This window comes from Dipodomys merriami, unplaced genomic scaffold (assembly GCF_024711535.1).
Source record: "Dipodomys merriami isolate MVZ:Mamm:240054 unplaced genomic scaffold, mDipMer1.0.p SCAF_16, whole genome shotgun sequence".
Taxonomy (NCBI): Eukaryota; Metazoa; Chordata; class Mammalia; order Rodentia; family Heteromyidae; genus Dipodomys; species Dipodomys merriami.
This window is the reverse complement of record NW_027202937.1, coordinates 382324-454412: the sequence shown is the minus strand read 5'-3', so window position 1 is coordinate 454412 and position 72089 is coordinate 382324. Positions and strand designations below refer to the sequence as shown.

At 41.4% G+C, this 72089-nt stretch overlaps 1 protein-coding gene, 1 long non-coding RNA gene and 1 other non-coding gene across 3 annotated transcripts; 1 reads left to right on the top strand and 2 right to left on the bottom strand.

The window, feature by feature from the left end:
• Positions 1-17391: 17391 nt before the first annotated feature.
• Positions 17392-32028, bottom strand: Crisp1 (cysteine rich secretory protein 1). The gene is made up of 8 exons (XM_070023561.1): positions 31922-32028; positions 26921-26988; positions 24999-25127; positions 22358-22448; positions 20503-20648; positions 19537-19634; positions 18394-18482; positions 17392-17691 (listed from the first exon to the last, which is right to left on the bottom strand). The coding sequence occupies exons 1-8, from the start codon at positions 31929-31931 to the stop codon at positions 17564-17566; spliced, it is 759 nt and encodes a 252-aa protein (XP_069879662.1). The 5' UTR covers positions 31932-32028; the 3' UTR covers positions 17392-17563.
• LOC138827990 (uncharacterized) lies at positions 31709-50608 on the top strand. The gene is made up of 3 exons (XR_011372202.1): positions 31709-33012; positions 34800-34912; positions 50539-50608. It is a non-coding gene; the product is annotated as an uncharacterized lncRNA (long non-coding RNA).
• LOC138828540 (small nucleolar RNA SNORA42/SNORA80 family) lies at positions 35636-35768 on the bottom strand. The gene has a single exon (XR_011372288.1). It is a non-coding gene; the product is annotated as a small nucleolar RNA SNORA42/SNORA80 family (small nucleolar RNA).
• Positions 50609-72089: the final 21481 nt, after the last annotated feature.

Here is a 72089-nt window from a genome sequence, read left to right as displayed (position 1 = left end):
ACAAGAGCCCCAGCCACTCAGCTACAGAACAGGATCTCCGCTTGACTACTGCTCAAGACAATATTGAACATACATTATATCAAAAGATTGATATCAGCAGCGCCCAAGCATAATATAACAGGGAACAAAAAGGACTTCATGATAGATCACATCATTTCACGTATTAACGTGAGACACTTTTAGAAGCTGTCAGAAGCTTCTAAACCCTTTTCATGAACCCCTGTATATTTAAGAGAACAAGAACGTCATGAGCCATTTGGTTCAAATGTAAAGGAAGGCAATACAGCTACCCCAGAACAAACAGGATTAGCAAAGTTACAAGGCAGAGAGGCTGGTACGTGATAACAGCAAGAGGGAAATGGCTCCTAATGAATTGGGAATTGTGGGACCGAGTGGATATAAACTTTGACTCAATGAAAAAATAAAGAACTGGGAAATGATTGCTCTTTGCAAATGTATTGGTAGACAGATTCTTTGTGCTAAGATCTGGGTGTCAGGAAACCATTTAGTTTCTGAGTGATTTCTCCCAAAACTCCTGAGGCCTGGACTTACTGGAGCATGCTGGTCTTCATGCTCATCCCTCCCTTTAGGTTTCTCCCTAACACCCCACAAATGGGGCAAAAGCCTCATTGTGGATGACCTCCAATGTCTGGCACGTACTGAGGAAACCTTTAGGCTTGACTATTTAAAATACCTTGGGAAACAATGTTCTACAAGATGCGATAAGAAACATAGAGTGTATTTAAAATAAACAGAGCAACTTGTTGGCTCTAGAATAATAGCATAATATCACTATTGAAAGCACTACACAAGTAAGATTGAAAAGATCCTTAATTCCAGAGCGTGTACCTGTGGTGTACGCTAAGGACATGGGAAGGTAGAAGACTCAAGAGTTGAGTTACTAAGTAGTGTGGAAAATTACAATTGCCTCCCCATTTTCGTAGTATGTCCTTCATGCATGGCAGAGTCAGAATTTCAGTATAAATACAACTGACTTGGTATTCTAACTGAACTTAACTGGAATTATTAACTCTAATAATTAGCTCTAATTATTAGCATGTTGTTAATACATAGTTTTCATTGCATGTTTGAAAAAGAAGGCACATTACTTTTATTATTAGTAAACAATGTTTATGTTTGTAAAGATTTTTTTTACCCAAAAGAAATGAGAACCATTGAGTAAGTGCAACATAGAAATCAGGATTTTTTTTATTGTAAGAGTAGGATTGTCTTCCTGACACAGATATCTGTGATTATTGAGTGATCATAGTTTCTTTGAACTCTAGTTATTGAAAAATCCATAGGAGGCTGGCGCCTTTACCCTTAGCTACGCAGAAGGCTGATATCCAAAGCCAGTTTGGTTTGAAGCCAGCCAGCCAGCCAAGGCAAAAAAGTCGGTGAGGTTCTAATCTCTGATTCTGCCATGCATGAAGGACAGACTAAAAAAATGGAGAAGCAATTGTAATTTTCCACACTACTAATTCTACTCTTGAGTCTTCTACCTTTCCAGGTCATTAGTGTATGCTGTAGGTACACTCTTTGCAATTAAGGATCCTTTTCAATCTTGTGTGGTACTTTCAATAGTGTATTACGCTATTATTCTACATATACTGAATAACACACACACATACACATACACTACCATTGCAATATAAGGGACCTGTCACCATATAAAAAATAATCACTAGACATCATTAGACAGGTGAGATTGCTCACACTTGTAATCCTAGCTACTGAGGACTGAAATATGAGGATTTTAGTTTGAAGTCAACCTGGGAAGGAAAGTCTATGAGAGTCTTATCTCCAATTAACTACCCAAAGATCTGGAAGTGGGGCTGCAGCTCAAATGCTCAGGTTCAGTGTCCAGGCCCTGAGTTCAAGCCCCAAGACTCACACACTCACACACAGACACAGACACACACACATGAAACAATTACTACAATGAGTCTTCATTACTGTAAGAACTGTCTCCAAAATATAACATTATGATACCTCCTAGTCATTCTTTACTCAAATATTAAGAAGTGGAAATTTATGTGCTGATTTTTATTAGTCATATCAAATATTATTCAAAAGTCTCAGATCTGTCATGGGCTACATTGCTGACACTTTTTCTACAGGATCTCAACATATCAATTGTTGTTTGAGTCACCTCTCCAACCTGTCCAGCTTCTCTATGTAAGGTGAGGAGTAAGCATGGATTTTTTGTTTGGAATATTAATTCAGAGAAATAATTCTTTACTGAATGCCTTTAAGGTATTTATTAAGCCATTTATTTCTTGCCACATAAATATATATATAAATATATATAATATATACATAAATATATGTCAGCCACATAAATGATAGAGAGATTGGACAGCAAAGAAACTGTCTAGCAGACAAGGAAGCTCCACTGCTAGCCTAAGGAGACTGAACAATCTCTGGAACATGTCAAGATAGAATTAACTAAAGAACACTACATTCTGTATGGTGTGTGTGAGTGTGTGTGTGTGGTGGGGGGGGAGAGAGAGAAAGAGAGAGAGAGAGATTTGAAAGCCTCATTTTCTTAGACACCCAGCTCTGAGTTAAGACTTAAGTTTCTTTTCTCCCCAAGAAATTTAAATGGTGCTAAGCTGGAATGCATTTTTAGGGTAAATACTGAGCCACCCCGTGCATAATTTTATTTACCTCACAGACCTAGCTTTAGGATTTACTGTATTACCTATTACTAAATAATACATGAATTAAAATAATTGCAACATAAGTTTGATTTGTATTATGTGTTCCAAGTAAGATGTATGTATTCATTCGTCCACTGGATTTTTAGTTTATAGTTATTTCATGTGCTTGGGTTTAATGCTTTGTGGATTTTTTTGTAAATAATTTACCCATAGTAGAACTCTCTGGAGACCCAGGATATATGACATACAATTATTTTAACCCTGTGTCAAACTGCCCAATCATTCCTCAGTTAATACACACAGAGGATGCTCTTATTTAACTGACTGCTGTAAGGGGCAAATGAAGAATGGTTCCACCCTACAAAGCACAGGATGGAGAGGTTCAAATGAGATCTCCAGGATTACTGTGCAAATGCCCAGGACAGGACTAATCCAACTTGAGTTTCTCTCTAGACTGCACGAGTTCCTCCACTGCTTGCTCATGATCTGAGGCTTGATGGTTAGTGAGTGTGAAGGTGGAATGGAGGCTTCCTGCATGCTGGGAATAGGAAGGGAAGGACACAGAACTAAGCATGGCTCAGAGCCTCCACCCCAGGAAGGGTTTTCCTTCCCAGAAGCTCTAGGCTGGCCTCTCCCAGGTGCTCACGTGGCTGACCTTGTCCTCCGTGTTCCACTTGGCACAGCAGGTGGCGGTGTCCCCGCCGCCTATAATGGTGACACAGCCCTTGGCCGTGGCTTTGACGATCTCATCCATGGGGGCCTTGGTGTCCACTCAATGCAGCGTAGCATACATGGGAGGTTTCCTTGTCTTGGTAGATATTTCTGCTTGGGATGGATGTGGGTGGCTTTCTGGCTTTCGTTGTATCCCAAGGAGGGGTGAGGAGGACGTCACATTTCACTACGACTTTGTTGCTGTGGTGGTGGTTGTTTTGTTTGTTGTTACAGTTTAGTCTCTCAAGGTTGGGCTCTTCAGAGGTAGTACCTTAGAAGAACATAGCAAAGAATCTCAGTGGGAAGGCTGGCCACGACTCCTCTTCCAGCTGAGCTGGGCACAGGCTTATTACCTTGTCTTTCCTCTGCCTCTCACCTCACTCTACCCGAGCCTTAGAAATCCACCTGAAAAAGACGCATAATTTTAGTGTGGTTCAGATTTATCAGAGATGAAAAATAAGTGAGATTTTTTTGAAGAGTCCAAAAAATGTATCTAGGTGACTGGATTAAAACTGACTTTAATTTTTTTAATTCAAAAACTTACAGATGTTGAATAAATTAAATCTATACAGTGATAGTTTTGATGGATGGAGCTTGATACAACTGAGTAAGTTAATAAAAGAAAGAAGACAATGTCAAAGGTCTTAGATGAATCTCATGCTAATATTTTAAAGCTATTGCTATACAGACTGTCTACCATACAAAACAACTGGTAGATCAGTGAAACAGAATAATCTAAAAACAGAAAACCAATTTTGTGGTCATCTCATTTCCCACATGGACACTAACTTACAAAAAGATAATTCTTTTCAAGAAAGTAATGTTGGGGTAGCTTGGAAGGGGAGGAATCTTCAAGCTAATATCATAGAAAAATCATTTATTTAAAATGGATCATAGGGAGGGGGGAACCAAGATGGCGACAGGGCAGTGGGAAAACGCCACAGCTCTCCCCAACCAAAAAGAGAGTTCGAGTTCCAATGCTTAATCTCCCCAAGAGACCTACAACAACAAAAAGACGAACACCCAGAGAAAAACAGGAGGCGGAAAAAACAAAAAAGAACGAGAGAAAAAGAAGAATTTCAGAACAGAGAAGTGCGAAGACCCTCCCCCCAACCTTTACTGGCCACATGGCAGCGCACCAAGCTGCGGCCAGCCGGCCGGGGGGGGGGGGGGGGGGCTGCCGGAGTCCCAGAGACACAGGGGGCTGCCTGCAGATCACCCGCGCAGAAGCGGCCTGAGAAACCAGTGTCAGACCCACTGATCAGGACCAACAGAGAAACCTCCAAGCCGGGAGCTTGCACAAAGATCCCACCCCCATCCCTCACCCTCCATCCAAGCAGAGAGGCTCCATCCCACCAAAGCCACTAGACCCCATGGCAGGAACCCCAGAGCTACGCGGGACACCCACAGAACACCAGAGCAGAAGACCTGCAAGGAACTGGTGCTGATCTGGACAGCGCAAACAGAGACAAACCTCAGCACTCAGATCCTGCACGGAGGCCCCTCCCCCACCCCTCTGGTGGAGGCCGGAGGCCAGATGCCCATCCCAGTGCAGACCTGAACAGCATCAACCGAGGCAGAGACAGAAGAGAAGCACACAGAGCCACCACCGCCCAGCCCAGCCCACATCTACCTGAACTGACCTCTGATTGCAATGGCAGCCAACGACCTACATCACACAGAAACAACTAGCTCCAGGGTGAGTACCCCACAGGGGACAGTGTATCCCTCAAGGGAGACCAGAGCTGGTGGGAATCCCCAAACCCTGACCCAGACCCCCTACCCCAACACCTGGACAACAGGACCCACTAAAACTGAGAACTGTTCAAGAGCTCCACCAGCCCGTGGAGCACACTCCGCTGGTCAGACTAAAGCAAGAGCGCCCCTGAAGGGAGCTTAAATGCCCAAGCCAGGAACAGTGCCCCTGAGTCAAGACACCAAATAGTGGAAGAAATTTGAACTGTGTACTCCAGGCTGTATAACCTAGGCGGGATACACAGCAGCACAGGCCCAACCGGCGTGCCCCAGGCGGGGGGCCAGAACTAGGCCTGGGGATCCGGTGCCTGAGCAACACAACCAACTCCTCCCAACTGAAGTCAGAAGCTGAGCATATGCCTCAGCAGAGGGGAGAAAAACAGGGAACTGCACCCCCTGGGAATCATGCCTGTGACAGCAAAAGACCTGGGGGTTCAGGACAAGAGAAGCTCAAACCCCACAAGAACCTGACCCATGTATCCTAGGCTGGGAATTGGACAACACAGGCCACCAGCACCTGATAATAGTCAGGAGCTCAGGTTGGTAAGGTGGCTCAACAGTAGAGTACTTGTCTTGGGTGCATGAGGCCCTGGATCTGATTCCTCAGCACACATAAGCAGAAAGGGCCTGAAGTGGTGTTGTGGCTGAAATGGTAGGGTGCCAGCCTTGAGCTGAAGAGCTGAGGGACAGCGCCCAAGCCCAGAGTTCAAGCCCACAACCACCCCCCCCCAAAAAAAAAACCATCAGGAGCCCATAGCTGACTCCAGCATCTGGGAGAGTGCATCCAACACATCAGATCTCACCAAGAGCACCTGTAGGAGTAAACAGGAGCAGTGTAGGCTGTTCAACCCTTTTAAAGGTGGAAACTGCCAGTGATCTACAGCAGAGAGCCGAGAACCCTATGTAGGTCAGACCAGCAGCTGGAGGTCAGCCCCCAACAGAACCGAGATCAGGCACAGACTCTCTCTACCAGCACAGAAATAGCAACCAAGCAAAGACAGACACCTATTGTCCAAAACAAAATTTCAGATTAGTCTCCAATAATCCCTGAATCCCCATGTGAAAAATCACAGAGAAAAATTACAAGGTTTATCAACACCCAGGATAGCAAGCTATCCCCAAAAGCCAGCAGCCACCCAGGGGAGAGCCTCAATAGGAGCAAAGCAGGAATTGGAGACAAAAGCTACATCCAAGAGATGCTGGAGGCAATGACTCAAGAAATAAAGTGAGAAATAGACCAGAACTTGAAAGAACAGAGGGTCAGAATATTGAAAGAGATGCAGGATATCAAACAGGAGATGCATGTAAAAACAGAGGCAGCACACACTTCTTCACTAAGAGGTGAGATTAGTGCCAAAATAGAGGCAGTACACACCTCATTAAGAGGTGAGATTAGTACTTTGAGAACCAACATCGAATCCATAAATGAGTCCATTTCCTCCATGCAAACCACAATGGAAACCACAGTTAACAGAGTGAATGAAATGGAATGTAGAGTGTCAGATACAGAAGACAGAATACACCAACTGGGCCAAAAAGTGACAGATATGGAAAAATCACTCAAATTAAGCCAAAGGGAAATTCAAGAGCAAGCAGATAATGCCAAGAAATGTAACCTTCATATAATTGGAGTGGAGAAAGGTGAGGAATATCAAAGCAAGGGAATGAAACACCTATTCAACAAGATAATCAGTGAAAATTTTCCCCATCTCATAAAAGAATATCTTACCTACATAACAGAAGCATATAGAACACCTAACAAACAAGATCCCAGGAGAAACACTTCTAGACACATTATAGTAAAAATGATAGATCTGAATAATAAGGAAACAATCTTGCATGCAGCAAAAATGAAGAAGGAGCTATACTACAACAGGAAAAAATTAGAATCATTGCAGATCTCTCCACACAAACACTGAATGCAAGAAAGGCCTGGGAAAGTACCATACGAGCCCTGAGAGCCAATAACTGCCAACCCAGACTGATATACCCGGCAAAGCTAGCATTCACATTCGATGGAGAACTGAAAATTTTTAAAAGCAAAGAAAAACTAAATGAATACATAAACATTAAGCCAGCATTACAAAGAATATTAAGAGGGGAAACACAACCTGAAGAAAGCAACCAGGAACAGGGACCTGCACCCAAACAGGCATTAATAGAAGTCTAACTGAGCAAGCACAGGAGGAAAGGAAAGAAGAAAAACTTAGGAAAACAGGGAATGACAGGGACCACAATGCATCTCACTATACTATCTCTTAGTATTAATGGGCTTAATTCACCAATCAAAGGCAAAAGAACTGCAGGTTGGATCAGAAAACATGACCCATCCATCTGTTGCCTTCAGGAGACCCACCTCTCAGGCAAACATACAAACAAACTCAGAGTGAAGGGTTGGAAAAGCATCTACCAATCAAATGCCCCCAAGTAAGAAAGCAGGTGTAGCAATCCTGATATCTGACAAAATAAACTTTTCATTAAAATCAATACAAAAAGACAAGGACAGACACTACATATTAATACAGGGAACAATCTAAGGGGAGGATATTACCCTCACCAACTTATATTCCCCAAATATTGGCGCATCCAGATATGTTAAGCAAATACTCTCAAACTTACAGAATAAAATAGATCCCAATACGATAATACTAGGAGACTTTAACACCCCACTCTCACCAAAAGACAGGTCTACCAACCAGAAGATTGGCATTAAGTGAGGCTATACTTCAAGTGGAACTAACTGACATCTACCAAGTATTTCACCCTAAAACAACACAGTACACATTTTTCTCAGCAGCTCATGGAACTTTCTCCAAAATAGACCATATCATAGTTCATGCAAGGAACTTAAGCAAATACAAGGAGAGCGACATAATCCCCTGTATCCTATCTGACCACAGTGGAATCAAGCTAGTTCTCAATAACAAAGCATACCGCAGAAATTACTCAAATACATGGAAATTGAACAGCACACTTCTAAGCAATTCCTGGGTAATGGAAGAGATCAAAGAAGAAATTTTAAAATTCCTACAACTCAATGATAATGAAAACACATCACAAAGAAACGTGGGACACAGCAAAAGCAGCCCTAAGGGGCAAATTTATTGCCCTCTGTGCCCACATCAAGAAAATAGAGACAGACCAAGTAAATAATCTCATGTTGCAATTAAAATAGCTAGAAAAGCATGAAAAAATGGAACCAAAAGTTACTAGATGGAGCCAGATAACCAAACTAAGAGCAGAGATTAATGAAATAGAGAATCAGAGAATTATAGCCAAAATTAACCAAACAAAAAGCTGGCTCTTTGAAAAAAATAAACAAAATTGATGGACCATTGGCAAGATTAATTTAAAAAAAGAAGAGAGGAAACCCATATTAACAGGATTAGGGATGCCACAGGAAAAAATCACAACATGTACTCAAGATATCCAAACTAATAGACTACTTTCAAAAGTTATACTCTCTAAAGAAAGAAAACCTGGCAGAAATGGATGCATTTTTAGAGAAATACAAGTTGCCCAAACTGAGCAAAGAAGTAAATCAATTAAATAAGCCAATATCCTACAACGAGATATAGGAAGCAATCAGAAGTCTTCCAACAAAGAAAAGCCCAGGACCAGATAGATTCACAACAGAATGCTATAAGACCTTTAAAGAAGAACTAATACCCATACTCCTCAAGCTCTTCAGAGAAACAGAGAAGGAGGGAGCTATCCCAAACTCATTCTACGATGCCAATATCACCCTCCTCCCCAAACCAGGCAAAGACCCAACCAAAAAAGAGAATTACAGGCCAATTTCCTTGATGAACACAGATGCAAAGATCCTTAACAAAATTCTAGCCAACAGAATCCAGAAACACATAAAAAAAAATCATACACTACGACCAGATAGGCTTCATCCCAGAGATGCAGGGGTGGTTTACAATATGTAAGTCAATAAATGTAATCCAACACATCAACAGAGCCAAGATCAAGAATCAGATTATTATCTCCACAGATGCAGAAAAGGCCTTTGATAAAATTCAACATTCATTCATGCTAAAAGCTCTGGAGAAAATAGGAATAGAAGGAACATTTCTTAAAACAATAAAAGCCATTTATGACAGACCAATAGCCAATATTATACTTAATGGGGAAAAGCTACAACCAATTCTCCTAAAATCAGGAACAAGGCAAGGATGCCCACTGTCTCCACTCTTCTTCAATATAGTCCTGGAACCCTTAGCCAGGGCAATAAGGCAAGAAAAAGACATTAAAGGGATCTGCATAGGGAAAGAAGAAGTTAAACTATCCCTTTTTGCAGATGGCATGATACTATATCTTCACGATGCCAAAAACTCCATCCCCAAACTCTTAGAAATCATAAATCACTTCGGCAAAGTAGCAGGATACAAAATAAACCCACAAAAATCAGTTGCCTTCCTATACACTGATAATGTACAAGAAGAGAGGGAAATAAAGGGAGCTACCCCATTCACAATAACCCCCCCCAAAAATAAAATATTTAGGAATTAACCTAACCAAAGATATAAAAGAACTATTTAATGAAAACTATAAAAAGTTAAAGAAAGAAATTACAGAAGACACTAGGAAATGGAAAGACCTCCCATGCTCTTGGATACGCAGACTTAATATAGTGAAAATGGCAATATTGCCAAAATTAATATACAAATTCAATGCAATTCCTATTAAAATCCCAATGATGTACATTTCTGAAATACAGAAAATAGTCCAAAAATTCATATGGAACAACAAAAGACCTAGAATAGCCAAAACAATTCTAGGGAATAAAGACAACATGGGAGGGCTATCCATGCTGAACTTCAAACTCTACTATAGAGCCATAATAACAAAGACAGCATGGTACTGGCACAAAAACAGACCCGAAGACCAATGGAATAGAATAGAAGATCCAGAAATAAACCCACATGCCTACAGTCAGCTGATATTTGACAAAGAAGTCAAAGACATACAGTGGAAGAAACACAGCCTCTTCAACCACTGGTGCTGGGAAAACTGGGCGGCCACATGCAGAAAACTAAAAGTGGACCCCAGCCTATCACCATGCGCCAACATCAACTCAAAATGGATTAAAGACCTTAACATTAAACCTGAATCTCTGAAACTACTGCAGGACAGGAGACACTTGAACTTATAGGCACAGGCAGGAACTTCCTGAATAGAGTCCCAGGGTCACAACAAATTGGAGAGAGACTCGACAAATAGGACTACCTTAAAACAAAAAGCTTCTGCAGAGCTAAAGCTATCGCAACCAAGCTAGAAAGACAACCAACTAATTGGGGGAAAATATTTACCAGCAATATATCAGACAAGGGGTTAATATCTAGTATATACAGGGAACTCAAGAAACTAATCCCTCCCAAACCTAACAAACCAATTACTAAATGGGCAGGGGAACTAAAGAGAGACTTCTCAGATGAAGAGATAAAAATGGCAAAGAATCACATGAGGAAATGTTCACCATCCCTGGTTCTGAAGGAAATGCAAATAAAGACAACCCTGAGATACCACCTTACCCCAGTCAGAATGGTCCACATCCTCAAGTCAGCCAACGACAAATGCTGGAGGGGATACGGAGAAAGAGGAACCCTATTACACTGCTGGTGGGAATGTACACTTATACAATCACTTTGGAAAGCAGTCTGGAGGATCCTCAGAAAGCTAAATATTAACCTCCCTTATGACCCAGTCATACCACTTCTAGATAGCTATCCTGAACAACAGGAACCAGTATACAAGGACACATGCACCTCATGTTTATTGCAGCACTGTTCACAATAGCCAGGATATGAAAACAACCCAGATGTCCTACCACAAATGAATGGATCTAAAAATTATGGTATCTATTCACAATGGAATATTATGCAGCCATTAGAAACGACAAAATAATGACATTTGCAGGGAAATGGATGGAGCTAGAAGAAATCATGTTGAGTGAGGTACGCCAAGAGCAAAGAGACAAATGGTACATGGTCTCCCTGATCAGTGGATGCTAAATCCAAAATGTTAGGTGATACGACAAAATTAACAGGACTTAAGAAACAAAGGGCTTCCACTCAGCTGGTCGAATCACTACTAAATAACCCCATGTTGCTAATCACATGTATGGTATATATATGTACACTGGAGGGAAACCAGGAAGATGACACAGAACTAGAGGGAATCGGGAAAAACATATAACAGCGGGACCCATCAGCTGCACTGGACATTGTTCAAAATGAGCTAAGCAACTCAATGGTAGCGATGGGAGGGAGGGAACAAGTGGGAAAGAGGGAACAGCTAATGCTATGCAAAACAAAAGAAATGTACATATCACCCAATGTGGAAGAAATAACTGTATCGCAAAGCTCAGAGAACTCATAAACGTTATAGACCGTGATAGACAATTTGCTCCAGGAAAGTTAGAATGTGTTTGTGACTTTAACTGAGCATCACTATCCCACAATACTGTGAAATTTGGGAAATTATGTAACCACTTAATCACAATAAAAAATTTAAAAAAATAAAATGGATCATAGATTTAATAGATCATAGATCTAAGTAAAACATTTGAAGGAAATGAAGATCTTTTGTTATCTGAAAGTGGCTACATTCTTTAAACGGGCCACATAAGGTGAAATTCATAAACTAAAACTGGAAAACACAACTTCACTACAAATAAAAATACCTTCATTCAAAAGATACCATAGGAAATAAATTGTCAAGTCATACACAGGGAGAAATTGCATAAAACATTATTATAATGACAAGGTGTTATCTGGGGTCTGTTATTTGTTATCTGTAAAAGACATTTACTACTAAAAAAGTTGAGCAATGAAGCTTCTTCAGGTTGGTTTTGGAGGAGCAGCAGGTGTTCTGGGGACCAGCAAGTCCAGTATAAAATAACAAAGGATTTCTTTCTTACAAGCAACACCAAGATTTATTTTCTGTAAATGAGGTTAAAAATGATCATGTTAGCTGGGTGCTGGTGGCTCACGCCTGTTATCCTAGCTACTCAGGAGGCTGAGATCTGAGGATCACAGTTCAAAGCCAGCCCAGGCAGGAAAGTCTGTAAGACTCTCCAATAAACCACTAGAAAATCAGAAGTAGCACTGTGGCTCAAGTGGTAGAACGCTCTCCTTGAGCTGAAGAGCTGAGGGACAGCGGCCAGGCCCAGAGTTCAAGATCCACAGCTGACAAAAAAAGATCATGTTTTATCATACTTTATTTGTAAAAGAAATAGAACTTTTTTCTTTTTTACAGCACAGGGAGATGGTTCTGCAGGCAGCGTGTGTTTTGAGTTGGCTGGCGTGTGAGTCGATGGACTCCCCGTGGAAGATGTGCTGTAATTGTGGGTACTGCCCGTCAGGGTCATTCTTTCTGGGACCCCGGGGGGTTGGGGGAACACAACAAAAACCTGAGAGTAGTTGAAAGTTCACCTGCAGGCAAAAGAATGAGTATTCAGGAGACTGAGATCTGAGGACCAGGGTTTGAAGCCAGCCCAGGCTAACAAATTTGAGACTTTATCTCTGATTAACCAGAAAAATGTTGAAGCGTGGTGAAGTACATAAAGAGCACCAGCTATGAGTGAAAACACCAAGAAGAGCTAGAGATGGTGAGCTTTTCCCCTAGTACCAACACACACACACACACACACACACACACACACACACACACACACACACACTTCAAATGGTGTTTTTCATTTCTTCCCTTGCCAGCCTGGACCCCATCTTCTTACATTTTCTTCCCAAATAGTTGGAATGCCAGGCATGTGACACCATGCCCGGCTATTGATTAAGAGGAAGGCCTCACTAATTTTTTTTCCCAGATTAGCCTTAAACCACAGACCTCCCAGTTCCTGCCTTCTGAGTAGATGTGATCATAGGCATGAGCCACCGTCCAGTGTTTTAAAGCAGAAAAAGTCAGATTGCTTTTACGAAGAAGATTCAATAGCACATGATAACTTTCAACCTCGGTATTCCTTACAGTAAAGAATCCTGGTTTGTTGGTGAGAAGGAAATCCTTTATTCTTTATACTATACCCTGATTGTCTGTGGACTACCTTCCTTCTTCCCGCACCCACCCCACTTTCTTGTTTATATTATTCCTACCCTCAGTAATGTTGTTATTTAGCTTTGAATTAAAAAAAAATACTGCTGAAAGTTTCTCAAAAGCAGGAAAGATCTTCCTTTTCAAACAAGTGCAAGCAGATAGGGGCTGACACTCAGCATATCTGCAAAGCTGATGCAGAATAGAAGCTGAGCTCCACAGGGGAGGGGGAGGGGGCAAAGTCGCATCCTCCACTGTCCCCGCTACACATAGGAAGTACAGGAAGTGGAGAACAGGAGGACTGAGGTTTGAGGCCAGCCAAGGCAAAATGTTAGCGAGACTCCATCTGACACCATCAGCCGGGCATGGGGGCAGAGCCTTGTTTGTCCAGTTATGAGGAAAGCTGTAGGTAGGAGGATTGCAGTGTTTGTGAGATGCCGTCTGAAAAATGAAAAGCAAAACGGTCAGAGGGAACGGCTGGGGTGTGCGAATTCCTGCGTGGAAAGAGGAAGCCGGAGTTCAACCCCAGCAGAACAAACAAAGAAGCAGAAAGCAAAGAACAATGAAAGGAAAGAAGGAAGGAAGGCAGGAAGAAAAAAATGACCGAAGAAATGATAAAAAGTGAAGCACAAAAGAGAACGGCAAAGTTTGGCAAGGGGGTAAAATGCGGCCTGTAATTCTCAGCCCAGGCTTCAAGGTCTCCGCACTAGGCAGGAAGGAATCCTTGTATGGGGATAAATCATTAGACCCCAGTGATTATCTTATGACTGCAGGCCAGAAGCTAGGTTGGTGTGCTGTTCAGTTTTGAATGCAGGTAACAGCCCTTTTTATAATGACTTAAGAAAAAAGTGGAAAGGTTCCAAAACCTCAGGAAAGTCTCAGATTTTGTCAGAATGGTTTGAACACAAGGTCTTCCTGCTCCCTCTGGTGGCACGGTGTGTCCGCGCCTCTGAGTTTCAGAAGATGCCCTGGGTTGAATGGGGTCAGCCCTAACTAAGCACTCTGGGGAAATGACTTCACCTTGTTGACTTTGGTGTTCTCATAGGACGTAGGGATGGTCGATCCCACCTCAAGCCCTATTTTTAGTTGAACAGATAGAATGTGATGTGCTGACTACTTGAAGAGGACAGATGCTCAGTTATCTCCACAATGGCAGTTCCAAGCCAGTGCCCTAAGGATCATGGAGATTTTTTTTTTTTTTTGCGGGGGTGGGGGTGGGGGGTGGGGGGAGGGATGGGGAATCAGTCGTGGGGTTTGAACTCTAAGCCTGGGCACTGTCCCTGAGCTTTTCAGTTCAAGGCTAGCACTTGATCACTTGATCCACAGTGCCACTTCTGGTTTTCTTTTTCTTTTTTAAATTTTTTTAAATAAGTTTTTTATTGTGAAAATACTATACAGAGGTGTTACAGTTACATGAGCAAGGTAATGAGTCCATTTCCTATCCAGCATTGTTGGCTCCTCCTTTGTTTTTCCCCAGCCATCCCTTCCTTCCCACCTCCGTACACTTCTGGTTTTCTGAGTGGTTTATTGGAGATAAGAGTCTCACAGACTTTCCTGCCTAGGCTGGCTATGAACCACCATCTTTAGATCTAAGCCTCCTGAGTAGCTAGGATGACAGGTGTGAGCCACCGGGTGCCCCGCTAGGATCATGGAGATTTAAAGCACAGTGATTTCCCTCCCCTCTCATGGGTTACTTTGCTGTATTTAGGGGATGCACATTGTTGGCCAATACCTACTGAACAAGCTCTTAAGAACCTGACGTTTGAGTTAACCTTTTTTAAGTTATTTGTAGTGGCGTTGCCCTTTAGGAAGGTAGTTGTGAATACAGTGCATCGTTACCCATGCCATCCATCAGGGTTCTCACCCATCCCCCTTCTACCACCCCTTCCCTCACTCATCTTAATTTTGCAGGCTATCCATTGGATTCTTGACTGCATTCCCCACCTTTTCCACCCCTCCTGAGTATCCACTTCCTGGTGTTTTGTTTAGTTGAACTTAGACTTTGCCTTTTAAGGAATTACACTATCTGAGTTCTCCCTTGAGCCTGCCCTGTTTCAGTTAATACACCTGTACACACTTGCCTTCCACCAGTGTATTTACTTACAAATGTATAATTTCAGTCTAGCTTCCGCATCTAAGGGGAAACGTGCGTTTGTTGTCTTGCTGGACCAGACTTACCTCACTTAACATCATTTTTTTCAGGTCTTCCCATTCATCCACAAATGATATACAGTATCATGCTCTCTGATGGATGCATAAAGTTTCATTGTGTATATGTTATATACATTGTGCTTGATCCATTCATCCATGGAGGGACATCTGGGCTGATTCCACATTGGGTTCATCTTACCTATTTACAAACTCCAATATTTGAAAATTTGTGCAGAAAAAATGGAGAGCTTCTCACATATCCCAGGGAGGTAAACAAATGGCTCATCAGAGATTTTATAGAGAAGACTATAGATTACACGAGAGACCACCAGCCCACTGAGCCCCGATGGTCTCTGCCAGCGCATTCTCCATCAGTGTACATCTCCTGCCATCTTGTGGTCTATAGTGGAGTTGACTTTTCTTGAACATTTCTATGTGTCAGTGAATGACTCCCACATCCAAGAAAAATGGCTTCCTGGAGGTATTATTTCTGCACTGCTTCATCCTGATCCTTTCCCACAAAAATATACAGCAGCAATGGACTGATTTAAATGGTGATCTGCTGTTTCATCCCAGAAGTGTATGTGACTTGATCTGTACCTGCTCCCTTCACAGGAAGGGAAGAGTAGTGTCACAGGAAGGAAACCCTACCGCAGGGGACAGTCTGGATATGCTGGATATCCCATCATTTCATCTGCATCTGCACAGAACACTGCTTCTGTCCTAGTGCTCTTTAATAGAAGACGGAGCATGTGTTGTCTTTGTCTCGTGTTGGCTCTCTCTCAGAGTCTCCTGGAGTCTAGCTACATTTTGTGCCTCTCTGCATCCCACCAGGACCCGGTAATTGAATTGTTTCTATCCTGCCCACTGCTCTTTTCTATCTTTGCTTCACAGATATTCTTGGCCTCCCTGAATACGTGTGTTTACACACACACACACACACACACACACACACACACACACACACACACACAGTGTGTCTGAGAGGCATGCTGATACCCCTTCCCTGAAGCCGCTGCAAAGCATACTACAGTGGAGTTTTCTGTCCTCTAAAGAAACGCTGCTGAGACCATCAACACCCTTGGCAGGCTGTGGTTGTGGCATTGGTAATGAGACCATGAACAAAAAATTCATAATTTTGTTTCATACTTTCTTGGAGATGCCCTATGATGTATTTTTGAAGGCACTCAAACTAATTTCAACTTTGAAACAAAATGTAATTTCTGTTCAACTCTAAGGGAGATATAGTAAGTGATTTTTAAAAAAACCTAAGGGTTTTATTGGGCATAAATTTTTAGAAGAGTGTATTTGTAGAAGCAAAAAATCCACGGAAACTAAATGCCAGAAACTGAATTTTTTTGTGTATCTATGCTATTTGCTTTTTTTTTTTAATGTCCAGATTCAAAAAGATTGTTGTCATTTAAAACAAGCGAGGGTTTGGCTTATGAGTAATTGGATATCATAAGAACATTTAAAAACAGAAAAAAGTATGAGTTCTTTCCCACTTTTTTCACTTCCTTAAAACTGTCTGTTTCTAGCAGGATCTATACTATATTAGTTATAATTAAGGAATTCAACTTTTCAAAAAATATCTAGCATATAATATTGGCATAGATGTCAGAAATGTAAAAAATCTAAGAATTCTCAGGTGGGAAGAGAAACAGGCGAGCAATCTCAGGTGAAGGAGAAAGAGAAATCAGAGCCCGACATAAGTGTATTTCTTGCTTTTCTTGTGTGTATAAAAATACCAATGAAACAGACACTTTGAACCACTTCCAGTTAAAGAATTGTAACCCTGCATGTTGAAGCTCATCTTTTGTTCATAGATTTGGTTTAATGCTCGATTTAAAATAGAAGTGACATGTAAAAGTAAAGAGCTGAGGACTAGCTTAACCGGAAGCAATGGAGAGGTCAAGGGGCAGAGGTCAACTGGACAGAGCCTACTTTTAATCAGGTTGATGAGCAGGGACTCCATTATACTGTTAGGCGATTTATGTCAGCCCAAGAATTGTCCACCATGTTGTATTTTTTTTTAATTTTGAAGCAAGTGTTGAAATTGATGAAACAAAATTGACATTTATTAAAATATACTGATACCCATGAATGATTTTTAAATTTAAGATCTTGAATGAATTGAAGTCAAAACAAACTCCTACAGGAAAGCACAGTGAAACGGACAATCTGGCAGCCTATGTTCACCTCACAGAAGAACCAAGAATAGCCAAGACTTATTTTATCTCAGTTGTACACATACAGGTAGCTGGACACAAGAGACTAATGGTTGGGTGTGTGCATCCAAGAATTCTGGCTTTTTTTTCACAGTCCTGGTATTCATCAAAGTAGAAGCAGGGGTTCACTGAAAAAAAAATTGGTAGTGTTATGTGATATCACAAGCACTAAGGAGAGATCTACTTATCAAGGATAGAAGAGCTCGTCTTAACTGCTCCTTATTTAGTTAACCTGAGCTGTTTCTCTTTGGATGTAAAATAGGTGATGTAAAATGCTTTCTGTGAAGGAAAACCTAAGATTTCTATCTGGGTACAGAGCAAGTTTCTTCCACAAGCATTTCTTTGCTGTAAAGACCACAACTAGCCAGATTAAAGGTGAATAGTTAGTCTGCAATGAAGGTGGGTAGTCTACAGTGGCCATTTTGAAAGTCAGTCTTCTGAGGTTACTGGAATACGGTAAGATGTACGATCGATGGAAGGCAGCAAGGACACCCAAGAACTTTCTAGATCACAGAGAAATCAAAATCTCCACTTCCACTAGTGTGTTGCTCAAGATTTCCATAATTAAAGAGTTTTAATCTTGTGGAGTAGAGATAGTATGAGATTGCATACACAGACACTCTAATTTTCACGACTACCAAACAGATCAGTGAGGGAAGGGTTAGCACAGAGGATGTGGTTATACTTTGAGAGGAAGGTTGCGAGGAAAGTCGTAGAGGAGTAGAAAGTTGCTTAAAGCCTAATTTAAAAGACTCCTGATTTCCCATTCCCCCATACAGGTCCCATGTCCCTGGGTCAGCTTTGCGCCATCAGAGATCTGTAGCACTTACTGCATAGCTTGTCTTCGCACTGATCTGGGCAATCTCCACACCAAGAGCCCATCTTGTAAGGCATGTTTATCATGTCAGGATCATTTCCCCTTAGAGAAGACACAAAGAAAATCATGTCTGGTTAAAACCCTGTCACTGGGAAGTGTAGACATGTATAAATGTTCTGTGTACAGTTAACTTTTAAAACAAATCTTAAAAACAGGCTTGAGGTATGATATATATTTTAAATGTGCAAATGTGATTAACAGGCATTACCAACAATTACTGTGTCATAAAACATTTCTGTCAAGAACTGGGACCTGGAAAGAGTACAAACTTACACGCAAGACAATAAAATACATGTCATTAGCACCCATGAGAACTTAGGCAAACTTATTTTAAAGGTATGGTTATTAACAGATAAATAAGGAAGTCTTGCTGGGTGCCAGCGGCTCATGCCTGTAATTCTAGAGACACAGGAGGCTGAGATCTGAGGATTGCAGTTTGAAGCCAGAGCAGGCAGGAAAATTCATGGGATTTACCTCCAACCACAAAAAAGAAAAGCCAGAAATGGAGCCTGGGGCTCAAGTGGAAGTGGTTAGAACTGTATCTTTGAGCAAGAAAGCTCAGGGACAATGTCCAGGCTCTGAGTTCAAGCTCCAGGATGTATACACACATTCACACTCACACACACATACTCTCTCTCTCTCTCTCTCTCTCTCTCTCTCTCTCTCTCTCTCTCTCTCTCTCTCTCTCACACACACACACACACACACACACACACGTCTTAAATTGTTGGATATTTAACTTCATTGAGTACCACGTCAGGAGAAGCTTGATATAAGTTGTCTTTTGTAGAAATGACTGGTGTGAATAAAATATTAGCACAGATAAAACCACATAAAGTGTTGGGGATAGAATGAACGCACGGATGCTGTGAGTCCTCACATCAGTGAGATAAAGATCTATTTAGTTAACAAATAACATAAAATATGAGGTTGTGTATTTATAATTTTTGAGATTTCACGTGTCTGCCATTTTATTCCTAGAGACGTGCTGACGTTGAAAATGTTGAAATATTCATTTCTGGGGCCTAATGCACGGCAGCCTAGTTCTTTTAGGAACCTATAGGCGGAAGACAGATGGAGACCGGCTCTCACATACTCATGGCAATAGTGGCAAATGTAGATGTACTGAGGCTCCCTGTTTTTGCGGCACGAGGCAACTCCACAGCCAATAAGATAAGAGGACGCCCAGACCAGCTGGAAAGAGAAGGGACAGGTCACTCATACACCGCAATGCCCATGTCATTCATCATCCACGGTGGAGAGGAGCCACGCTCTCTCTAAGACTTGCTTCCTGAATGACATCTCCAAAATGCACAGAAACAAGAGTCCACAAATACAGGTCTTTCCCCCGATAACTAGAAAGCCAAGTTGTGAATTCTCCTTAGGAAGGAAACACAAGGGCTTCTTGTGGACTCACCCCGTGGCTCAATCACTCTGCCCTGTCAACAACTCTGCCCTGTCAATCACTCTGTCCTGTCAAACCTGTACTGCAAATCCATCATGGGGGAAGGCTACTTGGTGCTTATAAGAAAGCCAAAGCAGAGCCCAGAACTTGCCCTTTGGTCTGGGAAGAGGAAAATGTAGGACAATTCTGATCATCTGGAGAACTTTTGATAGAGATCAAAAGCAGAATGGCATTTGTCAGAGGCTTAAGGAGGGGAGAAGCGAAGAAGTGTTTAATGAGAACAGAGCTTGTTGCCTGGGACGTGTTCTAGGAGAGTCGTGACATTGTAAGGTACTCGCATGGGGGGGTGTTTTGCTGCAGTTTGGAAATGTTTAGAATGTGCTATATATACTTTGCCACAGTAAAATAAATCTGGGGATGGACGCACCTGACTGACAAGATGCTATTATTTCCCCTCTTTGTAATTTTTTTCCAATTAATTTACAAACAAGACCAATCTTTGATTCCTCCCCGCCCCCCCCCACCCTTGGCTAAAGAAGAAAGCATCCTCTCTAAGCTGCCATTTTCCTTCCTTTCGGAGTCGAAGGAGCCACAGACGATGAGTTGCTTCTTTCTTACCTCCTGTGCATGTCCCCTGTTCTCTGCATTACCTGTTACCTGTGTGTAATGATTTGTTTTTATGTCCTCATCCATGGTCCACTCCCCGTATTTGAAATGTCTGGACTCGTTGTACCAGGTTTCAATGACCTCTGACCACGGGATAGGAAAAGGCTCCATGTGCACGTTTTCCCCGCAGAAGGTATCTGAAAGGATCAGAGGCCAGGCTCACCAGTGGGAAATGCCCTATGGAAAGAGGGCCCTTACTTGCACCACCTAGACAACATCTTGCAAGAGGAGGTGAGCTGAGTTGTGACCCTGCTGACCATGAGCCTTGTCCTTGATGACATGTTGTGGCCAGGTTCGGTGACAAGTGAACAGTAAGCAAGGGCATGTGAGCCTGGAACTGGTCTCCATCCACCGCGCGGCGAGTGTAACTGTCAGCGAGCAGTTAGCTTGAGCCATAGGGACCTCGGCTTGAATGCAGCCATGGGCTGGGTGGGAATCTGCAAGGACCTTGGGATCCATCCTTTCATGGCAACAAGGCCTGGCACTGCCCATCACCCAGGGTGGGGAAGGCCTGTGTTGCTCCTAGATCATTTATCAGCTATCTCCAGGTGGAGATTCATTAGGACTCTTTATACTACTTTAAGGTGTTCTCAAGATGTTATTGATGTCTCCCGGGCAGCAAGTATGATTATCGTACAGAAATCACCTGGTATGCACATGCAGAAAGATCGTCTGAGAGTGTTTTGGACAAACTCTCTGTCCTGCCAGGGTTCCAGAGCTCCTTTCCAAAGGGAATTCCCACAGGGACGCAGTGGGTGGGCGCCGCTGAGGTTGGAGATGCAGTGCGTTGGGGTGAAGAGGACGGATGTACCGCTGTCCTGCCTGTGTGTGAGTCAGGACCTGGGATCTGGGATCAGAGCACGGAGCTTCCTAACTGCAGCATGTGAGAACGGGCCAGGGACCTCACCTGCCCTTGCCAGGAGAATCATATCCAGTTTTCTTTTCCTTTATGAGATGTCACTGACTTATTTTTTTATTGTAACAAGCTGGTTTTAGTCGTGGTGGAAGGTCTGGTCCCGGGTTGGGGGGCTGTCTGGATGTGGTGGGGACCTGGGGGGGGTCTAGTGAAAGAGTTGGGTGACTGGGGAGTGTCCTGTCTTCTGGGACTCCCTGGGCCTTTGTGTCCCTCCCTCTGTCCCCTCCCCTCCCTTTCCCTCCTCCCTCCCCTTCTGCCTCCTCCTCCCTCTCCCCCTCTTCCTGTCCTCTCCTCCCCTTCTCCTTATCTTCCTCTCCTCCCTGCCTTCCCCCTCTCTCTCCTCCTTCTTCTCTTCCCTTCCCCTCCCATTCCTTCTTCCTTCCCCCCTCCCCTCTCCTCCTCCTCTCCCCTCCTCCCTCCTCTCCCTCGCTCTTCTTCCTTCCATCCTCCTTTCTCCCTCCCCTTCTCTCCCCCTCCCTCTCCCCCCTCTTTTCCTCCCCCTGCCTTTCTCTCACCCCCTCCACCCCAGGCCCAGCAAGTCGGGTTATTCTAGGTCACCTCGCTCCTAAAGCAATGGTGGCAGCCAACCATGGCCTTGTGAAATCATGAGCCAAAAGGAAGCTTTCCGCGTGTGAGTTGCTCCCTTCCAACATGTTGCCCCTGTGACCCCAGGCGAGCCCCGTGACCCCAGGCGAGCCCCCGTGACCCCGGGTGCGCCCCGTGACCCTGAGCGAGCCCCTGTGACTCCGGGCGCGCCCCCTAACCCCGGGCGCGCCCCGTGACCCCGGGCGTGCCCCGTGACCCCGGGCGCGCCCCGTGACCCCGGGCGTGCCCCGTGACCCCGGGCGCGCCCCGTGACCCCGGGCGTGCCCCTTGACCCCGGGCGCGCCCCCTGACCCCGGGCGCGCCCCGTGACCCCAGCCTGCTCACTGGACAGCCTTCTCTCCATCGGGTCGCTCTCAGCCAGGTCGCAGTACTGCGCCAGGATCCGCGCGTTGTAGGCGGCTTCGGGGCTCCACTCCTGGAGGAAGAGACGGCGCAGGTGCGGCACGGGAGGCGCCCCAGGACGGGTCTCCTGCGCTGGCCCAGCCCAAGGCTGGCAACACCCTGAGTCACAACGCGGTTCCGCCATGCTGGCAGGAGCAGGAGCTACGGGGGTCCGGCCTCGGATTGGCACAGGAATTCACAAAGGAAAAAGCAGCTGATTATCGGCCAGCGACCGCTTCCTTCTCAAATGCAGCGAGGAATTGAACCGAGACTTCCAGAAGACCGAGCAGAGAGAGGAAGGAAGCGAGTCATTCTGAGCTGTGAGTGTGTGCCTGTGGCCCAGCCCTCCTTCCCAGAGCCTTCGCTCTGAGGTCCCGTGCAAGCCAACGGTGACATATTCCATCCACAGACCCAGGGGAGCGCGAGGCAGCGATGAGCAGGAGCACCGAGAGTCCCACGTATCTGAGTACAGGGCAGTGAATATGGAATAGACACTATATATCGTATACAGTGCATATCGCATCTGTGTATAGCATCGTCCCATGTCTGCATTATTACACCACGGTGATGCGCCACAGGCCAGCGTCCGTCTCTACTCTCCTGTCTCGCCACCCATCCTCTCCTGCAATAGCTACACGAGGAGGGGTCTGCCCACTCCCCTGTCTAACATGAGGTAAGGGAAGGACAGAAGGAGGCTTTGAAGGGTCAGATGACCAGTGGGTGACAGGAAGAGGAGGCAGAGCACCTGACCAGGCTCCAACGTGGTCATGTGCACAGAGTGGAAGCCTTCGCAGGCCACAGCTCATCAGCAGCCGCTCCGCAAGTTGTCGGACTGACAACCGAGCTGGGCCTTGTCAGGCCTGGCTTCCCCGCACACCGCTGTCCCGACGGGGCGTAGAACACAGGACCCCTGAACGTGGTGCCACTCGCTTGCTTGTGTGTCTAAGTGATTCCCCCAGGAGGCGGGGAACACTGCATCTTGCACAGCATGGAAGGATGTGTAAATAGCACTTATGTGTCTATACCCCCATCTGGTGGAGGTTTTTGAGAACTGCTCTTCAGCTTGATGACTTTGCTGTCAAAAGACAACTTACTAGCTTGAGCAAAGGTTTTACTTGCTTCGTACAAGAGAAAGAGGTAATTTAGTTGTGTGTGTGTGTGTGTGTGAGTGTGTGTGTGTGTAACTGAACAAGCAGAGATAGATATGATCAGTGCATAAAATAAGAACACACTGAGAATTCTATTTTACTATTCTATTTTACTCACTAGAGAGGAAAACTTGACGTGCCTAGTGTGCTCATCGTAGCAAATACGTAGAAGTAGAACTTACCCGGCTGTCCTCTGCCGACGTTTGCAGTGGGTTCCGAGATGCCCTCGGGTTCGCTTGTGCAGGGAGGATTTATTCCCAGAAGGTGCCTCTACTATCTCCTCTTCCTCACGCTTGCTCTCAGCATGATCGCCTCCCTTCTCTAGGCGGAGCCCACATCCAAAAACGGGTCCATGCAAAAACCAGACTACCTTGGTCCAATGTGCAAAGTAAGGTCTCTGGCTTCAGATACCATGTTTTCCCTTCAGTTCTCAAATGCACTGTTTTTTTTCCCTAGCTGCACTGTTTGCTGTCTGACCACATATGGAAGTTGTTCTGACTTATTGGTAATTTCAGCCTTAAAAAGTCTCCTTCTGTTCTCCACTTATTTACACATAGAAGCTCCCTGGTAGCATCACTGTAGGAGAGAATGGGCAAAGAGATGTGTGGAGCTACTGTCAGGTCCTGGCAGTGGCATTCATGTGATCTTAGAGAGTAGCTATCACCAAGAGAGGAAGCAGGAGGAAAAGGAAGCTTTATATATTGTTAGGGGGATGGAAATGAGCCCAAGCACCATGGAAATCAGTGTGGAGGTTACAGGAAGTTAGACCTATCTTCTGATCCTCAGACATATGTCCCCAGGACTATAAAACAATACACAAGAGAGATAATTGCATATCTGTGTTTCTTACAGCCTTGTTCACAATAGCCAAACTCTGAAATAGTTCAAGGAGTGTGACAACCACTGAGTGGATGAAGAACACACACACACACACACACACACACACACACACACACACACACACACTCTCACACACACAAACTATGAACTATAAATATAAAAATGAAATCATGTCATTTTCAGGAAAATAGGTGGAACTGTAAGTTGTGGTAAGGCAGTCATAATCCTGGTGTCATGGTTCCTCACTTGTTTGTGGAGTACAGACCACCAAACAAGGACAATGTAAGAACAATGTTGAGATGTCAACGTAAAATGGGGACTCCTCTTGTGTGGACCAGTGAGAGGTAAAAAGAGAAAGGGACAGGATCCCAAGGAGCAAAGAAGAACAAAGAATGTCTCCTGTGTGTGTACAGACAGCCATATGCGAAGATGGGATCATGAAACACTGCCATTTCCAAATGAGGGGAAGAGGAGATACAGGAGGGAGATGGGAATAAGAATGCAGGGGGAGCTTGCTCACCAGAATGTCCCAGGACTGCCTACCAACCACCCTGAGGCGTCGCAGCCGCCATTGGACGGGCCGCCATCCATCTTACCATCTTCAGCATGTTTCTGGCCGGAGGACTGACATTTCTCCTGAATCTGTTGTGAACGTTGACGATTTCATCCTGTACTTCTTGTGTGTCCGTGGTGAGTTGCATATAGAGGGCTTGAGCTGCTTTGGGCTACCAAAGAACATTAAGAATGCCTGTTATCCCTGTCACCTATCAAACGTTACTTGCACACGTATAGACAATGGGCATCGGGTGTCCACATTGAATTAGCACTCAGGTGCAGCATTCTTGAAGTTTCATAATCCCTCAGATTCCATTTTTCCCATGGTGGTTTAAGGATTTCTGAATGGCAGTCTGTGATTTGAGCTTTCACATTTATAATTTACACATTGGGACACAATTTCTGTTGGGACATGTGTTGAAATTACCGTATGGATTGATGGTGCATTCTCTATAAATTTTCCCCTGTACCCCAGACCTTGCTCTCTTCCCTTCCCACAAAAGCCTCAAACACTTGTCTAGTGGTATATATCTTGAAGAACTGACACTAAGAGATTTACTTCTTTTATTCCCTCAACTATCTTTTCATAATTCACTCTCCAGGATTATTGGGTAGTCAACAGCTTGTCAGTCTTTGTAGTGAAGGATGACTGACAGTATATGAATACCGCAGCACCATTTCAGTAGCCTAGAGCAGGTAGATCCTCTGTAATGCCTCTCAATTTTTACAATTTTTACTTTTCATACCTGGCCTGTAGGAAAACACATACACACACACTCACACACACACTTGTTTTCTATACCAAAGCTATGGTTTTTATCTTACCACTGATCATAAAAGTAGCTTGAATATACTAAAATATGAATTATCTCTTTATATCATTGATGGATGCCACTTAAATATCCTACTGTTTATTACATGAATGAGAATTTTGCTTCTGCTTTGTGATCATTGAAGTTCTTATTTTAAGTACAATTTATTAGTTTATTATTCATTTAGTATTGTTACTATTATTATTATTATTCTTTAGTGACACTGGGGACCATACCCAGGGCCTCACACATATTGTCCAAGAGTTCTAGCACTAAGCGTCATATATTGATCCTATTGCTAACTGACCCTTACACCTTTCTCTTCAGTTGGTCTTGTCCCAGTTTGTATTTAGCTTTGGTAGATTAAGCTCTCATTCATAATCACAAATTATGTCTATACTATATTATTATACCATATTATAACCAAAAATATTATTATATTCTTCAGTGGAATATTGATGAGTTTCCCTATCTAGAAACAAAACAAAGTTTGTTTATTTTTCCTTCCTATTTAGCCAAGGAAAATGCATGGATACATTGTAAGGAAATAGCTTTTTAAAATCTGTTTTTCAGTTTACTCTTTCTTCCCTCCCTCCCTCCTCTCTTTCCTTCCTTCCTCCATGTTACTGGGGCTTGACCTTAAGTCCTTTAGCTCTTGCTTTGCTTTTTCTCTCAAGGCTTATGTTCTACCACTTGAACCATACCTCCACTTCCAGCTTTTTGCAGGTTAATTGGAGATGAGTCTTGTGGACTTTTCTGCCTAGACTGGCTTCGAACTGTGATCCTCATATCTCAGTCTCCTTAGTAGCTAGAATTACAGGAGTGAAATACCAGCGCTCAGCTTTCTCCCCCTCCCATTACTTAAGAAAATGGAATTGACATGGGCCCCTAGGATTAAGCAGAATAAGGTTAAGTTGAAGCCCTGCCACACCCCCGTTATTTAGCCTCGACCAGGTGCCAAGCTGCCCTACCTTTGGGTTCATTCCATTGTAATATGACACTAATAATAGTTCTTGCTTGATAGTTATTGTGGGAGGCAGCTGAGTGATTGGTGTAGCCCCTTGATCGCTTGCCTCTGTCCGTGTTTTGGTGAACGGTGATTTATTATCCTTAACTACAAGGCAGTTTTGTGCCCCAGAGTCCTTACATACCATGAGGACTCGTGCATCCAGAAACCCAGGCACAGCAGAGAGAAACAAGATGTATTTCACTGACATCCCTGCAGAGAAAAGTAAAAAGACAAAAGGCGGTATGTTATTCTCAGCTCACGAAATAATGTGTTCAGACAAACTTTTGAACCACATTTACTTGTGTTCACACTTTCTGCCAGGAGGGGGCTACAGAATTCGGTCCTATAGGTCAGTTATGGGGCTCCAGGAAAGCATTCAGAAATACGATGGAAAGGATAGTGGACTCACACAAACATAAACATCTCAGTCCCCAAAATCTTTCTATTGGGTCGAGAGCTATTGCTTAACAGAGGGTAAAGCAGGGAGATTATCCTGTGCTATCTGGGCAGCTGAAGGCCATCACAAGGTTATTGAATGTGGAAGAGAGAGCTAGAGGAGGCCATGTGGAATGTGACAGGCTCCACCAGCCAGCGCTGGCTTTGACGAGAGAGGAAAGAAATACAACAAGGAAAAGTCAACAGAGTCTCCATTGGTTTTTACAAGGGCACTGTGTTTGGACTCCTGACTTCCACACCCATATATGATAGTGAATTTGTGGTCATTTGAGGCACTAGGCTCATATAACTCGTTATACTTCAAGAGAAAATGCAGAGAAGAAATCTGCAAGATTAGATGAAAATTCTTCTTGTCCATAGAAGAGATATGTGGTGTTGCTAATCTGTATCTGTGTATTCCATCTGAGATATTCTGAGATGTCTGATGGTTCTACTAGGAGTAGTTGTCAAGCAGCCAGATAAACCAGTGCTAATTCATCTTCTTTATTTTTACCTGATATAGTTGGCTAGCTCTAGGGTTATTAATGATAATATTAATAGGGTTTTTAAATTTCATTGTCACCTTTTTACACTCTATCAAGTTTCTTTCTGATTTTGTACTGGGGAAAACAAGAGACTAAAAGTGTGGGTTTAGTTTTACAGGACTAAGTATTTTTTAAGAGAAAGGTAAATATTTTTTGCAGAATGGAACAGTACAGAGTGCTCATGACTTTTCACCCAGGGCCACTTAGTCTCTAGCGCCCTCTGACACTAGGAACCATGTTTATTATGAGGGAAACCATAAACCAATTCTGAGAACAAACAAATGCCAACAATCACATTTCTACCCTCCCGCCTTATTTCTTTCTTTCCCTCTGTCTCTGTCTGCAGAGGTTCACATATATGCACACTCAAAGACTGGTAAAATGTGTATTTCCTTCTCTTACCTAATCACAAAATCTAGGAAAACAAATAATTTAATCCAATTTAATTTAAAAAGCAAAAGCAAAAACATTTTGAGGTGGGCATTGGTGGCTCATACTTGTAATCCTAACTACTCAGGAGGCTGAGTTCTAGTTCTAGGATCCCAGTTCAAAGCCATGAGGACAGGAAAGTCTGTGAGACTCTTATCTCAATTAATCTCCAGAAAACTAGAAGTGGAGCTGTGGTCCAAAGTAGTAGAGCACTAGCCTTGACTGAAAACTCTCAGAAACAGCACCCAGGCCCTGCGTTCAAACCCCATGACTGGCCAAAAAGCAAGGGTTTGAAATATAGTAGAGGTTGTTAATAGACATGCACAATGCCACAGTAGTTCGATAGAACACATATATTACACCCATAGATTATGCTTTATTCACCTATGAAAGGTATATATGTATGTGTGTATTTAAATGCGGATATTTTAAATGCAGATCTATCTTTCCTCTGTCACAACTAGACAGAAAACTTAGTGTTTTATAATATAAAGAGCTTAAAGAAGTTGATATAATACTTTGGAGAGGTGACTTTGAACCTTCCAAAAAAGGAAGGAAAACCTAGACACTTACCATTACCTACTGAGATTGGCTGGAGGAAAATTTGTGCCATCTGGAATTAGACTGCCTAAGCATGTTTGATTCACCCCCAATAACGTGTTAATTGGAGTAGGCAGGAAAGCTGAAGAAAATCTGCTGAGAGAGGAACTTCGGATTTGTGAGCCCAAGTTCTGACTTTGGGATTATGGACGAGGTCCTCATGGAACATAGGACACAGACAAAGCAGGAAGGCAATCTTTGTCCACTTACAGCTCAAGTAGCCACTCGGGGTAACAGACACAAGGTGGTGAAGTTAATAGTTAGACACCTTTTGGAAGTATTGTCAGCATAGGAGAATGAAAATGGAATCCAGAATGTCCTGGGTATTATCTGCTGGTCCAACAGAGGAGATGCCAACTCTGAGAGTTTGGGTGCGTCCAGAAGACATAGCTCAGACATGGGGGTCATGGAATGAGGCCATCAATGGTGAGGGGTGTGGTAATCAGAAAACCCTGCTGAGATTGGAGCGGAGTTTGGAACTGGAGAGTGGGCTGGAGAGGCTGAATAGAAGCTGAAGGGATGGAAGCGTATGAGGCCGCGGGTCAGCCTGAGGTTTGTTCACTGGAGCCTTGGGACAGGATGTGTCCTGGGACCTGAGCAGGACTGTGCCTTCAGGATGGGCTAACTGGGCCTCCCTGGAGTGGAGACTGCAAATCGGAACAGTAACTGTAAGAAGGCCATTTAACCCGCATGTGGTGGAAGGTACAGGGGACCCCGACTGAAGCCAGCTCTTCTGGAGGGGTGGATTGCAGGGGGAGCAATCACAAGCATCCCTCACTGGGGTATCAGTTCCTTTTTAACCCAAGTGGTTCATGCACTACATGCAATTTTAGCAGTTTTAATAACGTCAGAAAGTCGAGTCGCTCGGCTCTTTCCTGTAGCCTTTATCTTCCTTGCTGACAAATAGACCTTGAACCATGGAAAGCTGAAGTTTTTCTTTGAGTTTTGTGGGTGAAGGGGAACAACCGAGGGGGAAGAGTCAGGTCCTGCCCCATGACAGGTCCGTGGAATGCGTTTCATACATTAACTTGTCAGACTGTGGCCTTCTCAGAAAGCACCTGGGAACAGACTCTTCCCAGCCTTCCTCAGAGCCTTGACAAGAATGAACTGTACAGAGACATATTTTCCATCCCTAATCTTCTTTGCCTGAGTGAATCAAGTAGGACTGGATGGATCTATTATAGAAAAGCACACAAACTGAAGGCGTTGCGCTTGATGGGTTTGTATTTACAGATCCATGCTGAGGTCATTCTGTGTACAGAGGATTTCTGATGCACCCAAAAGGTTCCCTGTGACCCTGTTTGCCATAGAGCCCCTGATCATGAGTTTTCATAAACGTGGCATTGGGGTTTTAACTCCAGGCCTCATGCTAGCTAAGCAGGAGCTCTACTGCTTGAGACATGCTTCTTACCATTTTTGCTTTCGTTATTTTTGCATAGGATCTCACTTTTTGCCTGGGCCAGCTTGAACCATGATGCTCCTTCTTACCTTTCCCAGGTAGCTGTCTTGTCAGGTTCTGGGTACCACAGTTAGCTTTTTATTAGTTGGTGGGGGGGGAGGGGACAATAATAACTTTCTGCCCAGGCTGATCTGGACCTACATCTTCCTGATTTTACCCTCTGGATTGGCTTAGATTAAAGATGTGAACCATCATGCCCTGCTAGGCTATCAGTGTTACATACATACATACACGTGCACACATACAGACATATACACACACACATATTATTTTTCTTTAGTAGGAGCAGAACAGAACACAGGGAGAGATTCACACCTACCATTATCTGATTCATGACAGGTTGTGTAAGGAAATTCAGTTGTAAGGAAAGGTCAGTATTATATCTAATAAAGAAAACAGGGAATTTGAGCCCTTCTCGATAATAAAATTAAATAAAAATTAAATTCTATAAACAATTACTCTATAATTCTATAAATAAAAATTATCCTTTTCATCCACAGAGCCAAATGTGAAAACTATCATATTTAAATGACATAGTGACTTTAGATGGTCATTTGGAATGTCCAGCCATATTTCTTCTAAGGAAATTCCTTGGCTTCTTCCTCTTACATTTGTCTCACTTGAGCCAGTAAGTTCCATTGCACTACATTTTAAGCTGTAAAAATTAGATGGATATTTACATCACATCTAAAAATTTTAGTAATGTATATTACATAAAATACACGTGATACTTAAGATGTAAGAGATACACTGTATCTATCGCTGAAGATAAGATTTTCCAGGGGCAGAGTCCAAGAGAATGACAAGAGAATCAAAGTATTAATGGAACAGACGGCAATTGTCAAGAGCTTGAGGAAGAAAAGAGAGGCCAGGGAGAAACATCATTAAAGGAGCTAGTAGCCCGGGACTAAGTGGAGGGACTAAAGCATGTGACTGGACTAAAGGAATCCCAGACTTAGCATCAAGACAATGGAGCCTGGAAGAAAGGTAGGAGATGGAGAGGTGACGATGCTGCAGAAGGAAGTTTGGGCAGTTGAACCTGCCCCCTTGCTCCCACAGAGTTGGCCTCACTGTCATTGTCTAGAAAAACCTTCCATCGTATTATTTATGATACGTCCAGTGAGTCACCGGGGTCAAATTTGAAGCCATTCTGCCTTCAGATAAAAAAGAGAGGTAGGAACGCTACCCATTCAAGAGTCACACCCTCCTGCTTGCTATTCTATTTTAATGTAACAGCATTAAAGTAGCAAAAAATGGAAGAGAGGGAAACATTACTGCTGTCCATGCAGGGAAGTAAGAGCGAAAGCCTTTCGGCTGGTTATCAGAACACCGGCTTCCAACAGTTAATGGAATAAAAGATGATCACTTCAGCACTGTCAGATTTACATAACCCTATCGATAATCCATCCCACATGCAAGATGTTTATCCTGAGCCTTGCACCCAGAAGTTCATGAGAATGGCCTCAGCAAGTATCATTTCTCTGCATGTGTAGAGTACGTCTTAGGAAGAAATCCATGCTTGCCAGTGATAAGAGTAACTGACATCGACTTTCAGATTGCCTGGGTGTCTTTGGCAGAGAATCTCCTGTTGAGCCTTGTAGCAGTGGCACTGCGGGCTCACCTCTGAATCTCCCTTTAAAATGAAGCAATCTAGCAGAGGTGCTAAGGAACTCACCCAAGTCCATCGCCAAAGTCCAGAGCGCGGGGAAACGGCGTCCTGCGAAAGACCCAGACGTTGGTCTGTATTGTGCGCTCTGGTGTGAAATGACTCCTCATGAAAAATATTTGCTCAATGAGGCAGGCAGTACAAAGGAGCTGTGCAGAGCAGATCAGGACACTTACAAAGCACAGAGGTCATGCATGTCAGATGCTCAATGGACACCTAGAGCCTGGGACACTCATGCATCATGGTTATGCTTATGTTTTCTAGCTTGTGTTCTAGACAACATCTAGAGTATGCAGTGGTGTTAAACTTCTCCATGGGGTGGACGCTACAAAGACCAGCTGCACCATTCAACCAGACAACGGGAACCAGGAGCGGCGAAGAAAAATAAAAAAGGGAAGATTCTTTCAGCTTTTTTTCAATCATGCATACATGTGTTGACTAGTTCTAGTAATTGGAGATGCTAATGTGAGCCAGGCCGTCTTCTAGATACTCTGGCTGGATAGAATAACTGCATGTGTGTATAACTGAAATTTAGTGCTGAACACATGGTTTGCCGGACATTTTTGAGAGGTTCTAGGATTTAAAAGAAAAAGAAAACAGATTGCTTTCCTAAGGAACTTATGTTTCACCAAAAAACTCTCTGTGATATGGGAACATTCTAACAGAGAGTTCCAGAAGTTATGTGGGGGGAGCTAACTATCTTGGTAATTCTGGAAATAGAGAATAGTATCATACTAAATATGAAACAGTGACAACATTAAATATCCAAAATTTCATTTGAGTTGGGTGGGATGAAGTAAGTAGTACTTTTAAAAGCAAAAGGAACAATCATATATGAAAGTATGAAAATCATCCTGGATCTAGTCAGATGTTTTAATTCCTGAAAACTTGGCATTTATATTTGTGTATGTGCACTCTACTTCTCTTTCTCTCTCTTTCTCTAGCTTGCTGATATCTCCATTGTTGATTATCTTTGGAGAAAAAAAGTCAAGATTCAATAAAAGTATTTCCCTCTTATTTCTCCCCAAAAATATCCCTTGAATATCTAAAAGAGAAGAAATTAATTATGAAGAATATAGTCATTTTCTGTTAGCACTGAGGTGAGTATTGAAAAGATTAAAATGTGAAGAAAGACTGAAACTTTTAAGACAGAATTTTCTGGCTTTGATAGTTTTGTAGTGAATGCCTATAACACAGTCAGCAAAAAAAGTAAAACTAATTACTTCTTAAAAAACTTACTTGTTGGCTTATGGGTGAGATAATTGGGAGAAAGGAGAGGAGAAAAATATTAAGTTGAACTTGAGTCAAAGCTGATCTGTAAATTCTTTAACATTTTGGAGACATCATTTCACGTGATCTCTGTCATAAAACTCTCAAATTACTGAGCAACTTGTCCCATGCTGTAAGAAGAGAACTGGAAAAGAATTCTGTTTCCTCAACAGACCAGCATGGTTTATATATTGGAAATGTATGATTGTCATTTATTTCTTGCTACACTGCTGTTCATAAAGAAGTGTGTTGATTCAACAGCGAGTTGACTGTTTATGGAAACTTAATTGCTTTGGTTTTATCTGTTGGTCCTGTCAATCTCTGGCATTGCCATACCCAACACAATGCTGTCTGTATTTATATCAATGATGACTTCATATAGAGTTGCTATCCAGCTTTAAATATGGTCTTAAAAGAATTTGGGAAGTGTTGGAAAGCAGAGAGTAATTTGATTTGCATGTGAGCCCCTAAACATGGGTGCCATTTGGCTGCTTCTGTTCCTCTCTCTCCTCTTTCTGGATTGTTCTCTTTCTGCTCAAGCTTTTTGCTTAGTTACGAAATGTAATGGCTTTTTCCCTGAAAGAAATCAAGAGCACATTTATCTCGCATATAATACAAAAACATAATATTTTCAATTGGAACTATCCCAGAAAACCCTGGGGAGATAAATGAAGACTAATGTGTTTATAAGCACATCGTGTTTGTTAAAATATATGCATGGAAGAATTTTAAAAACCCGTCATTCACTTAGAGATCAGATAATAAAAAAGTTTAGAAGGCATATATAACATACAGTAGAAAAAAAGAAACCAACACTCACAGTTACATATGATTTGAAAATGTTATTTGTGCAAGAAAAATTACAACATCTTGAGTACATGATTCAGCCTTGTCATTCTGATGCACATATGCATAGATATTTTTTCTGCTTTTTTGCCAATTGACTGGTTTCATTCTTATGTCCCATCGGTCCCAGAGTAACTTTTCCATTTCTCTTTTCTTTTTCTCTTCTCTCTGTGTGACCCATTTGGGCTAACTTCTTTTTCTACCATGCAGGAAAATTACAGTTAATGTTTCAAAGGTCCTTTGTGTTGCAATAGCTCCAGAATTGTAAACTTGTCCAAGAACTTGGTCCCAACACTCTTGGACTTCCCTCCATCGTTTAGTTTTAATGGAATAGAGATGATGCCATTTTTTAAAGTCTAATAATTTAGTTTTCAGTTAAGATACAGAAACACCCAGGATTCCTTAAGTATTTGATGAGGTAACACCAATGACTTTTGTATGCTATCAATACACCAAACAAGCCAGATGGACAAATGGATATCTCAACTTTTGAATAATCAGTGGAAAAATGATTCTTTCCGTAGACTAACATAGCTCAAGGTCCCCACAGTTTGGATTGTAGAGATCACCACAAGATGCTCAGTAAATTTGTCAGATCTGGAGACAGTGAGGTGCCGAAGGGAAGAATCAAGGATGTACCAAAGTCTATGTTCTCTTCTTGGGTCACCAAGTGAATCCCAAGTGACTATGAAAACTTCTGTTTTGAATCTCTCTGATGATTGTGTGTGTGTGTATTTTGCTCATACACAAGCTTTAAATTGTCTTCCACTAGTAGAAACAAGTAAAGGAATTTGGATTTGGCCCGGCCAGTTGGTGGCCTTGTCTCTTGGAGGACATGCGTCCGCTACTCCGGAAGGGAGAAATAATTCCAAGCGTGCTGTGAAGGTATGTGCACGTTTCTATGCTTGCTAACTTGTGACCTATAACTAAAGAAATGAGTTTTCTAGGTCTCTTCTTCAAGAAAAGCTTTGGTCTTTTATGAGGGTGAAATATTTTCCTGTCTCCAGATCCCATTACTAAATTACTCTAAAAAAGGACTTTCTTTGGCCTATACAGTAAAACATACTGGCAGTTCTAGAGGTGATTTTATTTGATTAAGTTCCATGTTTACCACCGAGGAACTGCTGCAAGTGATGGAAGAGCCTGGGGTTCTACAGAGGAGGGAAAACAAAGGAGCCATGCATCAGGTTCGAGACTCACAGGAAGGAAGGAGAAGTGTCTTGCTTTAAAATATATGAGGGCACGCCTGCAATCCTAGCTACTCAGGAGACTGAGATCTGAGGATTGAGGTTCAAAACCAGCCTGGACAGGAAAGTCTGTGAGACTCTTATTTCCAATGAACCACCAGGAAACTAGAAGTGGCGCTGTGGCTCAAGTGGTAGAGTGCTAGCCTTGAGCTGAAGAGCTGAGGGACAGCGCCCAGGCCCAGAGTTCAGGCCCCATGACCAACAATAAAATGTGTGAGGGCAGATGTCCTTTGCAGCAGGACACACCCTCACGAGGAAGGACAATTCATTTTCTAGAGCTCAAATAAAATTTAACATTGTCAGTCATGTGTTTTCAGTTAATCTTTGAAAGTACTTGTCAATTTTCATTCCCCGCCACCCCCACCATGGTATCCCCTTCAGTGCCAGTAACCCCCAGGTAGAGGCCAGGCAGTGGTTCGGGACTACAGTTTGCTCTGGTGTGGGACACTATGAAAGACCCAGGGGGATAAGCATGCCATAAATTCAATTCATGCCTTCATTTTCTATTCTTTATGTCTTTGTAGAACATGTGAAAATCATTAGGTTAAACATTAATAGTTAATTTTGCACATAGCATCTATGTGGAACAGTAATGTCTATGTCCTTGTTTTTACAGTGTGAGGAGAGAGAATAATTTCATCTTTAAGTAGTCATTGGCTGTGTAATATGATAGCATAGGGAGAAATTAATAGAGAAAAGCAAGTTTCTACGGTTACTGCTGACACTGAAAAAGGCTCCGGCATGCACAAGTGTTTGGCAAAGTTTTCTCGATTCTGATGGACTTGTTCCTTTGTTTTATTGATCTATCCCAACAATGCGATGATTATGCTCTGTCTTTTACATAAATGTGCCCAAATGTCAGAGATTTTCTGGCATACCAGAATAGTTTTACACATTTCTAAAGAAATCATTTTTTCCAAGTATCTCTGTAAGAGCAGAAGCGTCTGGGTGAGCAGCTTGTTCCAAGTTGCTAAACCACCTCCAGCCTTAAAGGTATGAGGATTTGATTGTCTATTGCAAACATCCTCATTTAAGTACAAACGTTCTTGGACCATCCCGGATGCTTCTCGTTCTTCTCTCTTTCCCCCAGCCCTTCCTTGTGATACAGGATCCAGACTTCATTCTGGTCCCTGCAGTTGGCCCTTTCTGTCCTTGACAAGTTGATTCACTCTTGTCTTCACTAGATCCAGAATTGTTCATTGTTTGACATGCTGGGCACAAGTTCATGTTACATTTCTACTAGGTTCATGGTTTCATCTTTTAAAAATATTTTCATGTTCAGTTGATTCTGACTAGCACAGTTATGTAAATGGTTTTTACTTGTGACATTTCTGTATATGTTATCTAAGGTACATGAATCCTATTTACCCTTTCTATTATACCCTCTCTATTACTCTTTTTCATTGGGTAGTGTCTGTAAAAATAATATTCTTTAAGCCCTCCAAATGGCAAAACGTGGCAGTTCCTTCTCTTTCTGACTCCAGAAAATACCTCTAATTTAAATCTGGGAGGACTCACAGTCCTGCGGTGGTGTTCTTGGAGCAGGATGGAAAGGCAGAACTGAGTGTTCTATTCTAAAATGTAAAGTCACCTCGTAATAACCTCTTTCTGTCCTTTATCCTGGAAATTTTTCATTGCCCTATGTTTAATTTTTGGCTAACAAACTTGAAGCTCTTTCTTCTTAATCTTAACAACATCGAAACTCGTATTTCTTCAGGGGAGGATCTTCACCTTGCATAAGTAAAGGAAGACACTAGAGAAACATGGGAGGGCTGTTGACCTCTTCTCACCCAGGAGTTCTGACTAGCTCTTGCATTTCAGTCATTCATTGACATTTCTACTCCTGAAATTGGGTTAATGATTACTGTGTTTTAAATTTTGTATTTGCTACAATACTTTCCTCAATTTGTTTGTTGAACAAATATAGATGAAGCCTAGAGTCACCAGATTTATTGATCCATTGCAGTTGCTAAAATCTTCGTCTTTTTCTATCCTGAGTAGATTATAAACAGGAAAGGCAATCTCAGAACACGGTTATCATGATACTTGGAAAGCTTTGTATTTTTATGATAGCAGTATGAAGATAGAATATTCGCCATGTTAAACCATACATCAACCATGTATAACATTTTTTTAGTGTGAGAAGGCTGGGACTTTTGAAGCAAGACTTAGCGATGGTGCACACAGGGCTTTCCGAAGTCTAAAAGGAGAAATGGCTGGGGAATTCCTCTGTGTGTGAGTGCGGGGTGAAGTGTGCTGTAATTTTAACAGTGCCGGTGACGCGGGCAGATGGGGCTGGAGATATCCAGGCAGATGGCGATGGCCGAGGCCAGGACAGCAGCTGCCGGCGAGTGGGGGCTGAGCAGATGGTGCGTGGCACAGGCCGCCACAGCCTTCAATGGCGAGAGGCGTAATAAGTTCACGTTAGAAGATTCTGGAACAGCTGTCCTGAAGCTAGTACAAGATGAGGTCATTAATTTCAGCGATGGTTTGTTAGTGTGCACTGGTGTTCGCATTAGGTGAAGACAAAGTAATGATTAAGGGAGCAGAAGGGTGCCCCTATGAGATCTGGCCTCCAAACTTCCAGTCATCTGACTGAGTTTTCTTCAGTGTGGGTAGACTTGCAGGAATAAGAAAGAGACAGAGTGTCTGAATCAGACTGGATGGATGCTTTACAAGTCCAGCAGAATCACATGACCATCTTTTGGGCTTTTTTTTTTAATGATACAAAAGCTTCCAAATGCATTAAGAAACATATAGTATATTTTCTAAAAAGGCACCAATTCCTTTATTCATTTCCTAACCTGCTAAGACATATATTCTGAGAGCCATCTATACACCTATTATGAATAAGCTTTTGCTGTAGAATCTTATACACACTACATTTTGAGTTCCCATTTAAGAATACTTGGTGGGAGATTGGAAAAATTACAAAATTTGGTATGAATAAGTTAAATTGTTAAGTGAGAGAAATTGTATTTCTGAGCCAAGCACCAGTGGCTCATGCCTGTAATCCTAGCTACTCAAGAGGCTGAGAGGATCATGGTTTGAAGGCAGCCAGAGAAGAAAAGTCCCCTTGAGATTCTTATCTCCAATTAACCACTCAAAACCCAGAAGTGGCGCTGTGGCCCAAAGTGGTGAAGTGCTAACCATCAGCAAAAGAGCTCAGGAACAGTGCCCAGGTGTTGAGTTTGTGGCCCATGACCACCAAAAAAAAAAAAAAAAAAAAAGGAAGAAAGAAAACTGAAAGAAAGACAGACAGGAAGGCATTCAGGCAGGCAGGCAGGAAGGAAGGAAGGCAGGAAGGCAGGAAGGCAGGAAGGAAGGAAGGAAGGAAGGAAAGAGAGAAGAAGGAAAGAGGAAGAAAGAAGGAAGGAAAGGAAGGAAGGAAGGAAGGAAGGAAGGAAAATTGTATTTCTGTACATTTCTGTACTTATGCTCATGGAGTTCCAGCAGGATGATCTGAATACAACAATGATTGGATCTTGAGACTTGGATCTTGCAACAATGATTGGATCTTATAAGACTGATTGGATTTTGCAGCAATGATTGGACCTTGGATCTTTTTCTCCTTATTCTTATCTCTCAGGTCTGCAAGTCTCCACTGGGTCCTCTCCAGAGACCAGGAAGTTTATTTGCAAGTAACACTTCCAGTTGTCTCTGAAAATGGTTCTGTTCTGAGTTGGGCTACCATCCATCCTGGGAAACAATGAAATCCAGGTCTGCTAAAGGCATGGCATAGGAGGTCAGCCTGGCATCCTAGCCAAGAAGGGGTGACATGGAGAATGTCAGGGGCTGAGACCTCCCCCACTCAGCCTGGTCCAGAGAACGATGGAAGTGAATCTGAGAAACCACGCGGAGCTCACAGAGACACCTGAGAATTCAACTATAGTTTGTAAAAATCAAACAAAATGAGAGATTTACCCAGACAATGCAGAGTTTCGCTTTAGCAAGACCTTTGGGTACTGATTTTATCAAAAGGCGCCCTGAAATTTGAGCAGTCTTAACAAAAGAGTTCTTTTCATGTCTCTATTCTCCTGCTTCAAAATATGACCCTTTAAAAGCAGAAAAGATACAAGAAAGGAAACATTTTCTGAATAATTCCTTATGGCATCTAGAACTTATCATTCTAGAATATTTTTAGGACAAGAGTAGCAATGTGTATTCTTTATAGTAGACAACAAACACACAGAACAGAGAATCACGAATGGAAATTCCATCCAGGTGCTATTCTGACGAATTCAACAGGTCCTGGTTTTCTATCATGTGAAGATGTCCTGCCTAATAAGTGAATTTTCATATCCTCTGTCCTAACCATTTAAAAAATGTTGAAGGTTTAAAGTCTGTGGACTTATGAAAATATAAGAAAAAGAGTTGCCAAGTATTATGTGTTGACAAAATGCTGAGCTTAAAGTGGACCTTGTCATCACAATCCTACAGGGTGGAACGGCCAATGTTCCCATTGTGTTGTTGTTGTTGTTGTTGTTAGATGAAGGCCCTCAGACTGTAAGAAATCAAGTAAACTGGCCAAGGTTATGTAAGTGGTAGGACAAAGTCTTGAGTACTTTCCTTGTTCTGGGAAAGGGTGCTTAACCACCTTGTTCATCCTGTCAGTGATTTGTATGATTTCATCCTTGACTTTCAAACTTATGAAAGGCGAGCAACAACATTAGCATATAGTATAATGGAAAGAATAAAGTGAAACACACCCACACCCAATAGCACACACACACACACACACACACACACACACACACACACACACATGCAGGCACCTGTACCCATCTGTATTTCAGTAGCTAACTGTAAATCATTTTTTTTCTATACAATATGATGAGATTATATAGTCCTGATTCAAACATCTCAACAGTTGAAATGGCTCAGTTAGACATTCCTGTCTTCTTTTATCATCAAGGACTAGATTTCTAGCCTATCATGACTTCTTTTTTCTTTTCTTTTCTTTTTGCTGGTCTGGGGCCTAGGCACTGTCCTTAAGCTTCCTCGTGCTCAAGGCAAGCACTCTACCACTTGAGCCATAGAGCCACTTCCAGCTTTTACAGTTCATGTTGTTGAGGAATTGAACCCAGGGCCTCATGCATGGTAGGCCACATTCCCAGCCCCACCCATCATGACTTCTAAACATTGAAATGCTTTCAATGTTATAATAGGTATATATATATACATATATATATGTATATACACACACACACACACACACACATATACATATATTTCATAAGCCAAGTAATGAGTATAATCCTTTTCTTTTGGGACAGTATCACCCCTTCCTTCACTTTTCCCCAGTTTCTCCCTGCTATCCCTGTCCACAAGTTGCATAGTTCATTTTCCACATCGTGTATACTGAATATCATGATTGCCAAACCCCTTTTTTTAGATCCCTTAAAATGCAAATTCCTTTTAGAAATACAAAGTTGGAGTTGGGCATAACAAAAGTTCCTGTTTGTTTACTGTTTTTATAGGTCAGTTGTGGGGCTTCAACTCAGGACCTGGGCACCGTCCCTGAGCTCTTTATGCTCAAGGCAAACAACACTCTACCACTTTGAACCACAGCTCCACTTCCAATTTTCTGGTGGTTCATTGGAGATAAGAGTCTCTCAGCTGGGCACTGGTGGCTCTTGCCTGTAATCCTAGCTACTCAGGAGGCTGAGAACTGAGGATTGCGGTTCAAATCCAGCCTGGGCAGGAAAGACTGTAAGACTCCTATCTCCAATAAACCACCAGAAAACCGGAAGTGGCACTGTAGCTCAAGTGGTAGAGCACTCAGCTTGAGCTGAAGAGCTGAGGGACAGCATCCAGGCCCAGAGTTCAAGCCCCATGACCGATAAAAAAAAAAAAGAGTCTCTCAAATTTTCTGCCCAGGCTGGCTTTGAACCTTGATCCTTAGATCTCAGCCTCCTGAGTGGCTAGGATTAGAGGTGTGTGCCACAGATACCCAGCTATTTACAATTTCAATGATAGACTTTCCATATAGCACATTTTCCCTGGTGTCTTACTATAAATCCTGAGTTTTCCTTGTCTAAGTTGAAGTGTGGGTACATTATGAAATTCTGGTTGACATTTTCTTTTTGCAAATATTCAATTAATAAGAGGTTATGTAGTCATCAAGTTTTCCGGTTCCATTACCTTCTGTCAGTACATAGTAAGGCAACCAGGAAAATAATTAATTTCCATCTTAAAAATTCCTATAGGAGCAAATGATATTTTTCTGGCAGTGTGTGTGTGAATACTTGAAGAGATGCCAGAAATAAATCACGGGAGAGCGCTGATTGTCAGGATGCCGCACCCAAAATGGGTTCTTGTCAGCATCCAGCAGATGTGAAGGGTGACCCGGTGGCAGGTCATATTCCCAGCTAGACTTGGCAGTCCTTCCGGAAAGACAAGCCAGCGCATGTTAACCTCGACTGCGGCTCCACTGTGTTCTAAAATCTCTGCAGCTCATTAACACATAAGCAAGCCAAGGCTTCTAACTCTCTGTTGGTGCTAATGAGCACATTCGATCCTAAAGGTAAATACCTCAGAGAGTAGACTATATTTAACATGCAACTTATAAACTGTCTGCCCAAGGAACTTTTAGTCGAAGAGGGGCAATTGCATTTGGTAAAGGTGACATTTATTCCAGACAGAAGGGCACCAAACATGATTTTTTTACAACCATCCTTTCTTGGGAATCTAGGCAAGTATCATAGCCAGAGACCCTAGGACTTGTTTGTAATTTTTTTTCTTGTTTCTTGCTTAGAGATACACAGGCCCCGGTGGAGCACTTACTTTATGGGAACCAGTTCTAAAAAAATCGTGGCTAAAAATGAAAAATGAATTCAACTCAATGTTTTAACACATTCGGTTCTTTGCTCTTTCTGTGCTTTGAAAACTATAAAATGATTAAAACTAATTTGCTATTTTAGTAAGTAGACAAGTTCAAAATGTCACTGCAGATTCATTTTTAAGAAGGCTGTGAGGAAATAATATGCGTCTTTAACGATTTTTGCCAATACCTTGTCTGTCCACTCAGAGAATGCGGCTTCAACCAAGTATCCAATGTGCTTTTTACCACTCCTTTTAGGTCATTCAAAAATATGTTTAAGTGGGTACAAGTGGTTCATACCTGTAATAATCCTAGCTACTCAGGAAGCTCAGATCTGAGGATTATGGTTCAAAGCCAGCCTGGGCACGTTGTCCCTGAGACCCAAAAGCCAGAAGTGGGGCTGTGGCTCAGGTGGTAGAGTGCTAGCCATGAGCATAAACGCTCAGAGATAGTGCCAAGGCCTTAAGTTCAAGTCCTACTAGCAGCACAAAAGCAAAGCAAAGCAGCAGACAAAAAACAAAAATATGTTTGCAATATTAAAACTGAGATAGTAAGATGGAGACTATTTTTTAACCTTTTGCATGAAGAGCCTGGGTTGATGACATATCCAGTTAAAGGCTTTACTATTCAGTCTGAAACATGTAGCCATTTTATAATATACTGTGAATAATATCTTCACTCAGAATAAATTAATGTCTGAGCAATGGGGGCTAAACCATAGACTACAGTGTTAAATGTAATCTTAAACTGTGTACACCGAGGGCAGACAGAGGTAGACACTTCAACTCCTGAAGCAACCCCACAGTGACATGACTTAACCAAAAGATGTTAAGTGCTTATTTAAGGTCCCAGAACTACAAACTTCTTTGTGGCAGAATTTATTGTTTTTTCTTTGCATATGGCCTATCGTCTGGGTAACTCTGATTTACAGAACATTTCCTTGCTTTGGTCTAAGCGTCAGTCTCAAAGACTCAGGATTTTAGTGAATAACGTAGGGATTCACTCACCTACAAAACCACAGAAAAATTTGAGATTCATGGCCAGTTGTGTTTACTGCCATCACGTTGAATTTCTTCCACCCAATGAGTTTATACAATACCTCAAGTTTACACAATACCTCAACGCTGAAGTGCTTTCTTCTCTGACTAGTGACATTGTTTACTGAGGGTGGCCAGGCTGACCACAAGAACACCAGAAGGACAGGTCATTTCTTTTTTGTCAGTTATGAGACTTGAACTCTGGGCCTAGGCGCTGTCCCTGAGCTCTTCAGCTCAGAGACCAAGTGCTCTACTGCTTGAGCCACAGTACCCCCTTCCCCTCCTTCCCCCCCACCTCCCCCGGCCGCATCAGTTTCGGGTCTTAAACTCTGGGCGTATCTGGGCGTAGGCTAGCTCAAGGCTAAAGCTCTACTATTTGAGCCACAGTACCACTTCCTGTTTTCTGGTGGTTAATTGGAGATAAGAGTCTCATGAACTTTCCTGCCTGGCTGGCTTTGAACCTTGATCTTCAGATCTCAGCCTCCTGAGTAGCTAGGATTACAGACATGAGCCACTGGTGCCCGGCTGTACTGATACATTTGCATGCAGCTTTAAATCATTCCATTCAGCATAACAACTAAAAGGGAAAGATATGCCAGACAATGACTTAGGAAGGATTGGAATCTAGAAAGCATTTACTAGAAGTCTTGTTTGAAGTCAGGCACATGGCTCAAGCTTTTGTAATCATGGGGCGATCAGTTCTAGGCCAGCCACCCACCCTTCCCTCCCTTCCCCCACCCTTCCCTCCCTTCCTTTCCCTTTTTCCTTCTCTTCTTGCCACCTCTCTCTTTCTTGTCTTTCTCTTGCTCTCATACACATATGCACATATTCTTTGTGTGTGTGTGTATGTGTCAGTTGTGGGGCTTGAACTCTGGGCCTGGGCGCTGTCCCTCAGCTCTTCAGCTCAAGGCGAGTGCTCTACCACTGGAGCTACAGTGCTGCTTCCAGTTTTCTAGTGGTTTATTGGAGATAAGAGTTTCACGGACTTTCCTGCCCAGGCTGGCTTTGAACCATGATCCTCAGATCTCAGCCTCCTGAGTAGCTTGTATTACAGGCATGAGCCACCAGTGCCTGGGGCACATATTCTTTTAGCTCTTGATGGATACATTTTGGCTTCCTACCTTTGTCTTCATGGATTGAGTCTATTAAAACTTAAAACGTTCAGTATACAAATTATAAATTATATCTGTTCTCTCCATTTTCATCCAGAAAATTTACACCTAGATGAATCTTGTGTTTTTTCCATAACCTAACATAGTCTATATTCTTTATGATCTTTGGACTTTGTAGAGGACACAGTGTATCATGAAGCTGTCCATGGATCAGCAAAGTTTCTAGACAATGCTTTTGGGGATATCCTCTGATAAATCTGTTAGCGTTAGTTGACACTGTATCCTGATACTCAAAACACACACAACCTGATAGACCAAACATGATCGTTAGATGTTTATAAAGGCATGCTCTTGCTCAGCGGGCAGATTAAATTTCTTTGAGGATCAGAAGTGAATGAAAAGAGACAAAATGTCAGTGGAAGAGACAAGCCTAGAGGACCACACAACTGGCGATAATTAATAAAGTTGCTGAGTTCAAGTTTGGGGAAGCTAGTGCAGTTTCCCACCCACTGCCAGGAAGTGGTGTTCCCGGGTAGGGATCACCTGTTGGCAAATACAAGGTGAGAAGAAGTTTGACCCTATTTACACCCTGTGGTCTATGGTGAGCATAATTCCAAGAGTATGAAAGAAAGGTGGAAATAATCCTTAACCAAATGTAGGCCAAGCCAGGCCAAGACTTCAAAGATATATGGGCTGTGTGTCTTTAGGATAGTGATAATACAGAGCCACAGATACGTGAACTGACTCTCACCTGAGCAGTATGGAGTCCCAGATAAACAAGCACAGATCTCGCTGACACGCAAGGACCCAAGTGGGAAAGAAAACAACCATGCCGCCAAGAAATCATTTCCAAAATGTGGTGCCACAGAAAACATTGCTTTCATGGAAGGAGTCCCAATAAGGGATCACTTCCGAGGTAACAGAAATAAAAGAGTAATCTAAATAGGAGTTAAAATAAGACTGAATGAGCTCCTCTAAAAAATATGACTAGCATTCTGCAAGTAAACAGAAGGCTATGAAAGAAAATCAGTTGGATAAGTATCAAGAACTGTTGGATGTGGAGAAAGAGCAAATTATTAATCTCAGAAACAAACAAACATACACTTACCCAAGTGCACTAGCCCTCCCATGCAATGGAAGTCATTAATTGCTTTAAGATTGAATGGCAGAAGCTGTTTTGGTTGGCTAAGACCTGGGAATAACAAAGGATATTGTCCACTAAACAGCACCAATTTTGATTCTGCCACACAAAAGCCCTAGCACAAAAGAAGCAAAGCTTTAAGAGAATGTGCCAGAATTTATGGAGTCAGGAAAGAAACTTGTTGGGTTTTTTACATACAGAATAAGAACTGTTGAACTAACAAGGCTTTGATGAACCTAGCTTTGTGTGAGCTGATTTGTGAAGAAAGACCATAGCTAGGACAGAAAAGGAACAGCAGGCTTCAATCATCTATCTAAAAGACAGACAAGCTTTCCAGCTCTTTCTGTCTCCAATTTCCTAATCCCCAGTGATTATGTATTTGGGACATACAATATATTTTTACATATGTGTGTGTATGTATACATATATGTGTATGTATGAATCTCAGTCTACAATATAACCTGCCTACACGTTACATTTACCTGTAACATCTTCCATGATTATTGGACCACTGATATTCTACCTACATGGCATTTCTTTAACAAAAAGCCATCGAAGATCACTGCTAAGATACTATATTTACATCAAAGTGTGTATTTATTATAGTTAAAGAGCGCTAGAACATTTGATAAATCATTTTATACCTAACACAGCTCTACTTAATGTGAAATAAAAAGCAACTTGGAGAGGCAGCCCAGTTAGGCCCTCAGGGTCTGGATTGTATGTGGAGTGTTGATAATGTGCAGTGAGCCAAGAAGCTGTCAGCGTGGCAAGGCCTGGTGCCAAGAGAGGCCCGGGCAGAATGTGCCCTGCTGGCTCCTTTCTCTCCCTGACAGCGATACTGATGGTGGGAAGAACCCCACTGCCACAGCCCGGCTCCTTGTCAGAGGAAGCCATGGGCAGGTCTTCAAATAGACAGTGCAGTATCATCTAGGGACGGAACAGAAAGCGTCCCTAGTTTGTACAAGACAGACTGTGAGCAGAGGCAGGCTTACATCCACATCTATAAAGTACAGAAGCAATGCTCTCTATTTCTGCCTCATAGCAAACATGACTTATGTAAAGGTAAGGGAGGGACACTGTCCTCTTTGAAATGCCTCAACTTGTAGACGTCTAGTTCTCCTAGAGCAATGGTCACGCGGCTTTGGAATTTGTCTGCATAACTCAGTTTTTGTAGTAAAAGAAAATGTTCCCAAACAAACCATCCCAGTGATGGTTCAAATTATTTCCACTAAAGCACCCATCGAGTCTCACACTGGTGTGACAACCCATAATATTCTTTCTGGGTGGGAATATGATAGATAAGTACTTTATAAATGATTAATCATTAATCCATTATAAGTGATTGCTTTTTGTAATTGTCATATTAGGTTTTAATTTGATATCTTTATAGAACACCACATGGATAGATTTTACAATTTGGTTTCCTTTTAAGATGATCACTTTGATAGTTAATCACTTCTCTGTGTATGTATACTAACAAAAACAATTCTCTCAGAGTGCAACAAAATCCACGATGTTGCATAAGGGTCTGACAAAAATGGTTTTTAACATCCCAACAACGTCTGTGGTGTTAATACCTGCACAACCTTCTAACACACTTCAGGCAATATGTTAAAAAAAATCTCTGAGCAATAGGAGCTCTATATGCTGGGAAAATAGGAACTCAGGAATGTACCAGCCCTTTAGGTTACTGAGGGGACTGCTGGAGAGAAACAGCTAGCAATACATCATACCCAAGGTAGGCCTCCCTCATTAAGGTAACATTCTTTTTAAATTTTAATTAGTACCCCAAATGCAATATTAAAACTTCTGTTTTTGCACATGCCAATGCATACTTAAAGGTACCTGTGCTTATGCTGGTGACAGTTTTACATGCACTGTTGCTCCTAAGTAATTAATGCCCTAAGTCTTCATTGTGTTGATAGTCAGAGATGAGTTGTGGATTACTTAGATTCAGTATTTCCTAATGGAAGGTCTCAAGTCATTACACCTAACGTGTAGATAGTTCTGGGACTTTGTTTCTTCTATTAGGAGACAGTGGGCTCTGAAGACTGCTTCTTGTGTATCTGAGAAAGACCAGTTGCAGATAGGAGAAATGTAGGTACCAGTGTCTCCTCTTCTGTTTCCAGATGACTGAGGAACTTCATAAAGCACTAGGGGTGCTTTATCAGTGGTTACTATGCACTGTGAGACTAAGCTAAAAGATCACCTAATTTTTCTAGATCTTCTCAGCTAATTAAGTACCTAGATGAGAAAACATTCGTAAAATGGAGCTGAGTCACACTTAACTAGTCAACTATTAGTATTTATTTAGTCAGTTATGGGGCTTGAACTCAGGGCCTGGGAGCTGTCCTTCAGCTCTTCAGCTCAAGGCAAATGCTCTACAACTTGAGCCACAGTGCCACTTCTGGTTTTCTGGTGGTTTATTGGAGATAAGAGTCTCATGGACTTTCTTGTCCAGGCTGGCTTTGAGTAGCCTCCTTGAGTAGCTAGCATTACAGGGTGAGCCACCAGAGCCTGGCTTTTGGTACTTATTTTTATTTAATACAGACTTGGGCAAGGAATTGGCATCTTGATATCTGTATTTCCTGTAGCTCAAACAGGCCCTGAGGGCAGAAAGAATGTTTCATTCTAGAGAGGTCTCAAATGAGAGGTCAACAATGATGGATTAAACCTGACACCACCTGGCCAAATAGGGATGGAAAGAAAACTTGGCAAGAGTTTTCTTTAGAGTTTACATAACAATAAAACCCTAAGATTGCAAATGTCCATTTCAACAACAGCCATAGCCTGCTTAATACCACCCCCTCTGCTGAGATGGGAACCAGCCTTCCTGACAAGGTAGGCTGATGCCTGGGTCCATTAAACCTTGCTTTGAATTATTCAAATGGAAAAATCAGAATTCTATGATCACTCGTGCTTGACAGCAACACTCTTTCTTCACTAAGAACTCTTATTTTTAGAAAAATAATGTACACTTTTAAATTTGAAACCAGACAAAGGGATTCTCAACTAAATACAAACTCCCCAGTTTTGTCATTTACTATATTTGTGCGCTTTGCTGAGTTTCATTTTTCTCTGTATGTAGTTTTCTCAATGACAAAATGGTGTCACTGTTTCTCAGGATTGAACCATCTTTGTATGCCAGTATCTATGATTTTATGATTTCCCACCCTGGATTTGCTTGTTCTGTCTGGATTCCTATCTACTATCAGTATTTCATTGTATCTGGAAATATGACTGGACATCTCTTTGAACACATATTAACCAAAACAAGTTGACAGAACACAACTTATGTTCATTATAACTTTTAGTACCCATGATTTGTGAAGTATCAAGCTAAGTGCTGAGAGAGCTTAACCAGCTAAGTCTAAAATCTAAAGTGAACACAACCAATGTAATGAACGTCTGTTTGAATTGTGCAAGAAAAACATTCTTTTGAGAATCAGAACAAATCCAAACTACCTCTATAAGGAAGTAGAGAAGTATGGAAATAAGATAGAATAAGAACCTATTTCATGGAGTAGATTTAAAGGAGCAAAAGAATTTAAATACATGTAAGACAGAAAGTCCGTTTTTGTGGAATACATAGCTTGTGTATAGTGTATCTAAAATAGTAAAGAAGGTAAAGGAAACTTTTCCTTCATTTGAAAAAAGTGACCATTTCAGTTTTTATTTATAAGAACAGGCTCAGTGCAGAGAAAAATAGGAAAATATAGAGAAGGGAGTGATTTTTTTATTTATGTATTATGTGGCTTATTTTTTAAACAAAGTATTAATTTTTTTCCTATGCACAATTCTTCTTGTTACAGTTTCTGTGAGGTGTTTATTCTTTTCTTTTCCTGTTGGGTAAAAGATATCAGACTTGACATTTTGGTTGAAACTAATAACTTCATAATGGAATAGCTTAGACCAGGTAAATCTTTCTAGAAATAGTATTTATGAAATACAGTGGAAAAAGTCCCTTTGATTTGTCAGGAATTAAAATGTCAAGGTTGGAAAGTAAAAAAGAATTCTACTTCTTTTTTTTTGTATAGCAAGTCAGATCACATAGAATTTCTAGAAGTGATGCTATTCTGTATATTCACTATTAAAGTTCTCATTCTTATTAAAAGAAATAATTTGGGAGTTGTAAGACACTTGATTAGTCACTCATCTTCCCCTTGCTGATGGCACTTTAAATTATGCCAAAGACAAACAAACAGCAAAACATCTTTTGGGGGGGGGACTCCTATATTGCCTCTCTAGGGATTTAATAGTTTATCACCTTTTCATCATTACACAAATGAACCAACAGAAAATCTCTTTGTAGGTTACCTTTGCTGTCTTAAACGATATAATTGCTTTAGTGGCTTGCACAACCCATGAATCAGAGATACTTTAATTGAATGTAAAGTGATAATTGCCTTTCAAGAGGAAATTCAGTGTGTGAAACTGAGGGGACCAGTTGCAAGAGGGTTGGTTTTGTTCATTTGATCGAATTTCAGTAGTGCTGAAGTCTTGAGCTACCCACCAGGTAAAGAAGTTTGGAAGAGTGGAGACAACACACACTGTAGGCAAGTTAGTTTTCTTTTGAGACTCATATATCTAAATAACAGTTTTAGGGAGGAGCATGCTTCCTTTCTTAATGTAAACCCCTGCCACTCAAAGCTGACAAATTGGCAACTTCGGGAGAGGAGTATTCCATTCAGAGACCAGGTACTGGACTGACAGTGACAGGGATAAATCTTCCTGCCTATCTCCACCGGCTCAGCTCAGCCAAGATCAGAAAGTTGCTGGCAGCTTCTGGAAGGCCTGCTGGGGGATTCACATCCTGTGACCTACTTGGCTCCTGGCTTATCTATAGAGACCACCAGCCCGGGAGCTAATTACTGAGGGTCTGTAACTATGAGTCCCTACTCCTGAGGATCAGTAGGCGGAGATCGCTTCTTTGATGGCTGGCCTGAGTCCTGCAGTGAACAGCCATTTCCCAGTAATGATCCAATGGGCCTAGAAACAGAGGATCCCTCGAAGATCCCTCGAATCATCCAGGTCTCCATTAGTCTTGACAAGGCCTAAAATGAGATTTATTTAAAGCTCTGTGATTTCCCCCCGCTTTCACCGTCTGTATGTGTTTGCTTACTGTCTGGTCTCCTTTTTTCTCTGCAGAAGCAGTTTCAGGCTTTATTTAAGTGTTGCATTTCCAAGCGTCCGTGACTCTCCAAGGGGCTGGCCACTCATCACTCATGCCTTATTTTGCAGGGTGAGTGGGTAATTAGCATCTTTCACAATTAGCCAGGATTTGCTCTGCTAATTTCATTCCTTGATGAAGGTGCTAACTTGGCGTGAAATTGTAATATGTTTGGTGATTTATTAAGTCTCCACTGATGGGTGGAAATCACATGCCTGCCTTTACTGTTGAGAAAGTTAACAGCATCCATTTGTAAGAGATGGTATTTGAAAAGTGAAGCTGGTGTGATTGAATGTGTGAATGTATAATGAAGTCAACCCAGAAAGCCCCTTTCTGATTAAATCATATTGAAATCACATGGTAATGTCTTGAAAAGAGACTCTTAAGAAAGAAATATGTTCTCATATTTAAGAGCAGCTGTCAATCACAGTGTTTATCACTGTGGGTTGTAAGAGATGGCATGAAGGCTTTGCCTAAACAAATGCTATCTGTCTGGCTGTCTGACTGTCTGTCTCTTATATTTGTTAACCACATAGGGAGAAAATTTCATTAAAATCCCCCAAGTTAAGCAGTTTGGAAAATACACTGTTAACTTTAACTTATTTCCCTTGTTTTATTTCTACTCTAAGCCTGTCTTTCATAGTCAATGTAAGAATTATTTTTTCATTCTTTCTTTCTTTTCTTTTTAGGCTAGATTTTGATATTATATGGCTACATCCTTGCCTCAGTCTCTTGAGTAACGGAGCCAACTAGAATCACTAAGAGAACTTGCAATCAACGGAGAAATGATGTTTATACTGAAAGTTACGCCTCTGACAGTCTTTCAGTAATACTTGTTTGCGTTGCTTCACTTACCCTGTGTTTTCAAGAATAATAACAAAGAAAGGAAATTCAAACAATATTAAATGTGTGTGTACTGCAGAAGTTGTGTGAGGTAAGCAGAGATTGCCTTTCGAGCTGTCCTAGCAAAGAGTCTAGTGTTCACTCATCCCTGCCAGAAGTTAGTTTCAAATGTCAGGTATTAATCAGGAAGAAGCAACAGAATTGAGAGACATATTTAAACAACGTATCCTAGATAATATGGAAGCATCCTCCAAAAATGATACTCTCAAGATGGCCAGAAATTAGTTTCTGGGCAGAATAAATACCAAAGATAAACGTAAACTAACAGAAAGCATGATTGTGAATTCTAGATTTTTAGTAGGATCAACTTTTGAGACAAGTTGTTAAAATATGAATAGTCTGTATCTTATATCAGCTCTAATTTTTATTTTCTTGCTGGCTCTGGAGCATGAACTCTGGGCCTGAGCACCATCCCTGTGCTTCTTTTGCTCAAGGCAAGTGCTCTACCAGTAGAGCCACAGCACCATTTCTGGCTTGTTTTGAGTAGTTCCTGTATCGGAGACAAGAGTCTGATGGACTTTCCTGTCCGGACTGGCTTCAAACCACAATCCTTAAATCTCAGCCTCCTAGGATTACAGGGGTGAGCCACCAGTGCCCTGCTCAGGTCTAAATTTTATATTAGATAATATTGTTGCTTTAATTTATAGAAATACTATATCTATTTAACATAGTGTCAACTGTGTTCTACAGAAATGCACACTGAAAAATTTCTGCAGAGATAAATTTAAATGTTTCATTTTACATGAAAAGTATTATAACAATTATCTTGAATTCTTTGCATAGTATGGTATTTAATATACTATTACTGAGAAGATTTGGTAAACTTTCAATATGGATTTTATATTAGATAATAGTAATACATTACTTTTATGCATGCATTATTATCATTATTACTGTGTGACAAATTGTCCTTGTTTGAAACAGATAAATGCTAACAAGTTTGTAGGAGAGTGGTTAGTCCAGCTGCAAGTAACTGAGAAATAATCCAGCCCAAAATACATACATACTTATATACAATACCTAGATATTATGTGTTTATATACTGTATGTCTATTAAGAGAAGCTGAAAGAAAAAAGATAAGAATGAAAGAGTTAACCAATAGTGAATCTACATGAGGGATATCTGACTATCCATTATTGTCTTCATGTAACTTGTAGGTTTAATTTTTTTTCAAAGACCAACAGTAGAAAAAAGAAGTATGCTCTAACCCAAGTCATCCCACACATCACTAATCATTCTTGTAAAATGTCATCTTTTTGTTGTTTTTACTTTTCTAATAGTGCTCAAAGCTCAAACAGGCTTAGTTTTTAGAAATAAGAGAGCCATATATGATAGTAGTTACCTATTTCAGTATTACACTCTATGAAAGACCTTAGCTACTTCCCCTTACTTAAAATCACACGAGACTGGACTGTTTATAGGCGGGAGGCAGTGGACGGGTAGTGTAGGGGGCAGAGGGGACGCCAGAGAGACTCGGTGAAGGCACAGTGGTCTCTGCTGGGTGGTGAGAAGGGACAGGAGCAGAGGTCTACATGATGAACAACGGTGCTTAGGGACCAGACGTGCTTTCCAACAGGGACATAAAAGACTGGGTGTGGAAGAAATCCATGCCTGGTGTTTTTCAGGGTAGATTGGGCAAGGAGATCGAGTCTTTGGGGGCACAAATTGGGTTCTGTGGCTGATTCCCTTATTGGAAGAGACAGTGGAGCTTTATAACAAATAACGAAATTACCAGTATTGTCTGTCATAATGCTGAGCACCAGCTGTAACCACAGACTGCAGATGATGTGCTGAAGATGATTGAGCCAAATATTGCCTCTCTCACAGAAATGATCATCATTTCTGGAATATAATAAAAATCATGCAGAAATGTTTGTGCAATTTGAAAATGTGTTTGCTTGTGGTTTTACTAATGCAGACTGCCCATTTCTCATGCTGTCTTTTGGGGTAGAGTGAGAGCATGTGCCTACACACTCACGTCTAGACACTAGAACCGTGAGCAGGAGATGCAGCACAGCTGGTGTGTGGAGTGTAGACTCCCAGGCTGATTGCGTGATGAGTGAGGAATCGGTGATCCGCTTCCGTTCTGCTCGCTCCTGTTGCTGAGTGGTTAAGGTGTTTCTCATTCACAAGACTCCACAGCTGGAGTTCTGCTCTAGCTTCTTCCTTCAGGTTGGACTTTGGAAGGCTGTCTATTTAGTTTCATAGGCCATTGAACTAGTTACTATTTGGTGCCAAAGACACTAAAATTTAAAAGTAGATACAGATGTATTTGTACTTGGCAATGTATTCTGAATTCAATTTTCTGTTCAACTGGAAAAATTTAAGGAGAGGTCTTATCAGTGACTTTCATGTATCTGTCATAGAAAAAAGATATTCATCGGATCTGTTTTTGAAATAATGTAGTTATTAAAGTAATCATAAAGATGATTTCAGAAGAATCCATCTAAAATTGATAAGAGGAAGACAATTTATTTTTTTAATATGAAGAAATGATCCTTGCTTTGCTAAAATAGCTGCTATTTAGTAAGGAAGTTTAAATTCTAACATATTTTAGAGCAATAGTAAAATAATGTCTACAAACTTGTCCATAAGAATATCTAAAGTTTTCTTTTCTCATTCACTTCTACCCATTTCCTCTCCAAAACAATTTCAACTTGCATCTAAAACATTAAGAAAATTTTAAAAAGTGATTTCCTTAACACATGTGGAATTTCTATCAAAGACCTAGATATCAGGGAAATTATTTGGTAGTGTAATATATGATTTGATTTTAAAAAAATCTTGATGTACAGAAACTAAAGCAGAGGGAGAAGAATCCTTGGCTTTTTCACTTCTGATTTCTGGGCTCAAGTTTTCTAGTAGCTGTGTGACTTCAAACTAGTTTATGTATCAGACTTCACTTACTTGATTTGAAAAAATAATTGACATTCCCCCGATATCCAAAATACAGTGTTTCAATTCATTCCAAAAAAGGCAATTGCTGTTGTACAATAAACTGTGAGTTCTCTTGTCAGTTGATATGTTCACGCTACTTTAAAAAATGTGATGTACGTCATCTTTCTTGTGATTCTCAGGGCTGTGGGGCTTCCGCTGCCTCTTTTCAGATAACTGCGTTGATGCTATGCAGATACCCCTCGGGCCTATCCCTCCCCTCTACGCAGTTCTCTTCTCTCCTTTGCCTGTGTTTAGTGCCTGCCTCTGTGAAGTGCTAGCCTCGTGCCTCTGATATCCTCTGCCTAGATACCCAGGACATTGTCATGCCAGTGTTTGAAGCCTTTCTCATTTCCTTCTTTACCCCTTTGGTGAAGCCTCTTTGCTCTAACTGCTGATTCCCTCCGTCCCCTCCACCTGCCTTCTGAAATGATACCTCAATCTGATTAAGTTTCAATGTGACCTTGAACTGATGACTGACTTTCTGGTTCAGCAAGCAAAGCAAATATTATTCAGATAGGCCTGGCAAAGGACAACGAGGTCTTGTCTAGAGGTTGAGCCCAGGATAGAAATTCAAAATAAAAAAAGTGTCAAAACTATTTTAAAGTCACTGAAAAATTTATGATCTCGCATCTACTACGGTACAATGGGATGCATAAATACTGCAGAGCCTTTGATGCAGATTGGAGATGATTCGTCCCCCAACCTCCCCGGCTCCCTCACACACTCAACCCAGTTCTTTACCAGGTCCAACCCCAGGGAGAGAAGTTAGTTGCCCTGCAGCCTTCCCTGAAGTAAAGCAGTGGCGTAGACAAATCCCTCTGCTCCCGGGGGCCAGAGCTTCCTTCTGTCTCCAGTGATGTTGATAGCTATGAAAAAGTTCAACAAGCCAGAAAGGAATAGAAAGGGTAGGAAGTGAAAAGGAAGAGAAGAAGAAAAGTTGGGAATAAGAAAGGTCCCAGGATCTTGGCCAATCTGTGATCATTAACAGTAAAAGGTTTGCCCCAGGGTAGTGTGAAAGTCCTTTGTGTTCTGCTTGCTAGGTAGTGGTGAGTCAACAAGATCTCAGTTAATAAGCCTTATTAAAACAGGCAAAAATAGATTTTAGAACACACACAATTCTCAAATACAACCCCACTTTAATTCCATAGAATGCACATATATATATATATATGTAAAATGTATGTGTGTGTGTGTGTGTGTGTGTGTGTGTGTGTGTGTGTATGATTGTGTGTGATTTAAGGAAGCTATCTGCAAAGAAAAAAGAAGCAGAATTTACATTTAAAAACAGATGTTTTCTTTAAAAACAAAATCACATGCTGTCCTTTTGCCCTAGGTCTATGCTTTGTGGAATCAAGTCCTCCAGGGAAGAAAAATGAGAAAGAGAATGTTAGCTTTGTTTCCCTGGTAAGAACTTATTTCTGCCTAGAGAGGGACATGCTGTTGGGTTGTGATAATTAGGTTAAACTGCACGAATGAACAAATATAATTGCAGACAGGGGAGATGCTTTCCCACCAGTCAAAAGCCACTTGGAGTGTTGCATTTCCTTCCAGATAAAAAAAAAGAAGAATGAACACTGTAGACATCTCAGAGCAATTTCTAGATGGCAGTTCCAGAGTAATGTGAAAATGAAAGATGAAACTATATCCTATCAGGAGAAGTATGAGTTCTCTTACCAAAAGGGACATAAAAATATAATAAAGACTGTAAGGATATCTTCAAACATTGAAAGATTGGGCAAGGAAAATGAGATTCAATTAGTAAAATATGAGCTCAAATTATAGAAAAAGGACACAAAAGTTACAATAAAAGTGATTTAAACTGATCATGAGGAAGATGACTTAAAATTAGCTACACAAATTAGAAGTTCGCTGTTAATGGCTCTGGGAAATGTGAAGCTTGCTGCCAACCACGTTTAAGAGTTTTTCAAGAGCAAGTAGAGTAATTATTAAGTGGACCTATGTGAGAAAGAATCCAAGCATAAATGGGGACATGGGCTGAGAATAGTACAATATCTTTTCATCTTTGATGCCATTTGGAGCAAGAATGGCCATGAGTCTTGGGCCATTAACTCTCTCGCCCCTGCTGAAGCCTGAAGAACAGAGAAGCAGCATTCTGTACTGCCCTTGAGCTCAGTATCTTGGGACATCTGGAGCTCCCAAATAAATCGTATTCTTAGGTTAAGAGTCATTAGTTACAGAAAACTTAAACGTAGTTTGGATCTCTTACTTTGAATGACTTTATCTGTGTATGTATGTTAGAAACAGCCAATTTACAAATTCTTAGTGTTTAATTTATAGCATATTTCACAAAGTATTATGGGTATGCAGGTATTCTGGTCACAGTTTCTTAAGTCAAATGATTTACTTGACATTGGTTTTCTTTTCTGGTGTTTTTCTCTGTTTACTTTTTGTCTCTCCCTCTCTGTCTCTCTACTTTCTGTTTGTCTCTGTTTCTGTCTGTCTCTTTGTTTCTATCTGTCCCTGCTTCTCTCGTTATCTTTAAAACAAATAAACATAGATTTCAGTCCAAGCATTGACAATTATTAGTACTATCATGATGGTCCAATTGCTAATCTCATTAAGATTTATTTCTGTATTTCTGGAAGATAAATAATAGAATCAACTGCATAATGAAGGTTAAGTGAGACTGTACTACCAATCGCTCTTGTATATAGTCAGTATTCATTCAATGTTACCCACTTTATTAATTCTAAGATTCATTCTGATTGCTATGTTTTCCATCTTTACCTACATCCTTCCTACTGTGAGTGAGTCAGGCACCCTCATGAACCATTGCTAATGACCACATTACCCCTGAATTCTGCTCTGTGATTGTCCGACTCGTTTAAAAAAGGATCGGCTCCTCACTTTAGTTAAAACCTCTCTACTCCTTTATATGCACTCTTGCTATGGCTCTTAAATTAAAAGATGGGGCAGTCTTATAGAGTCTGAGAGAGTTTAGGTCTGGTGAACATTTTATCCAGGCAATCTACTCTTCACAAAAGAGGAGCCTGGTGTAAAGAGAAAGATTTTTTTATCTTTAATATCATAGAATATTAGCTAAAAGAAGCAAGTTAATAAAAGGGGGACATGTTCCTTGCCCTCAATCACCTTCCATTCTTAGAGCTCCAGATAGTTGTGACTGTAGTTGAGAGTTTTGAGAGGAGAGGAAGACAGTATTTGATATGTAGTTTTAGGGTATGGAAGGGGAAGTCAGGGGAGGGGGGCACAATAATGCTTTGTTTTAAAATAAGAAAAAAGAAATAAATATAGTCTGAGCACCTATTATATTCCAAATCCTGTGATAATTCCTTTATGTACAATGGAAAAAAGCAAAAGCATATGAAAAATGACTAGCTTTATTTCTCAGTGGACAAAAGTGAGTCTCAAAGAGAGCACATTCTTGGGTGAAATTAAACATAGCTAATGGAAACCCATGTTTCTTCAACTGTCAGTTGAGACAATTTACCATGGCTTCTATATATTCCTCCTCCTCTGAAACAACTCAACTTTCTGGGACTTCTCAAATGCTGAGGATCTCCCGGTCCTTTGGGGAAGACCTGGGCATAGGAATGAATTATGTAGGCTGTCACTTGCCATTCCTGAGCACCGGGAAGTCTAATTTAGAGCCATCTTACTTGCATACAGTTCTGAGATTATTTCCACAAAATATGGGATCTGCCGCACAGAAATCATGTTAAAGATTTCAGAATCCCATGAGTAGAGGAAAAAAAATCCAAACCAGAGAGCACGAGAGAGCAAGACAGGAACTCTTGCTGTCAATATCCAGTTGATTGTATATCAGACTTTCCACTAGAAGCTCAGAGACATCCTGTCTGAGCTCTGTGACTCTGGCTGCAGGGTGCAGAGTGACTTCCAAGCTCTACTTATCTCTATACCTACCTGAGTTCTTGAAACAGTGCCATGCCTCAAATGGGAGACAATACCAATCCCGTAGTAAAGAGGGATATCCTAATCTGTGGAGCTGCAAGTCAGATTTTGATCAAGTAAAGTATAGTAGCTGGTGTTGTAATCCTAGCTACTTGGGAGGCTGAAGTAAAAGGATTATGGTTCAAGGCCAGTGTGGGCATAAGCACCACACCCCTTCTTCACCAATGAGAGGTTGCAGTGGCCTGCACCTGGCATCATGTCTGCCCGGGAAACTCCTACCATGGGGTGGGTTGCAGTTCCTAAATCATCTGAGCAGAACATTCTATGAATTCCATCTCAATGGGAAGAAGCCAGGCTTGACACTCCAGGAATCATGGGAAGCCTAAAATACGAAAATCATATTCTGGATTCTGCTCTAAAGGAAATAAGATGCGATCTCGAAAGTAAGCAGTACAAGAAGCAGCTCTAGGCAGGGCTCAGTGGCAGAGTGCATACCCACCAAACCAGAGGTCCTCGTTTCAAACCCCCTCATCTCAATCCATACATCCTTAGAGAAGGTTCACTACTGTCATCTCCACAACACAGGAAGCCATCGATAAGAGGATTGTGGTCTGAGGCTAGCCCAAGGCGAAAATACAAAGATAGGAAGGGTGTGTGGCTGATGTGGTAGAGTGCCTAACTAGCAGTAGTGTGAGAGTCTCAGCTCCAACTGCTGTTCCACAAGAAAGAAAGAAAAGAATAGAATAGAAGCAGAAAAAGGAGAGTCCTGACAACTCGGCTCAGCATCTCCAGTTTCTAAACATCAAGTCTCACGAGGAATGATAACGACAAACCAGAGCTGGTGACAGCTACAGTCTCTCCCTGGATTCTGAAATCACCATCTAAGTTTGGTACGAAGGGAAGCATGAAAACTCTAACAGAACCACAGGGGTAGGGAACTGGGGATGTTTGGTTAAAATTGCCAAGATTCATAGAGATTCCTTTAGGAACAGCAAAAGAAGGAGCCCAAGGCTGGAATGGAGTTAAAGCAGGAATGATGTGACACAAACAGACTGAGCCAGCCATACAGGGAAAAGAGTTTAGACTAGGTTCACGAGTTAAATTAAATGAATTGGCCACAGTAGTTGGGTTAGATAAACAACCTTCAATCTGAAGCATAGATGGCTTCCTAGAGACCCACGAAGATTCGAGCAGTCCTCGACACCTGGTGTGAATGAGCCTGGCCTGTTGGTGTTACAGGCTGAAGGCAGGAAGGACTCGCACTGACCATGTGTGTCTGTGACCTAGGTTCTTCTATTCTTCATGTAGTTCAACCTTTACTTCCCAGAAGTGCTCCTTCCTGGAAGTGCTGCCGACCGCACACAGCTCAGACCTGACCAGCAGAAATAGGACTGAGGTAAAGCATGGACAGGATTTTCATTGGAGACTTCCAATGTGGGTGGCTTACTCTGGAGATCAAAGACGTGAACTAGGGATGTGGAATTCATGGTACAGGACTGGATTAGAGATGGAAAAGGCTGCTCAGGAGGTACTTTGGGCCAGGTAGACTGAACATGCACTGGTGGGAAGAGGGAGAGGCAGCCTGCACAGATAAAGAGCTGGGTCTGGAAATGAAATGGCTGGACAGTAAGAAGGGATTCGGTGTTAAGCCTTTTCACCATTATTGCCATGTTTGCCTGCAGATTTAGTTCTGCTGAGGTATAGCGAACTTAGGGATGTGTGCATACAATTAGTGCACTGCTTTATTGTTCTATCTTCTTTTGCTAAGGTAGACTGATGGTAACTTGGGGAGTTCTTGACACCTTGGAGTTTAAATCAGGGGGCTTTTCAGCTGCATCACGAAACAATTCAGGCCTTCTTATAAACACCATAAAGATTTTTAAAAATTATTTTTATTGATGGGTGCCGGTGGCTCACACTTGTCATCCTAGCTACTCAGGAGGCAGAGATCTGAGGATCACGGTTCAAAGCCAGCCCAGGCAGAAAAGTCCCCCAAGAGATTAACCACTTAAAAACTGGAAATAGAATCATGGCTCAAAGTGATTGAGCATTAACTTTGAGCAAAAAGAGCTCAGGGACAGTGCTCAGGCCCTGTGTTCAAAGCTCCACGACCAACAAAAAGTGAAAAAAAATTTATAATCATGCCATATTTTCTTAATGCTTCAGGATCATTGGAACAGCTTCACTTGTTCTAGATTTTCTCCTTACCCACTAGGCAGACAGAAACAAAGCATAAACTGAAATGTTGGATATTCTCTGGGCTCTCTCCTTACCTTAAAAATTCATTTGCTGTCTGTTCAACAGGCTCTCCATATTCTTTTCTCTCTCTAGAAATACAGGCTTCTTACTATCACAATGTATCTTCAGCATCTGTACACACTATCTGTGCAGGAGCAGATTTGGAACAGTAGCCAAACATAGTATTATAGATATAATCATAATAATGATTATTCATCGTGATACCAGGCATTGCCTATGAATTTCCTTGGGCTGTGTCACTTAATTCTCCTAACCAAACCAAGTCAAATATTCTATACGTGTTATTTCTCTTTTATAGATGAAGATAGTGAGACTCAGAGTGCTGTGATGATAATTAACGTTCAATTCGCATGGCTAAAAACATATTAGAACTATGGTTCAAATGCAAGCAAGCTGACCTCGTGACTCCTACTGGCCAGTGTCCCCACATTGCTCTGATTTACTGGACTACATCATTGTTCACAGCACTTTGAGAGGTGAAATGAAAAGCATTGTTTCCCCAAGTAAGACTTAAGTCATCAACATAGGCACACAGAGATAGAGCTGGTCCACTGGTGATCTGGTTTTATTCATGAACATGCAAAAAAATATGTATGAGCTAGAGAAGAAGACTGTCGAGAAGATCCATGTCTTATTAGCAGGTTGGACATATTTCTTCTTATTTTCACAGTAAGTTTGATACTTCCAGACATGCATAGGCTGTGGAAGAAAAGTGAAAACATGACCCAGTAGTTCTCAGATCTTGATTAGATGCCCAAGTCTACCCATGCCTGAAAAACAGACCTCAATCATTGCTAACGACTTCAGTTCTGGAGAATAATTTGGCATCTGTGGTTTGGAGAATTTGTATAGATACTTTCTTCTTTTCCTCTCACAATACTGTTCCTCTCTTCCATTCACTTATTTATCTCACATAATTGTCTTTCCTTTTTGCTGAGAAGTCATGAGAGATGAGAATGGCATAGTATATCAGCAAAACTAAATCCTCAACCTCATGAAGCTTATAGCCTAATGACAACCACGCAGGCATGTCTGCAATGACGTGCCTGTTAGGTAAGCCACATTGGTGGAAGGGATTTATGAAATGTTCTCATTCATAGATAGTCATTTCTAAGTGATGAGCAGAAAATTCAGCTATCCTCATAAAGAAAAGTGAAAGTTTTAGGGAGAGGAATTATATTCACAAAGGTTTGAAACAATTTAGGTTATGTGACCATAAAAGAATTTGAACTATAGATCCTAAGCTAAACTATGGGACTATACTTTATTTGGAAGATAAGTGGGAACTTAGGAAAGGTTTTACGCACAATATTAGAGTTTTGTTTATGTCATGTTACTGTTCACATTGGCAAGAAGTTAGGTACTCAGTGATGTCAAACCCCAAAATAAAATAAAACAAAACGGAAGAGAGAGGCTGTGTAGGAGTCGTTGGTAATCCAGTTTCGTTCATTACAAACCTTTTTACTCAGGAAGGCTGTTTTCTGGTAAACTCATGCTTCTCTTTGCAGCAATTTGCATTTAGTTTCGTGCAGAAACCAAGTTGTCTTTCAATAACTTGGCACGCAGCTCGACACCTGCCTTTTCTGACAAAGCAAAGCATGGTGTCTGCTAAACCGCATTTCACTATGGAAGAGGATGAGAGAAAGCCTGTTAATCATGAAATCATTGCATATGTCATGCAACCCTGCAGCTGAGAGAAATCAATTGTCATCGAAATAAGTACAGCAAGTGCGTACTGGGGTAGAGACGAGAGAAGTTGTGTTTTTTGTTACTTATCTGCAGGTGACAGTTTTGTGGTGTTTCATGTTTCCCTTTTGGTTTTCTTTCCAACTGAACCCACAAATTGCTAATGCTTACTTTCCCATGAGACTTTTTTTCCAATAGAAATGATTAGATCTAAGTAACTCAGGAGTGGACATGATGTATTTCTATGACTGTTTACCTACCCCGTATGCTTCATTACAATGACCTTGTTGAAATGTGTTGATACTCAAAGACAATCTGATTATATGAAGACATGTATAAACATCTCCCAAAGACTTTTTCTCCCAGTTTCAAAAGCGGTTTAACTTTTTTGCTCATATTCAGCATGGGAGAATTAGTTAAAACCTCTTCCTTTTGCTATAGTAATGAAATGTCCTGAGACTGAACAGTTTCCTAAGAACGATAGAAAGAGTTGTAAGATGTGCTAAGATGAAACGGGCTCTTCATGCATGAATAAAGCCCTGAGCGTTGACCTGGGGCAAGAGATTGGAAAGAATAGCAGTGTGTGGGAGGGAAGGGATGGTAGGGGAAAAACAAAGGAGGAAGTAGCAATGCTCGATAAATGTACTCATTACCTTACTCATGTAACTGTAACCCCTATGTACAATAAAAAAAACATTAAAAAGACAAAAAACAAAAACAAAAAAAGTATTAATAGCAACGTGGCCCTGTTTTACCCCCCACAGAGAAACAGTGAAGGTGATGGTGAAGTGGTTTGGCATTTCTTCCAGCCTTTACCCTTGACTTCTCTTTCACTAAGTGCTCAAACATGCTTTGCCATGGCATATCCCAATGGAAGAGTCAGTCTACCTCCGAAGTGGAAGACAACCTTTCAGGAAGAATTGTTTGTATTGTAGAAGTCTCATGGGAAGGTTAACTCTCAACTAAAAGCATCAGATGTAACAATTTTAGACATTACCACAAAAGTTCTATGGGCATTGAAATTCTTTCTTCCCTTAAGATCTCACCAAATGGGACCCACCAAGATGGAGGGGAAGGTCATGGTAAACATATTATATCCACATTGTCTGCCTTCAGGGAAGTTAAATTATCATCTATGTTAGTTAATTTGGGAGAGTACTTGTAGAAAATGTACTAACCCCAGATTATAATGAAAAACTCACTACATATCTTAGGCCATGCGATTCCACTGTTCTACTGCATAAATTAGTGATAGCTCCTTATTTGTATAATCTGGAGAACAATGCTATTTATTACTTTTGATGGCAGAGAGAAGACATATTATCTCCCTAACTTCAAGATGTATCTTCCAATTGACTGTCCTACAGGACGGGTGTGAATCGTACATGTTGACTTAATTAGAATTCACAATTAACCGGAAATGAAAGCTCCCAAGCACCGGTATGAGCAAAACAGCAGCATTATTTACATGGGAATTCGGTGTTAGCATCTTCCATGAGGAACAAACACAAATAACAAATAGTTTCTCTCTAGACAACAGCTATTGTATCCTATTAAAATTCATTTCTATGCTCAAGAAGGAATTGCAAACTCTTCAAGTTGTAGATGAAATCGTGTATGCACATACACAATGTCTTCGAGGTTTTTAAAGATACTGAAAATGTCACAATTCTCACATATTTTTTCCCCAATGCGAGTGACATCAGGGACACATGTAAATCATGATAGCAAAATGAGAGCTGATATTTTGTTGGACAAATGTGGCTGTGCTAAATACTGCATTCTGTTTCTTTTTTTCTTTTAAGACAAACTCCCTTTGGCCTTCGTTGAAGCAAATCTTTATTTTAGTTGCTTTTGTTGACTATAGAATGATACAAGACAGCAATAATCCTCCTAATTATCATCCAATGTATTTTGCTCAGATTCTGAAAGAATACAAGCCATTTGAATGTTCTTTGTTTTTGAGACATGACATGCTATCTTGCTCAGGGTGGTCTTGAACTTCTGAGCTCAGGTGATCCCCTTGCCTTAGTCTTCTGAGTATTGAGGACTTCAGCTGCATATTGGACCTTTCATAGGATGTATTTGTATGTTTGACATATTTAAAATTTTTGTTCTGTGGTACATAACTATTAGAGCAACGGGTTACGTTTGTGCTACCAAAGGTCACACTTGAAGGTCAAAGAGTAACTCCTGGAGTTCTGTACCACTCAGAAGTCAGACGACTCTAAGTGAATAGTCTTTGTTTGCTTCTTTCAGATTTTGTTTCCCTCTTGAAAATGCATTTATTATTTATTGTTTCTATTATCTTTAAGTAGCTGTACAAAGGAGGTGCCATTTGTTGACAAAGCAGTTTATGAACACAATTCATCCTGACTAATGTCCCCCTGTCCTTTCTCACCCATCCCTCCAACCCACTTTCATTGATTTTATAAGATACATATTGGATTCTCCCCTTCTCCTTCATTCTCTTCCTTGACCCCACCCCACCCCAAGTATCCACTTCCAGTGCTTATTGTGTGGAGCTTTGCCCTTGCCTGTCTAAGGAGTTATACTCTCTGAGTACTCCCTTGAATCTGCCAGTTTGGTTCATACATTTGTATAGACTTGCATACATCTTTCCATTTTTTAAGGTGATTGGCACTATTTTTCCCGGTATGTGTGTGCACAGTGATATTTTTGCATAAATTATGAAGCTACTTTTCTTCTCTCAAGTAGTTTGAATTTTTTAAAAAAATAAAACAGCTTTTTCAATGACCTCAGTGGAATTGCTCCCCGTCTGCGGCTACTCCAGCCTCAGAATAATGAGAGAATGAAACGCATCAAGAGGGGGAGAGGTCCGATCACATGAGATCCAGCATGATTCATATTGCCTCAACTTCCTCCTATGATATACTTCCCAGAAAGTTTTTCTTTTCCAAAATGACAGCCAATATAGTTTATAAGTAAATATAATGCTTTTTACAAGACCAACATATGCTTTACACTCTATATTAGATGCTTTCCATATTCAAATATCTCTATGATCATACAATGCAGTAAGCTTAATTACTAAACTTAAAGCAGAAGTGAGGAAATTAATGCTGAGGGGGTTTAAAAGTACTAATAGATTCATATATATTGACATGATAGAAATCAAGTGCATGACAGAAATCAAATTGGAACACAGGTATTGGATAAGCAACTCCAAAGTTCATACTCATTTCATGTCTGATTACTATTCATTATGATATAATTGGATCTGAGATAATAGAGCCATTCACATCATTTAAAAAATTCTTAATTGGTTGAAAACACTATGTTAATATAAGTCTTTACAAAGTAAACAATGATAAAGCATTCTGTCAGGAAGGTGACAGAAAAACCAGTTATTTCACTACACACAGCACCCAGGACTCTTAAAAGTCCAAGTTACACGTCCAAATTCTGTCTAACTTGTCCATCGACATCAGCTCCAATAACGTTTAACCAGATCCTTGCAGTTCTACTCTCCCACAATGACCAAGACCACCAGGAGCCTGGCTTTGTCAAATGATCACAAGCCCTTCACTTGCTTGCCACTCCTGAAACCACAACAGCCCACTCTCTCGGCAACATGCTAGCTCCTTTTTCTTCTCCTGACATCCTCTAAGACTTCCCTTTCCAGAAAGACCTTCCTCCTCTGCTCAGTAGAAAGACCTGTTTACCTGGTGCCAAATGGGTCATAAAGCAAAACACGAGAATGAGCAGGACTGGAAGCTTCATGGCGGGTGGCCAGCTCCCCGAGTCTCTGAATAGGAGAAAGAGAATTTGTCCTCTTTATGGCTCTCCTTGCAGTGGTATAAATTTAATCAGTCGTGTTTATGAAAAGTTAACATTTCAGCTTAGCAATGCCTGAGGCAAAATGGGGCTGGACATGTCTTTTCTTGTATAGCAGAAACATAAAAGGTAGAATCCCAGCAGATTTTTTTTATTAATAGTTTCTAACAAGTATTAGTTCTGCTAGGATTTCTATGAAATGCCTCTGCTATCTATAAATGTAAGATTGAATTGGATTGCAATTCTTTCTCTGTTTCTAAAACAGCTACATAAAATAAACAAATGGAAGCACAGAAACTACTTCTTTATTCACTAAACCATATGCCATGTGGCCTGTAATTCTATTAGACTTCTCATTTTCATTGTTGAAATAAATATTTCTTTGCTGTCTCTTATATACAATGTTGACATCGAATATACTGAGTGGGATATGAAAGAATATCATGTAGTATATCATACACATTCTCTCCTTCACAAGTACAGCCTGATAACATGTACGTAATATTGTAATTACAGACAACATTTAGTTACAGCAACAGTACTAAGATACTTATTTCCCTGTGTTCTATAAGGTGATATGTTGTAGATAGCTATACAAAAGTGTTATTTGACAAAGGATCCAAGTTACCTCTGGCATATTCTTCTTTACATTCTTTGTTAGCATCAGGTTATGACAAGATTATTAAGAATGGTGGTTTTAATGTCTCCATTACAGAGATGTTAAAAAAAATGCAATGCCTAATTCAGGGGCACTAAATTCTTTTTGGTGAGAGAGTGATAACATTTTCAATAAAAAAATTAAAAATATGGTTATATGTGATAGAGCATGTCTATAAACCTAGCTAGAGATAGGAGGATCATGGTACTAGTCAGGTCCAAACAAGTGTTAGGGTGGGAAGAGTGAGAAGAAGACAAAGATTAAGGATGATGTGTGTGTATGTGTGTGTGTGTGAGAGAGAGAGAGACAGAGACAGAGACAGGGACAGAGACAGAGATAGGGACAGAGACAGAGGGAATGAGAGACAGAGAATGAGAATTACTTGTGATACTCTACATAATTTGTGAGTATGGATATAACAATGTGAACACAAGCCTTTCATACACCTCTACAAATACGTGTGTATCCAACATGTATAAAGAAGTACTCAATCACTACCTCTTGGCCACTTTATGTTTCTTCTTTTTTATTTTGTCATGGGTCTTGAACTCTGGGCCTGGGCACTGTTCCTCAGCTCTTCAGCTCAAGGTGAGCACTCTACTACTTGAGCCACAGTGCTACTTCTGGTTTTCTAGTGGTTTATTGGAGATCAGAGTCTCACAGAGTTTCCTGCCCGGGCTGGCTTTGAACAGTGATCCTCAGCCTCCTGAGTAGCTAGGATTACAGGCATGAGCCACTGGTGACCGGCTTATGTTTCTATTCTTTCCGTATATATATTTATTTTCTAGGTACCTCAAATTGATACAAAAAAGTACAAGTATTTACCTGAAAGATAGGCTGATTTTTTTACTTTTACCTCTCAGATTTTCCACTGAGTAGTAACTTTATAGAATGTAAAAGAAAGAGCTGGGAAAGAATGCATGGAGTTGAAACTCCCAGGATAGTGAGGACAGGTATAAACCTGGCAGATTATTGTCTTCCACAGATAATGGCCCCTGCACTGGCAGGTGGAACACACTGACATTCAGACAAGTAGAGCTCTCCCATCACCAGGCTCTGTCTGCTTCCTGCCACACTATGACGCGATTTCTTAGAATGTATTGCAGCATCTCTTCTGCTGCTTTTATACTTGAACCTGGCAGAGCTACCTGCAAAAGTTGTCCCGGGCACTAATGGATTCCAGTTACATCTCTTTCCTGGCTGTAGTCTTTGGACATTTATGTAGCTAACTCTCTACAATGCCTATGGCTGGCCAGATGTCTCCTCTTGGAAACCTCTGGGGTCATTCCCTGAAGAGTCGTTATAGCAAAGCTCCTGCCCTGACTGGAAGCCTGAAGAAGAATCCACTTTCTGGTTTCCCTGATCTTTCTTGTGCAGGATAACGAGAGATGAGGTTGTCAGAATGGTCCTGACATCTTAAAATTCATCGTGGCTAAGCCTACACTTTACAGAAGAGTATAGGGCTTGGTGCTAGTAAGAGTTGACTGGTGTTCTTTCAACGGAACTCTTGGTTGGACTCATGGACTGGAGATGTGGAGCTTGTCTGTCTCTTTCTAGACGTGCCATCTCCAATCTATGGCACCAACTGGTTGTAGAATGGAGATCTCCGCATGCTCCTCCTCCATGTGCTAATACTATAAGAAACAACTTCAAAACACTTTTGCTGGGTCCCATGAGCTCACTAGAGACCCCCAACTCTGCATCAGTGCCCTTGTGTTCTGTGCTATTCTCTACTCAGTCATTTTACAATCACCTTAGGCTTCGGGAAGAAAGAAAAAAAATCACATCCAATGCCTTTTTATTTATTTATCATCTTGAAGAGTACAACCCCGAATTCAGGAGGTCGCCTTGCTCCCCTTCTGTTCCAGTAATGAAGTGATGATGAGATCTCTGGCATGGCTCCAAGGACAGAGTCTGAGATACCAGGCAGCCAGACCACTCCTGAGTTTTGAACTGTGCACACAGGTCTCACCCTGTGCCTGGGAATTCTCTCTCTGTAACCTGCAGCCGGTGTGTTTACCCCAGAAGGTGGCTGAAATACAGTCTTCCCACGGCTACCACTTAATAAATTGCCTTTCTCTGCTTTCATTTGGAATATGAGGTCCGGTGGCTAGGCCTCAGTTTGGGACACATGGACTGGGAGTCTAGGGTCTAAAACCAAACTGTTTCAACTTCACTCACGCTCAAGGGCGCTCTTTAGCAACCCTTTTCCCACCGGGCAAGGCCCTTCACGGATTGCCTGCTCTGCTTACCTGGAAGGGAGGAAGTATCCTAAGAGAATAGGAAGGCGTGTGCAAAAAACCGCACTGCTGACAGCCACATCTTTGTTTCCTCAGACCAAGGACAGATATGACATTTAAGGGAAGGATAAGTTTAGCTGCGAATTTAAAGAAAAAAAAGCATAGGCAGAAAGAGAGAGGGATGAGTGGAAACCAACATTAGTAAATCTGGAACTTGTAAAAGAAAGAAGAAAAACACAGAACTTGCACTCACAGACATCGGAGGATTTTATTTTTCCCACTCGCAGGCTGACCTGACTCTCTCTCCTTTTTTTTTTTTCTTTTGTCTTTTAAGGAAACATCCGTCTGGAGACTTGGATCTTCTTTTCATTTCTCCTTTACCCCTTCCTCACTCATTTCCTGGTGAGACCCACAGGAGGAACCACTGCTCAAACAGCTCAGCTTCGTGGAGATGAGTTGGCTCGACCTTGTGAAGAACAGTGATCCTGGAGCAATCTGGCAGCTGGGGCCGTGGATGGTGAGGATGATGCAAGGTGAGCGCTCTGGGGAAGGGTGGCATTCCAGGGATTCAGAGATGAGGGCCAGGAGGGGCACACGCGGCCAGAGAAGAGAGAACAAAAGCCATGATGGACGCCTGGACCGTGAGTGGGCTCTGAAAGTCTCAGTGTAGGATCTTGGCTGAGATGATGAATTTCTCCTGGGGTGGAGCGGCATGACTTCACATCACCACCACACACCCTCTCTCTCGGGGCGCATGCTTCCGGGTTGGGATGGCCTCTTTCACTTAGTGCTGGATGCCTGCTGGGTTGAAGGACCCACCTACCGCTTTTTCCATGTTCTGTCTCCTGTCCACAGAAGCAGAGAGAATGCCAAGGGTTCTCCCGCATCCCAAAAATTGCAAGAGCAGAAGAAGAAATGAAATAATGAAGAGTAAGGCAGAAGTTAACAAATTAGGAACTTAAAACTTCTTTATGAATAAAATATAAATTGGCACTTTGAAAAAAGTGAATACTATGGATATCCTTTAGTGGAACTGACTAAAAGTAGAAGAGAAATCACTGAAGCATACAAAACTAGAGATGAAAATGGAGATATCACAACAAACACACGCAGAACACAAAAAATGTAGAGAAATGCTTCCAAAAATCATTTATTCAAATTGGAAAATCTAGACAGCCTCAACCTCCCTAGATATAAACCAAGAGGTCAAATCATCAAAATAGATCTACAATAATCAGTGAGATTGAAGCAAGAAGAATTTCAACAAGGAAAATCTCAGGACCTGACAGATTCACATCAGATTTCTACAATATCTTTAAAGAAGAACTAATGTCAATATTCCTTAAAATTACCATGAACTTGAAAGAGAAGGAATATTACCAAGTTTATTCTCTGAAGCTAATATCCTCATTCCAAAACCAGGGGAAAAAAACATAACAAAAATAACCAATGTCTTTGATGCAGATACCCTTAAATTAAAAAATACCAACTTCCCTTAGCATTTAACAAATAATTTTTTAATATACCATAACCAAATAAAGTCTAGTTCCAGGAATGGTTCAATATATAAAAAAACAAAAAAATTAAAAACCTCATAAACAGAATCAAGAACAAGAATCATTTTTGATCATCTCAATTGATGCAGAAGAGCCTTTGACAAACTCCAACACCTTTTTGTAATAAAAGCTCTGAAGAAATTAGGAAGAGGAGTAATATATTATATTGTCCTTATAAAGGCTATGTATATGACAAATCTATAGCTAACAGCTTACTAAATGTAGACAAATTCAAACCACTTCTCTAAAAACAGAAACAAGTGAGTCTATTCTCTCCATTCTTATCCAACATAGTATTAGCCATAACAATAAAAAATAGTAAAAAAATAAATAAATAAAAGAGATCTAAATAGGGAAGGAAGATGTCAAAGTATCTCTAATTGCAGATGAGATGATCTTATACCTAAAAATCTCTAATCATTCCATCCCAAATCTACAGCTGCTAAAGGCTTTTGGTAATGTATGAGAATATAAAACCAATACACACAATGCAGAGACTTTCTGTACATCGACAATGAGCAGGATGAGAGAGAATTCCAGAAAACAACTCCATTCAGAATAGCTGGGGGGAAAAAACCAAACCAAAACAACAACCAAAGCCAAAGAGTTAAAGGACTTCTATAATAAAGTCTATAAAAATTTGAAGAGAGAGACCGCAGATGACATAAGAAGATGGAAAGAACTCCCCTGTTCTTAGAATGGTAGAATCAACACTGTAAAAATGTCTGTCATGCCAAATGCATTGTACAAATCTAATGTCATACTTATCAAAATCCCAATGTCATTCTTCACAAGCAATGTTAAAATTCATATAAGAGGCACAAAAGACCCCCAATAGCCAAAGCAATCCGGGGTGAGGGGGAGATGAGAAAGTGTTTGTGGCATCAGTATCTGACCTCACATTAGACCATAAAGACTTAATAACATTGACTTGGCCTGGGTGTCGTGGCTCACGCCTGTCATCCTAGCTACTCAGGAGGCTGAGATCTGAGGATCGCAGTTCAAAGCCAGCCTAGGCAGGAAAGTTTGTAAGATTCATATCTTCAATAAACAACTAGAAAACCAGAAGTGGCACTGTGGCTCAAATGGTAGAGCACTCGCCTTGAGCTGAAGAGCTGAGGGACAGCGCCCAGGCCCAGAGTTCAAACCCCATGACCAACCAAAAAATAAATAAATAACATTGACTTGGTACTGGCACAAAAATCACACCTGAAGATGGATGGAATAGATTGGAAGAACCTGAAATAACTGCACACACCTACAGCCAACTGCTTCAAGAGGAAGTGTTCAACATTTGCGGCCCTCATGGATATACAAATCCAAACAGCGCTAAGACCAGGTTACCCTGCTCAGACTAGCCATGGTCAAGAAGAACAGCAACAAATGTTGTGAGAATGTGGGAGAGCGGGCCCCTGACACACTGTTAGCAGGAATGTAAGTTAATTCAAACACAATGGAAGCGAGTGTGTGAATTCCTCACAAAAAATGAAAATTAGAACTAGTCTATGATTCAGAGATCTTAGGAAGTGTGTGTGTGTGTGTGTGTGAGTATGTGTGTGCACGCACTGCACACCGATGTATATCACAGCACTAGGGAAAA

What these genes read in the sequence shown, in the direction of transcription:
- Crisp1 (XM_070023561.1), bottom strand. An exon ending in TGGATGCACGAGTCCTCATG is followed by an intron (nt 25,128 to 26,920) that starts GTATGTAAGGAC and finishes GTTCTTTGGTAG; the next exon opens with CCCAAAGCAGCTCAAGCCCT. An exon ending in CCAGAAACATGCTGAAGATG is followed by an intron (nt 22,449 to 24,998) that starts GTAAGATGGATG and finishes CTCTTCCTCCAG; the next exon opens with GAGTGGAGCCCCGAAGCCGC.